We start from the raw sequence: 72,089 nt of genomic DNA, 5'->3' as shown, positions 1-72,089 counted from the left end.
AAGTTGTAGTTTATGGAGAAAAGATATATATAGTAATAAAAAAAAAAAAACTTTATGAGGAGTGATGATTTTATTTTTATATGTTTTGTGATTATATGTTTATTGAGAGCTACAGGGGATGTTGGTGTTTTGTTGTAAGAACCTAGAATACAGAATGAAATTTTACTTCAATTCTTAGGACCTCAAACATTAGCTAGTTTTAGCTAGTGATAGAATTGAAGTAATCTTTATCGGGAGCTTATGCTTGGCTTTCATTTGCATTTTGCGGCAGCTTTTGGAGCTATAACGGCAGATACACCATGGGACATACATACATGTGAAAATTGCCTTATGCAACAACGTCTCTCTAATAGCTCTTGGTTTTGTTTTTTTTTTTTTTTTGGGCAAATACAGTAGCTTCGTGGTGTTTCTTTAGCCTCATGAACTAACAACCATATTTAATTATCCTCAGAAATTGACTAGTTTAGTACTTATATATCAAACTATTATCTTGTTGTAATTAAGCCTCTCTGTTAGTGTTGATCCATACTTATATGCATCAAATATTTAAAGAGTAATGCTACACATACTCCCACTTTATTAAATCTATTTTTTCACACTCATAGGTAACTTTTAAAATTACCATTAAATTAAATTGCAATAAAGATTCATCTTTTTCCGTTTTTTTTTTCTTTTTTTTTTTCTTTTCTTTTAAGAGTAAAAATACTCACCTTATATCAAATGATGGTTTCAAAAGCAACCTATAAGTATGAGACCCATTATTCGGCACCCATATGTGGCTTTCTAAAACTATCATTGGATTAAAATGCAATAAATTAACATATATAGTAAACCAGTTTCCTCGAAACTGGTTTACATTGTGCATTTTTATAAATATGTGAGAAATAGATGCTCTAAATGAAACTGAGAATTATATATTTATATGTTTTTAAGATAGACGTTACTTTAATAGTATGAGTTGGAAAGAAATTTCTTCCAGAAAAAAATTTGTTAATATAGAAAAAAAAAACAAAAAAAAAAAAAACAAAAACAAAACAAATTTTCGAGAAAAGGTCCCACGGACATTTGCTGGATTCAGAGTCCAATGTCCTGACCAAACAAGGAAAAATCCAAAATCATCATCTCACAATCCAACATAATAACTTTCCTTCTCTATCTTGATTTTGTAATCTCATCACCTACCATTGACAGTTGTAGTCTTTTGTCTAAGTATATATGGACATACGTATATGTGTAAAATGTAATTTGAGGGAAAATTATTGAAGAAAATACCTTGTTTCTTAATTATCCACATGTTAAGCTGTAGAATGAATGAGCTGTTTACAATTGTTTGTGTATTTAAAGGACGTAAGAAATAGCAATATTTGAAGCATTCGAAATGAATCAAGCCAAGGAAGTAGATAAAATGAGTAATTTAGCACTCTTGCTTGTCTTGGCTCTATGCATGAGTCAACCGCTAATCGCCAACGCCTTTAGGTATGCCGTTCACATTGAAAACGGGTTTAAAAATCATATTCTACAAGCTCATTGTCAGTCCGGAAACGAAGATCTTGGCCTCAAGCATATCCGTCACTTTAGAGTTTTAATGGAAGTGTTCCATCAACTCAAGCATATTCCCTAGAATTCTTCTTTTAAATTTGAGATTCTCAAATTCATAAATTTGAGTCGTCTATTTCGTCTAAGGGTCATAAATAAGCCATGTTTCAGAATTTAATGAGGAAGCTACTAAGTGACACAAATTTAATAAGGTAGCTTCCTCATTAAATTTTTAAACATGACTTATTTTAGACGTTTAGATGAGATGGACGGCTGAAATTTATAAATTTAAGAATCTCAAATTTAAAAGGAATTTCAGGGGATCTCAATCTCATAAACCAAGAGAAGATAAAAAGAAATTTCTAGACACTCTCTAAGCCAAAAATCAGCTTTTATATGATATGATATGATATGATATAAATATAAAGTACGAGAAGAAAAAACAAAAATAAACACAGAGAGAGAGAGAGAATTTGGGAACCCTTTGTTTTTTTTTTTTCGGTAAGAAGTTAATTAAATGCATTCCAAATAAAACTCCTACGTTTTAATTGTCTTACATTGAAGATAAAACAAAAATCAAGAGAATATAAAATGAAAAATAGAGAGAGAAAGAGAAAATTGGGGAACGTTTTGTTTTCTTTATTAAGATAATTAAATATATTACAAATAAAACCCTTACGTTTTAATTGTAAAATTTTCCGAATTCAATGTAAAATTTGCAAAAGAGAAGTAAGCAATTTGAATAAAAATAATATATAATTTAGAAAAAAATATAAGGGACACAAATGAAAATTGAAGAACATAACCACAGGATAAAGATAAAAAAAGAAAAAAAAAAAGAATTTATTCATATGGAAACAACTTCTATTAGTTAACCAACAATTTAATAGGATTAGCGGGAAGAAACCTTAGAACATTAATATTGTTTAACGGTTTATCATATGTGCCATTAAATTCTTAGTGTACAATGAATGAGTTGTTTAGAATCGTATGGGTATTTAAAGGATGTAAGAAGTAGCAATTTTGAGAGCATTCGAACTGAATCAAGCCATGAAAGTACAGAAGATTAGTAATTTAGCACTCTTGCTTGTCTTGGCTTTGTGCATGAGTCAACCGCTAATTACCAACGCCTGGCCCTCCCAAAGGTATGTTATTCACATTGAAAATAGGTTATCAAATCAAACCCTACAAGCTCATTGTAGGTCCAAAGACCAAGATCTTGGCATCCATCATATCTCTCCGGGTGAACAGTTCCAATGGGAGTCTCACATCAACTTAATTTGGGGGACCACACTCTACTTCTGCAACCTGTCGTGGCCGGGAGGACATAGGACCTTTAATGCTTTCGCGACTAGTGGCAATGGGCTTGAACGATGGAATGCATATGCATATGATCAACATGATTATTATCTCCTTTGGCAGGCCCAAGATGATGGAATATACTTGTTCAATGGTGATGAACAGAAATATAATTTACAAGAGATGTGGGGTCATTGATAAACTTGAAGGCATGCAGATCTATTATAATGAGGTCGAACAACTTTGTTAATTTTCTCCAATAAATAAAACGAAAAGCACTTTTTGATTCCAATGTTTTAAATGTTTTTCTCAATAGGTGAATTTGTATTGCTATGTATGAGAAGGAAAAAATGAAATAAAACATTTGACTCTTCTTTTTTCTCTCATAAATGTGCAATTTAGTTATTTAACATATTTGTATGTCCAACGTATAACAGCTAATTAATAGATGAATGGAGTAAATTGACATTGAAACCTCAAAATAGGATCCAAATTACATTGAGCTAAAGTTAAATGAGATGAATGACAAATAAGTTGTAGTTTATGGAGAAAAGATATATATAGTAATAAAAAAAAAAAACTTTATGAGGAGTGATGATTTTATTTTTATATGTTTTGTGATTATATGTTTATTGAGAGCTACAGGGGATGTTGGTGTTTTGTTGTAAGAACCTAGAATACAGAATGAAATTTTACTTCAATTCTTAGGACCTCATACATTAGCTAGTTTTAGCTAGTGATAGAATTGAAGTAATCTTTATCGGGAGCTTGTGCTTGGCTTTCATTTGCATTTTGCGGCAGCTTTTGGAGCTATAACGGCAGATACACCATGGTACATACATACATGTGAAAATTGCCTTATGCAACAACGTCTCTCTAATAGCTCTTGGTTTTGTTTTTTTTTTTTTTTTGGGCAAATACAGTAGCTTCGTGGTGTTTCTTTAGCCTCATGAACTAACAACCATATTTAATTATCCTCAGAAATTGACTAGTTTAGTACTTATATATCAAACTATTATCTTGTTGTAATTAAGCCTCTCTGTTAGTGTTGATCCATACTTAGATGCATCAAATATTTAAAGAGTAATGCTACACATACTCTCACTTTATTAAATCTATTTTTTCACACTCATAGATAACTTTTAAAATAACCATTAAATTAAATTGCAATAAAGATTCATCTTTTTTTTTTTTTTTTTTTCAAGAGTATAAATATTCATCTTATATCAAATGATGGTTTCAAAAGCAACCTATGAGTATGAGACCCATTATTCCGCACTTATATGTGGCTTTCTAAAATTATCATTAGATTAAAATGCAATAAATTAACATATATAGTAAACCAATTTCCTCCAAAATAGTTGGCTTTCTAAAATTATGATTGGATTAAAATGCAATAAATTAACATATATAGTAAACCAGTTTCCTCCAAAATAGTTTACATTGTGCATTTTTATAAATATGTGAGAAATAGATGCTATAAATGTACATGAGAGCTATATATTTATATGTTTTTAAGATAGACGTTACTTTAATAACATGAGTTGGAAAGAAATTTCTTCCAGAAAAAATTTGTTAAAATAGAAAAAAAAACAAAAACAAAAACAAAAAGAACAAAAAAAAACAAAACAAAACAAAAGAATTTTTTCGAGAAAAGGTCCCACGGACATTTGCTGGATTCAGAGTCCAATGTCCTGACCAAACAAGGAAAAACCAAATCATCATCTCACAATCCAACATAATAACTTTCCTTCTCTATCTTGATTTTGTAATCTCATCACCTACCATTGAAAGTTGTAGTCTGTTGTGACATACGTATATGTGTAAAATGTAAATTGAGGGAAAATTATTGAAGAAAATACCTTGTTTCTTAATTATCCACATGTTAAGCTGTAGAATGAATGAGTTGTTTACAATTGTTTGTGTATTTAAAGGATGTAAGAAATAGCAATATTTGAGGCATTCGAAACGAATCAAGGCAAGGAAGTAGATAAAATGAGTAATTTAGCACTCTTGCTTGTCTTGGCTCTATGCATGAGTCAACCGCTAATCGCCAAAGCCTTTAAGTATGCCGTTCACATTGAAAACGGGTTTAAAAATCATCTTCTACAAGCTCATTGTAAGTTCGCAGACGAAGATCTTGGCCTCAAGCATATCCGTGTCACTTCAGAGTTTTAATGGAAGTGTTCCATGAACTCAAGCATATTCCCTAGAATTCTTCTTTTAAATTTGAGATTCTCAAATTCATAAATTTGAATCGTCTCATCTAAGCGTTACAAATAAGTAGGGGTTTCATTTGGAATGCATTTAATTGACATATTACTGAATAAAACAAAATGTTCTCAAATTCTCTTTCTCTCTCTTTGTTTATTTTTCTTTTTTCTTCTCGTACTTTCTAGTTACATTATGTCATATCATATCATATCATATATTCATATAAAAGCCTTGTTAAAATATATATATATATATATATAAAAGCCGATTTTTGGCTTAGAGAGTGCCTAGAAATTTCTTTTTATCTTCTCTTGGTTTCTGAGAATGAGATCCCCTGAAATTCCTTTTAAGTTTGAGATTCTCAAATTCCTAAATCTTAGCCGTCCATCTCATCTCAACGTCTAAAATATGTCATGCTTAAGAATTTATTGAGGAAGGTACCTTATTAAATCTGTGTCAATTAATAGCTTCCTCATTAAATTCAGAAACATGTTTTAATTGTCTTACATTGAAGATATAAACAAAAATCAAGAGAATATAAAAAGAAAAATAGTGAGAGAAAGAGAAAATTTGGGAACCTTTTGTTTTCTTCATTAAGATAATTAAATATATAACAAATAAAACCCATACGGTTTAATCGTAAAATTTTCCGAATTCAATGTAAAATTTGCAAAAGAGAAGTAATCAAGTTGAATAAAAATAATATATAATTTAGAAAAAAATATAAGGGACACAAATGAAAATTGAAGAACATAACCACAGGATAAAGATAAAAAAAGAAAAAAAAAAAAAAAAAAAGAGTTTATTCATATGGAAACAACTTCTATTAGTTAACCAACAATTTAATAGGATGAGCAGGAAGAAACTTTAGAACATTAATAGTGTTTAACTGTTTATCATATATGCCATTAAATTCTTAGTGTACAATGAATGAGTTGTTTACAATCGTGTGGGTATTTAAAGGATGTAAGAAGTAGCAATTTTGAAAGCATTCAAACCGAATCAAGCCATGAAAGTAGAGAAGATTAGTAATTTAGCACTCTTGCTTGTCTTGGCTTTGTGCATGAGTCAACCGCTAATTACCAACGCCTGGCCCTCCCAAAGGTATGTTATTCACATTGAAAATAGGTTATCAAATCAAACCCTACAAGCTCATTGTAAGTCCAAAGACCAAGATCTTGGCATCCATCATATCTCACCGGGTGAACAGTTCCAATGGGAGTCTCACATCAACTTAATTTGGGGGACCACACTCTACTTCTGCAACCTGTCATGGCCGGGAGGACATAGGATCTTTAATGCTTTCGCGACTAGTGGCAATGGGCTTGAACGATGGAATGCATATGCATATGATCAACATGATTATTATCTCCTTTGGCAGGCCCAAGATGATGGAATATACTTGTTCAATGGTGATGAACAGAAATATAATTTACAAGAGATGTGGGGCCATTGATAAACTTGAAGGCATGCAGATCTATTATAATGAGGTCGAACAACTTTGTTAATTTTCTCAATAAAACGAAAAGCACTTTCAGATTCCAATGTTTTAAATGTTTTTCTCAATAACATGGTGAATTTGTATTGCTATGTATGAGAAGGAAAAAATGAAATAAAACATTTGACTCATCTTTTCTTTCTCATAAATGTGCAATTTAGTTATTTAACATATTTGTATGTCCAACGTATAACTGCTAATTAATAGATGAATGGAGTAAATTGACATTGAAATTTCAAAATAGGATCCAAATTACATTGAGCTAAAGTTAAATGAGATGAATGACAAATAAGTTGTAGTTTATGGAGAAAAGATATATATAGTAATAAAAAATAAAAAAAACTTTATGAGGAGTGATGATTTTATTTTTATATGTTTTGTGATTATATGTTTATTGAGAGCTACAGGGGATGTTGGTGTTTTGTTGTAAGAACCTAGAATACAGAATGAAATTTTACTTCAATTCTTAGGACCTCAAACATTAGCTAGTTTTAGCTAGTGATAGAATTGAAGTAATCTTTATCGGGAGCTTGTGCTTGGCTTTCATTTGCATTTTGCGGCAGCTTTTGGAGCTATAACGGCAGATACACCATGGGACATACATACATGTGAAAATTGCCTTATGCAACAACGTCTCTCTAATAGCTCTTGGTTTTGTTTTTTTTTTTTTTTTGGGCAAATACAGTAGCTTCGTGGTGTTTCTTTAGCCTCATGAACTAACAACCATATTTAATTATCCTCAGAAATTGACTAGTTTAGTACTTATATATCAAACTATTATCTTGTTGTAATTAAGCCTCTCTGTTAGTGTTGATCCATACTTATATGCATCAAATATTTAAAGAGTAATGCTACACATACTCCCACTTTATTAAATCTATTTTTTCACACTCATAGGTAACTTTTAAAATTACCATTAAATTAAATTGCAATAAAGATTCATCTTTTTCTTTTTTTTTTTTCTTTTTTTTTTCTTTTCTTTTAAGAGTAAAAATACTCACCTTATATCAAATGATGGTTTCAAAAGCAACCTATAAGTATGAGACCCATTATTCGGCACCCATATGTGGCTTTCTAAAACTATCATTGGATTAAAATGCAATAAATTAACATATATAGTAAACCAGTTTCCTCGAAACTGGTTTACATTGTGCATTTTTATAAATATGTGAGAAATAGATGCTCTAAATGTAACTGAGAATTATATATTTATATGTTTTTAAGATAGACGTTACTTTAATAGTATGAGTTGGAAAGAAATTTCTTCCAGAAAAAAATTTGTTAATATAGAAAAAAAAAACAAAACAAAAACAAAACAAATTTTCGAGAAAAGGTCCCACGGACATTTGCTGGATTCAGAGTCCAATGTCCTGACCAAACAAGGAAAAATCCAAAATAGATCATCTCACAATCCAACATAATAACTTTCCTTCTCTATCTTGATTTTGTAATCTCATCACCTACCATTGACAGTTGTAGTCTTTTGTCTAAGTATATATGGACATACGTATATGTGTAAAATGTAATTTGAGGGAAAATTATTGAAGAAAATACCTTGTTTCTTAATTATCCACATGTTAAGCTGTAGAATGAATGAGCTGTTTACAATTGTTTGTGTATTTAAAGGACGTAAGAAATAGCAATATTTGAAGCATTCGAAATGAATCAAGCCAAGGAAGTAGATAAAATGAGTAATTTAGCACTCTTGCTTGTCTTGGCTCTATGCATGAGTCAACCGCTAATCGCCAACGCCTTTAGGTATGCCGTTCACATTGAAAACGGGTTTAAAAATCATATTCTACAAGCTCATTGTCAGTCCGGAAACGAAGATCTTGGCCTCAAGCATATCCGTCACTTTAGAGTTTTAATGGAAGTGTTCCATCAACTCAAGCATATTCCCTAGAATTCTTCTTTTAAATTTGAGATTCTCAAATTCATAAATTTGAGTCGTCTATTTCGTCTAAGGGTCATAAATAAGCCATGTTTCAGAATTTAATGAGGAAGCTACTAAGTGACACAAATTTAATAAGGTAGCTTCCTCATTAAATTTTTAAACATGACTTATTTTAGACGTTTAGATGAGATGGACGGCTGAAATTTATAAATTTAAGAATCTCAAATTGAAAAGGAATTTCAGAGGATCTCAATCTCATAAACCAAGAGAAGATAAAAAGAAATTTCTAGACACTCTCTAAGCCAAAAATCAGCTTTTATATGATATGATATGATATGATATAAATATAAAGTACGAGAAGAAAAAACAAAAATAAACACAGAGAGAGAGAGAGAGAGAATTTGGGAACCCTTTGTTTTTTTTTTTCGGTAAGAAGTTAATTAAATGCATTCCAAATAAAACCCCTACGTTTTAATTGTCTTACATTGAAGATAAAACAAAAATCAAGAGAATATAAAATGAAAAATAGAGAGAGAAAGAGAAAATTGGGGAACGTTTTGTTTTCTTTATTAAGATAATTAAATATATTACAAATAAAACCCTTACGTTTTAATTGTAAAATTTTCCGAATTCAATGTAAAATTTGCAAAAGAGAAGTAAGCAATTTGAATAAAAATAATATATAATTTAGAAAAAAATATAAGGGACACAAATGAAAATTGAAGAACATAACCACAGGATAAAGATAAAAAAAGAAAAAAAAAAAAAAAGAATTTATTCATATGGAAACAACTTCTATTAGTTAACTAACAATTTAATAGGATTAGCGGGAAGAAACCTTAGAACATTAATATTGTTTAACGGTTTATCATATGTGCCATTAAATTCTTAGTGTACAATGAATGAGTTGTTTACAATCGTATGGGTATTTAAAGGATGTAAGAAGTAGCAATTTTGAGAACATTCGAACTGAATCAAGCCATGAAAGTACAGAAGATTAGTAATTTAGCACTCTTGCTTGTCTTGGCTTTGTGCATGAGTCAACCGCTAATTACCAACGCCTGGCCCTCCCAAAGGTATGTTATTCACATTGAAAATAGGTTATCAAATCAAACCCTACAAGCTCATTGTAGGTCCAAAGACCAAGATCTTGGCATCCATCATATCTCTCCGGGTGAACAGTTCCAATGGGAGTCTCACATCAACTTAATTTGGGGGACCACACTCTACTTCTGCAACCTGTCGTGGCCGGGAGGACATAGGACCTTTAATGCTTTCGCGACTAGTGGCAATGGGCTTGAACGATGGAATGCATATGCATATGATCAACATGATTATTATCTCCTTTGGCAGGCCCAAGATGATGGAATATACTTGTTCAATGGTGATGAACAGAAATATAATTTACAAGAGATGTGGGGTCATTGATAAACTTGAAGGCATGCAGATCTATTATAATGAGGTCGAACAACTTTGTTAATTTTCTCCAATAAATAAAACGAAAAGCACTTTTTGATTCCAATGTTTTAAATGTTTTTCTCAATAACATGGTGAATTTGTATTGCTATGTATGAGAAGGAAAAAATGAAATAAAACATTTGACTCTTCTTTTTTCTCTCATAAATGTGCAATTTAGTTATTTAACATATTTGTATGTCCAACGTATAACAGCTAATTAATAGATGAATGGAGTAAATTGACATTGAAACCTCAAAATAGGATCCAAATTACATTGAGCTAAAGTTAAATGAGATGAATGACAAATAAGTTGTAGTTTATGGAGAAAAGATATATAGAGTAATAAAAAAAAAAAAACTTTATGAGGAGTGATGATTATATTTTTATATGTTTTGTGATTATATGTTTATTGAGAGCTACAGGGGATGTTGGTGTTTTGTTGTAAGAACCTAGAATACAGAATGAAATTTTACTTCAATTCTTAGGACCTCAAACATTAGCTAGTTTTAGCTAGTGATAGAATTGAAGTAATCTTTATCGGGAGCTTGTGCTGGGCTTTCATTTGCATTTTGCGGCAGCTTTTGGAGCTATAACGGCCGATACACCATGGGACATACATACATGTGAAAATTGCCTTATGCAACAATGTCTCTCTAATAGCTCTTGGTTTTGTTTTGTTTTTTTGTTGGGCAAATACAGTAGCTTCGTGGTGTTTCTTTAGCCTCATGAACTAACAACCATATTTAATTATCCTCAGAAATTGACTAGTGTAGTACTTATATATCAAACTATTATCTTGTTGTAATTAAGCCTCTCTGTTAGTGTTGATCCATACTTATATGCATCAAATATTTAAAGAGTAATGCTACACATACTTCCACTTTATTAAATCTATTTTTTCACACTCATAGGTAACTTTCAAAATTAACATTAAATTAAATTGCAATAAAGACTCATCTTCTTCTTCTTTTTCTTTCTTTTTTTTCTTTTCTTTTAAGAGAAAAAATACTCATCTTATATCAAATGATGGTTTCAAAAGCAACCTATAAATATGAGACCCATTATTCGGCACCCATATGTGGCTTTCTAAAACTATCATTGGATTAAAATGCAATAAATTAACATATATAGTAAACCAGTTTCCTCGAAACTGGTTTACATTGTGCATTTTTATAAATATGTGAGAAATAAATGCTCTAAATGTAACTGAGAATTATATATTTATATGTTTTTAAGATAGACGTTACTTTAATAGTATGAGTTGGAAAGAAATTTCTTCCAAAAAAAAATTTGTTAATATAGAAAACAAAAAAAACAAAAACAAAAAAAAAAACAAAAACAAAAACAAAAGAAAAAAACAAAAGAAATTTTCGAGAAAAGGTCCCACGGACATTTGCTGGATTCACAGTCCAATGTCCTGACCAAACAAGGAAAAACCAAATCATCATCTCACAATCCAACATAATAACTTTCCTTCTCTATCTTGATTTTGTAATCTCATCACCTACCATTGAAAGTTGTAGTCTTTTGTCTAAGTATATATGGACATACGTATATGTGTAAAATGTAATTTGAGGGAAAATTATTGAAGAAAATACCTTGTTTCTTAATTATCCACATGTTATGCTGTAGAATGAATGAGCTGTTTACAATTGTTTGTGTATTTAAAGGACGTAAGAAATAGCAATATTTGAAGCATTCGAAATGAATCAAACCAAGGAAGTAGATAAAATGAGTAATTTAGCACTCTTGCTTGTCTTGGCTCTATGCATGAGTCAACCGCTAATCGCCAACGCCTTTAGGTATGCCGTTCACATTGAAAACGGGTTTAAAAATCATATTCTACAAGCTCATTGTCAGTCCGGAAACGAAGATCTTGGCCTCAAGCATATCCGTCACTTTAGAGTTTTAATGGAAGTGTTCCATCAACTCAAGCATATTCCCTAGAATTCTTCTTTTAAATTTGAGATTCTCAAATTCATAAATTTGAGTCGTCTATTTCGTCTAAGGGTCATAAATAAGCCATGTTTCAGAATTTAATGAGGAAGCTACTAAGTGACACAAATTTTATAAGGTAGCTTCCTCATTAAATTTTTAAACATGACTTATTTTAGACGTTTAGATGAGATGGACGGCTGAAATTTATAAATTTAAGAATCTCAAATTTAAAAGGAATTTCAGGGGATCTCAATCTCATAAACCAAGAGAAGATAAAAAGAAATTTCTAGACACTCTCTAAGCCAAAAATCAGCTTTTATATGATATGATATGATATGATATAAATATAAAGTACGAGAAGAAAAAACAAAAATAAACAGAGAGAGAGAGAGAGAGAGAATTTGGGAACCCTTTGTTTTTTTTTTTCGGTAAGAAGTTAATTAAATGCATTCCAAATAAAACCCCTACGTTTTAATTGTCTTACATTGAAGATAAAACAAAAATCAAGAGAATATAAAATGAAAAATAGAGAGAGAAAGAGAAAATTGGGGAACGTTTTGTTTTCTTTATTAAGATAATTAAATATATTACAAATAAAACCCTTACGTTTTAATTGTAAAATTTTCCGAATTCAATGTAAAATTTGCAAAAGAGAAGTAAGCAATTTGAATAAAAATAATATATAATTTAGAAAAAAATATAAGGGACACAAATGAAAATTGAAGAACATAACCACAGGATAAAGATAAAAAAAGAAAAAAAAAAAAGAATTTATTCATATGGAAACAACTTCTATTAGTTAACCAACAATTTAATAGGATTAGTGGGAAGAAACCTTAGAACATTAATATTGTTTAACGGTTTATCATATGTGCCATTAAATTCTTAGTGTACAATGAATGAGTTGTTTAGAATCGTATGGGTATTTAAAGGATGTAAGAAGTAGCAATTTTGAGAGCATTCGAACTGAATCAAGCCATGAAAGTACAGAAGATTAGTAATTTAGCACTCTTGCTTGTCTTGGCTTTGTGCATGAGTCAACCGCTAATTACCAACGCCTGGCCCTCCCAAAGGTATGTTATTCACATTGAAAATAGGTTATCAAATCAAACCCTACAAGCTCATTGTAGGTCCAAAGACCAAGATCTTGGCATCCATCATATCTCTCCGGGTGAACAGTTCCAATGGGAGTCTCACATCAACTTAATTTGGGGGACCACACTCTACTTCTGCAACCTGTCGTGGCCGGGAGGACATAGGACCTTTAATGCTTTCGCGACTAGTGGCAATGGGCTTGAACGATGGAATGCATATGCATATGATCAACATGATTATTATCTCCTTTGGCAGGCCCAAGATGATGGAATATACTTGTTCAATGGTGATGAACAGAAATATAATTTACAAGAGATGTGGGGTCATTGATAAACTTGAAGGCATGCAGATCTATTATAATGAGGTCGAACAACTTTGTTAATTTTCTCCAATAAATAAAACGAAAAGCACTTTTTGATTCCAATGTTTTAAATGTTTTTCTCAATAACATGGTGAATTTGTATTGCTATGTATGAGAAGGAAAAAATGAAATAAAACATTTGACTCTTCTTTTTTTTTTTCTCATAAATGTGTAATTTAGTTATTTAACATATTTGTTTGTCCAACGTATAACAGCTAATTAATAGATGAATGGAGTAAATTGACATTGAAACTTCAAAATAGGATCCAAATTACATTGACCTAAAGTTAAATGAGATAAATGATAAATAAGTTGTAGTTTATGGAGAAAAGATATATATAGTAATAAAAAAAACTTTATGAGGAGTGATGATTATATTTTTATATGTTTAGTGATTATATGTTTATTGAGAGCTACAGGGGATGTTGGGGTTTTGTTGTAAGGACCAAGAATACATAATGAAATTTTTCTTCAATTCTTTTGACCTCAAACATTAGCTAGTTTTAGCTAGTGATACAATTGAAGTAAACTTTATCGGGAGCTTGTGCTTGGCTTTCATTTGCATTTTGCGGCAACTTTTGGAGCTATAACGGCAGATACACCATGGGACACACATACATGTGAAAATTGCCTTATGGGACAATGTCTCTTTAATATATCTTGATTTTGTTTTGTTTTTTTTTTTTTGGGGTGGGGGCAAATACAATAGCTTCGTGGTGTTTGGATAGCCTCTTGAACTAACAACCATGTTTAATTTAGCATCATAAATTGACTAGTGTAGTACTTATACATCAAACTATTATCTTGTTGTAATTAAGCCTCTCTGTTAGAGTTGATCCATACTTAGATGCATCAAATATTTAAAGAGCAATGTTACACATACTCCCATTTTATTAAATCTATTTTTTTCACACTCATATGTAACTTTTAAAATTACCATTGAATTAAATTGCAATAAAGATTCATCTTTTTTATTTTTTATTTTTTATTTTTTGAAGAGAATAAATATTCATCTTATATCAAATGATGGTTTCAAAAGCAACCTATGAGTATGAGGCCCATTATTCTGTACCTATATGTGGCTTTCTAAAACTATCATTAGATTAAAATGCAATAAATTAACATATATAGTAAACCAGTTTACTCCAAACTGGTTTACATTGCATTTTTATAAATATGTGGGAAATAGATGCTCTAAATGTACATGAGAATTATATACTTATATGTTTTTAAGATACACGTTACTTTAATAGCATGAGTTAGAAAAAAATTTCTTCCAGAAAAAAATTGTTAATATATATATATAAAACAAAACAAAAACAAAAACAAAAACAAAACAAAAAAAACAAAAACAAAACAAAACAAAAACAGAAACAAAAGAATTTTTCGAGAAAAGATCACACGGACATTTGCTGGATTCAGAGTCCAATATCCCGACCAAACAAGGAAAAACCAAATCATCATCTCACAATCCAACATAATAACTTTCCTTCTCTATCTTTGATTTTGTCACCTACCATTGAAAGTTGTAGTCTTTTGTCCAAGTATATATGGACATACGCATATGTGTAAAATTTAAATTGTGGGAAAATTATTGAAGAAAATACCTTGTTTCTTAATTATCCACATATTAAGCTATAGAATGAATGAATTGTTTACAATTGTTTGGGTACTTAAAGGATGTAAGAAGTAGCAATATTTAAAACATTCAAAATGAATCAAGCCATGGAAGTTAAGAAAGTGAGTAATTAAGCACTCTTGCTTGTCTTGGCTCTAATGCACGAGTCAACTGCTAATCACCAACGCTTTTAGGTATGTTGTTCACATTGAAAACGGGTTTAAAAATCATATTCTAAAAGCTCATTGTAAATCCGGAGACGAAGATCTTGGCCTCAAGCATATCCGTGTCACTTCAGAGGTCCAATAGAAGTGTTCCATCAACTTTTGGCACACCATACTTTACTTCTGCAACTTGTCGTGGGTGGGTGGACATCCGACCTTCGATGTGTTCTATGTTGAGGACAATCTTCTCCATAACTATTGTCGCTACTCAGATTGCTACTGGATGGCTCAAGATGTTCAATACTTGGAGTGGCCAATATGAGTTCGAATATAAGTGGTAACCACGATAAACTTGAAGGCAGATAAGAAGAAAGCAACTTAATTAGTTAATTTTATCCCGTCAATAACACAAACAATGGTTTATTCTCTCTACATCTCTGTCTCAAATTCTCTTCTTTTTTTTTTTTTTTGCCTTTATTTATTTATTTATTTTTATTCTATGCATACATCTTTTTGTGTGGATTCTGCATGTGATCAGTATGCTTTTGCAAAATTATGTAGTGAGGTTGATTCTACAATGTCGTTTGATGGCGGATAACCATTTAAATTATATTCTAACAATTCCTTCAACAAGAAAGACCTAAAACGTGAAATTTTTAACTTAAATGGGAGTGAATGATGAAGACAATATTTAAACTCATTTATCACAAAAGTTTAAACTAATAAGAAATTGTAGGTTTAATCATTTAAATTATATTCTAACAACAAACAACATTTTACAATTTTGTATTTGTGTGACTGAAAGCCTTCATATATTAAAATTTGAACACTATTAATGTACAAGATTCAGATCCTGGCCACAAAATTCTGTAACATAGGATATAGCCAAAATCCAAATAAGAATCACAAGGAGGGAAGTAACCAAAGATTGAATAGAGCAGAAGCCAAGGACAGAAACCATGACAAGATAGCCATGGCAGATGATATATTATATCTGCTGCAAAGCTTCGGAGGACAATTTGACCCATTAGAGTTGAGCAGAAGGTCCACAACACTAGCTGTTGAGGAAGCTGCAGCCAGAGTGAGAATGGACAATACCTATTATGAAATATATTGAATTAGTACAAATGGTTGCCAACAACTCTATCTGTGGTTGCTAATCAGGATAGAAATTGTTTGTGATAAATGATGATTTGATTACCCTAAATTAAGAAATTTAGTTACCTTATGCAAGAGAATTGTTTGTATTTAAAATGATTCAAATCACCTGCAAAGCTTTATAAATAGATAGATGCATCTACTCAAATCAAATATTAAGAAAAGACGTAGCTTATAAGGCTTTAATCACGTAAATCATATGCTGAACCACATAACTTTTGTGTTTTCTTTCTATCTTAAACAAAATCATCATTTATCATAAAGATTTCTATCCTTATCAGCTGCAAATAACTCAAATGATGCATACCCAATCTCCTACAACAATGATCAGCAGTATTCCCGGCTGCCGAATAGGGCATTTAACCAGAACAGAGTATCCATCCACCAAGGCCAAAGTGAAACTCCAAGGTATAACCAAACCCATGGTTGTCACCAAGTAGCTGTAAGCAACATTAGTATATTTGATGAGGATAAACCAAGAATGGAAGAAACCAAGGAAAAAAGAATTGGCAGTGCACTGCTCCACAATGTTCTAATATAAATTAAATTATTAAATTCACATCTTTCTATCCGGTTAAGCATTTTAGGGTATAAGTAGTGATTTAACATGCTATCAGCACAGGGGTCCTAAGTTCAAACCATGCCTATGTTATTTACCTCTCATTTCAATTAAATATTTCACATTTTGGACCTCACTTACTAAGGAGGAGTTTGAGCAACCTCTTTCTACCGTCTTAAGCTTTTTGGATAAGTAGTGATTTAACAAAACATACTACATTCCCCCTTGCTGTTCTTTTCACGTCCCCCTATAGTTTAAAATGCTTGTCATATTGTCAAGTGCCTGTAGTTTATTAATTATTTCTCTCAGTTTTTTTAAGACCCTGTTCTTTGCTTTGACAACAAGGTATCATAGATAGTTAGGCCATTCTAGCTGAATTTTTATTTATTTAAATTCTGAATTTAATGAAATGTGATAATGGGACTGGAGACATGAAACGAGGGGCAGAGAGTGAGAATTGAACTACAGAAACCTCTAAGGCATTCATCTCATACCATTGAATCTAAATGGAAGAACCGTCAACCATGTTGGCTTGCAGATTTGAAAATTCTAAGCCAGTAGTGGGTGCTCACAAAAGGATCCGACAGAAGCCAATGAAAGCATTATCGTAGTAAACTCAAATTAGCACTATACTAAGAGTAAGGAGAACCACTCCTTACCAAGACCTCCATGCCTAAGCTAAGCATTTGAATATGCCCTGCTTACAGATATGGCCAATCCAACGGTTCCAAATTTCTTGTGGAAAGTAATGTCTTTTGGCAGTGGAAAGTTTCCTATGTTACAGAATTTTGTGTAATGACCTAGATTGATCAGCCTCAAAATTAGAAACAGAAAGAAAATGATGTCTTTTTTAGAACTTTGACAAAGATATTGAGCAACACCCAAAATATGAATACAGTTTATATGATTCTGGGGATTCTGGAAGACAGGAAATAAATGGCACCATTCAATTCATCCTACTTTAGAAGAGCAAGATCAAGCATTTAGAAAATATAAGTAATCCCTCTCTCAATTCTTCTTCCAAAAGGTAGCAACCATTTACCCCAGGTAGGTAGGGTTCATCAATTTATTAGGGGAAAAAAAGAAAGAAAAGAAAACCCCACAAATAAAGAGGCACCCATTAAAGAAGCAAGAGAGAAGAAATAAAGAATTACCAGAAAGCAGTGTAGCTGTAGAAATCAACGCCCAAAGACATGAAAAGAAGAGAGGCAGAGGAAAATATGGTCTGGCCCAATCTCAAAGAGAAGCTGGCGCTGGTCCCCACTGAGCCAGGAACCTCATCCATGGCCTCTTATTCTTTCCTTGCGTACGCTCATCTTAGTGTTCCAGTTCTCAAACATAGCCAACCCATTACTCTACGGCAACGGAGACCTTTCTTTCTTACACACACAGAGTCAGTAGTTGTTCTCCGGCGAGTTCTCCGGTGGGAGGGAATTTTCGCCGGCGTAAAGCTTGTGTTTGTGCTAATTGAATAATGATGATGTCGCTTTGATTATGCGGACTAATACTTGGTTTTTCTTCCTAACAGGGTCGCAAGTTTTTAGCGCGCAAGCCTGATTGGAGAGATTTTTTTGGCTGGAATTTAGGAATGAGTTGGCTCATGCTTTTTCAATTTGCAATCTCATACCAAATAAATAAATATAAATAAATAAACCTTGCAATCTTTGTGCCCCCATGCCCCATGGGCCATGGCCATGGTTGTTAAAGTTTTTCTTTTTTCTTTTTTCTTTTTTTTTTTTCTTTTTTTTTTTTTTTTGAAGCTATTCAGTTTACGGTGTCCTACTCTCTTACAATTGAAATGAAATGTAATAAGTTCTTAATTCATTGTTATTTAATAGACTATACATGATATACATGAAAAAAATGAAGAGTAATATTATTTAATGTCGAGCTCTATGATCTTGGTCAATGAATGCATAAAATGACCAGAAGAAAAACATAGTCCAATGCTTTAAAGGGAGGGTTGTGGACCTGCCACGTGTCATACCCTCAAAGACTCTCATCCAAAGTAATTCTAAAAGTCCTTCTTGTGTTCTTCTTGAGTCCATCAAAGAATGATGTGGTTATTAAAATCATAATTTGATCAAAATTCAATAATGATCAATCATAAACTCAATGATGATTTCAATAACCACATCATTCTTGGAGGAACACAAGAGGGACCTGTAGCATTACTCCTCCCATTCATGTTAATGAGAAAGTGAAATTTCAATGTTTCATAGAGTTGCCCCCCAACCACCCAACAGATAATGAAGTTACAAACTCTATGATTAGGCTCCTTAGATAATGAAAATTTAGTATTCCACAATTAGCTCATGAAAAAAAAAAAAAAAAAAAAAAAGATTTTCACTAGATAATATAAATACTTCAGACAAGAAAGTCATTGTGAGGAAATATCCACACTTTGCTTCTTGCAAATACTTAGAAATTTTTTGAAATATGCAATTGAGCTCAAGAAAAAAAATTTGCAAAGCAAATGGCAAAGACGAAATCCAAATATGAGAAACTACTAAGATAAATGTATTTATACGCATGTAACTTAAGGACTTTAGCATGAAAACATATTCCGGCAGTTGATGCCTTGATAAGTTAATGAGGTTAGGTTGGTTGTGACTGAAAATGGAATTTGAGTAAAACAATTCTCCACATCGAAAAATAGAAAAACATCACAAAACTCTATGTAAGAGATGAAAATTGACTCGAGCTACTTGTATTCCATACAATACGAGCAGTTCATGTAGAAGGTCATCAGAGTCCCATTTGTTTGAGCAAGTGTCCAAACAACTAATTGCACTCGAACGAAATCTGTACAAAATTATGCACTCGCATTATTAGTCCTAAACACATAAGCCTTCATGTGCTAACAACACTCCTAATGGGATCATTGGACATGGTTTGACAGCCATTAACACTACCATAACGCTAGAATGCAGAGCTGCTGTACACAAAACAAATCTAACCACAATCTTTTCCACTTGGAAAATTGTATGTGGTATCACAGCAAGGTTCTCTACTCTCTAGTAAGAAGAAAAATTGCTTATATCTGTTTCTCTCTAGTCTTTGTTTATAGTTAAGCTGAGGTAATCCATATTTTCAAAGTAATGTGTATTTCCTCTTTAAGTGCCTTTTGTTGGGAACGCGGATATCCTTTTAGAGAGGTGAAAATCCACATTCTGTTGGCTTCGGAATGTGTTCTTTGAAAAAAAAAAACAAAAAATGACAAGAATGTTCATCCAGTCTTCAAATTTGAATATTGAAAAAATGTTACAAATAAATCAAACATGAGAATCTCGTATTCCAAACAATCTTATCAAATTCTTAATCATTCCCAAACGTGAAAATAGTTGTATTTATTTATAGGCATGTGAATGCCTAAAGAAATATTGGATTATGTGATTCAAATGCCACCTGAGTATTAGGTGAAATAATTCAAAGAAATCCCTACATTTATCTGCATGGTTATGATCAGCCAAAATTGGCATTTTGCTACAATACCCTCAACCAAATTACATATAGATTAGATGAAAAAATAAAAAAAACTAGTTAAGAAGCTGGTCCCAGGTGGGGCAGAGCCCTGTTAGAGAACATAATTAAACAGTTAAATATCCCTGTCAATAAGTCAAATTAAACATTGCTATCACCAAATAACAAGTACTTGTAAAATATTATCCACAAGATAACATGAACCAAGTTTTCGCCTTAATTATAATAGATAAGCTTCAAGAAACATGATCTAATGAAGGACACTCTGGCCTAAGAATATTCCAGGATAAAAAGAAGAAAACAACAAAATCAAGAGCACAGAAAAGCTTCTCCATCATGTCAATTCCTGTCCTCCCAGTCACACTGCAATACAGAAAAGGAGCAGAAAAATAGTAAATGAACAGTTTCTGACAAGATAGGAAGAACAAAAAAAAGATGTGGTTCAACAGACGATACAAACAAAATCTCAAATGTTAAAATATAAGTAAATATCTTTGAAAGCTTAAATCATGATGCAAAAGTTCTGAAATCTTAGTACGCCAACTTCAGGAGACTAATAGCTGGTGAGATGGCGTGCTTCACATACAGATTGACACCATCGCCACCCTCTTAACGTACACAAATTAACAACTAAAAAAATTTACACAACTAAGCAATGGTTCCTGAGGGTGAACCATGAACTAGTTAAAAAATCATAAACTTGAGGCATGAGAAGCACTGGAGGATTCAAAAGAAGACATATAACAGAAGAGACTATTTCAAAGGTAAGTTTAGAAAAACACAGATTTGATACAGGTAAATTGGAGATCTCTATCATATAAGTTAAAAAAAAAAAAAAAAAAACGTATGATAAGGGGAACTCAGTCTTTCCATATAGACTTGCAAATCAGCAACCTGAAAAACAGAAGAGGCCCTTTCATAGTCATGTTCTTTCACATTCTTTTTGCTCCGCCTCTAGCACAATGCGTTTTTAACAATAAGATATACATCTTTTTTTTTTTTTTTTTTGGATAAGTAATGAAAATTTTACTAAAACAGTGTAAAATATCCCTAAGTACACATGCAGTATACACAGGAAATACCTAACAAAAACCCAAAGAAAACAACCTGACAAGCCCACCAACCCAAAACCCACAAAACACCAAAAGCCCTCTAACATAGAACCCACATGAAGCACTCAACACTACAGCACGTGAGCCTTGCCTTTCCCACGCCTAAAGGACGTACATGCAGAGTCATAGTTAATGGAACATTCTAGGTTTAACAGCTCCCTTCTACCTCTAATCTTAGAGCCCACCCTTTGCCTCCCAAGCATTCTAGCACTTACATATCCTTCCAGGTGATGTCTTACAAATTGAAAACATGTGAAAATATCATGCAAGGTAGCTTCTTTCTTACATGTCAAGAGACAGCCCTGTCTAGCAGCCAAGTCTAATATTGGCAGGAGACTTTCTGATAAATACTGTGTCATTCTTCACATTCTCCTTGCTCTAGCAAAATGCGTTTCTAGCAATAAGATGTATGTCTCTGGTTTGTCTTGCATTTTATGTCCAAACTACACTTTTATATAATTAATTAATTGTTTCTTTTTTTGTGATAAGTCATTAATTAATTGTTTCTTCAGATTATAAGTCTGTATGTGTATTAAAATTCGTGATCGACACTGTTGCATGCTAGGCTTAAGACCAAAACATGTGAACAGCTCAAAGGCAATTTAACACACAACTAATCGTCTCCAGCAATTATATATTGCACCAGCCATATAAAATTCAATTTCAATTTTGTGATAAATTACAGGATGATCTTCTTCTCTCAGTTTATAAATTGATTAAGCACAAAATACGGTAGCCCATTTGAAATCAAATTATGGCCTCATGTTACATGCATTAAAAATTCAAACAAAGTAGTGTTTTTAATGGAAGAGAACGATAACAACACATACATATAATCGCTCTCAAACTATTATTTGCACAAACAACAGTGCAATCACCACACACACTAACATCTTAATTCGCACGATAGATACATTCCACAAACTCTTTCATGGATTTAGAAAAAAGACATACAAAATAATAACCAAGACCAATACGCAGTTTACTAAAACAAGTACGTCAGGATTAACAAGAAAATAGCATAAAACTGAGAAATATCTAAACTTACGCCACAAATAGAGAATACCCACTTTCCATTATAATCTGAAAATAAATAAAATTTAAACACCCAACTTAAATTTCAAAAAATAAAAAACAATCACAGAAACAAATATAGATTCGGTAATTACCTAGCGAGAATGGAATTGGAAGAGGAAGGGGATCTAGAACTCGAGCTTTAGTTCGTCTTTCTCACCGGTGAGGTAGTAAAGAACATAGGGGGTGACACGGATCACGGCGACCCATGCCCCGAACATCGCCACGTGGCTCCGCAGCTGCTTCAGAGCCACCGCCTTGTCCGGCTTCCGCATAAACATCCCAGGAAACATTTTGCTTTCTCTCTCTCTCTCTCTCTCTCTCTCTCGCGCTCGGGAAAACCGCAAAGTTTTGAGTTTTCAAAGGTAAAACCCTAAATTGTGTTTCCCTTTGTATGATGCTCGGAGTTTAATTGAGTTCGAGTTCGAGGGTTTTAGGAGGAAGCGAAACTACGCTCCAAAAATGATAGTGAGCCGGGCTTTTTACACCATTGCGAGCCGGCCTTTTTTACGGTCCATTTGAATTTTCAGCCCCTTCCTTTGCCGTAAAGAGAAGTTGGGTTCGGCCCTAATTAGCGGTACCTTTGAATGGTTAGTTGTAATCAAGGCGTGTCAACCCGATTTGGTTTTTCGGTTTTTGGCCAAAATCGAAACCCGAACTGGGACACCCCAGTTCTTAGATTTCGAAAACCGGAACCAAGAACCGGGTCCCGGTTACCAGCCAGTTCCGATTTTTTCGGGTCCGGTAACCCCTTTTTTTAAAAAAAAATTGTTTTTTTTTTTTGTTTTAAACCTCATGAGAAAATTGTTTTCTAAAATGAAACCTCATGAAGAAATCATAAGGTTTCATTTCAAAACCATTTAATCACCGTAATATCAAATTGATAAATACCCAAAGTTTAAAGGAAAGAGAAATTTACCTTTGAAAAATTATCAATCCGTTCGGCCAAACTCACTTATACAAAACTCATCAAGAAAGTCATTAAGCACAAAAAGCAAATCTTCAAAAAATGAAGCACACAAAAGCAAACTAGCCAAAAAAAATTCATACCATATACAAAAAGTGGAGAGGAAGAAGAGAAACAGAGGAAAGATGAGAAGAAGAGGGAGAAGAGAAGAAAATGGAAAAAGAAAAAAATGAGGAGAGAGAGGAGGCTCTCGGAGGATGAAGAGGAAGAAAAAAAAAAAAGAAAAGGAAAATAGAAATGATGAAAAGACACAAATAACCCTCTTAATTTAACTATGACAAAGAAATAATAAGGACTAACCGTAAATCTATACTATCATTCAAAAAGTAAATAAGGTGAAATACCCAAAAACCCAATCAAATTAATTTAAATTCATTATTTCCTTATTAATTAAACTAGGTGAGCTTAATACCAAATTGCCAAAATAATAATTTGGCGCCATCAAAGAAAAATCACTGTCATAGAGGCATTAGCTCTTTTGTATATATATATATATAAAATTATTATTATATATAAATGCACCCGGTTCCAGTTTCCCTATTTTTACCGGGTGCGCAAAACCGGGACCGTAACCAAGGTCCCCAGATTTTGATTCTTTTGCAACCAAAACCGGATCCGGCTCCCCGGATTTTCTGGTTCCAATTCTGATTTTCCGATAATTTTTGACATCCCTAGTAATCATAAATCCCAAAGAGTGCTCTAAGAATTATTAGTTTTTATTATACATTTGTTACAAATTAATATACGAAGAAGTTTTCGTATCACTTACCACATTGGTAACGATATCACATCGGTAATGAAAATGGGTTAAAGGGAGGATATTTGCTACTATTGATTTGTTAGGAAAGCTTTCAAACTTTGTGATAAAAAGCGGCTCATTTAGCGACTCCGGCCATGTGAGAAATCAAGAAGTCTTTCACCTGTTTTCATTGTTCATTTTGATTATTTAGTTTGGTTGAATACAATAAAATTTAAAAAAGAAAAACCAGTAGTTTGAGTTTGAATTATATTCATAGCGTCCATATCGGCTCACATCATTCATTACGCCAACTTGAATATCCCACTTTTGACTTGTCCATTAATTGTACTCTGCATTATGGTGATGACATTTCAATGCCCATAAGGAAATAATAACTAATTACTCTCTCTGTAGATTGACTGTCCGAGAGAGGGACCTCTCAAACACTGAAACACGTTTCCACTGAAGCATGCAAAAGTATCGCCGGTCCAGCCGCGACTCACCCTAACACCCACCACATACCACGCAATACCCATTGGGTGGATTCACTTATGACGTGGCCATGTTTCAAACCAGTGTGCTCGGATCTCACGGATACACACATCCGCACCTGATCAAAATTGGGCGCCTTAAATTCACCAACGTTGACGTGTCGCCCGCCCACAAGCCCGTCGACAAATGGAGTGGAAGACCGGACAAAACAGTCAACCCTCCAGCATTAAACCCTCGCGAACCACAACGAAACCCTCCCAAGTCCCATCTAATACCCCATCAGTCACGCAGAGATTCAGAGCACCACCATCAACGATCGTGTTCGTGGTGATCATCATGATGGCCCCGGCTCAGCCACCGGTCAACGACTTTCTATCGTGGGCCCCATCTCCATCTCCATCTCTAACTCCAACCCCCGTCACCTCTATCACCCCCACTGTAGGTTTCGTCAAACACTCATCCCCACCGTCCAGGCTGCCGGTCCAGTTCAGCCCGCCGTTGATCGCGATGGTCGTGGTGGTGGCCGCCGCGTTCCTCCTCGTGACCTACTCTCGCCTCATCTCTCGCCACGTCATCCCGCCGATCCTACGGCAGTGGAAACGGTGGCGCCGCCGACGTCGCGCCCGGTCCTACCTGCCGTCCTCCTCCGGCGACCTGGACTCGCTCCCCTACGACTCGCCCTTCTTCGAGCCAAGCGACGGCTTCCACGTTTACTCCCCGTACGGCCTCGACGAGTCCGTCATCAAGACCATCCCTCTCTCCATTTACACCGCCAAGTCCAACAGAGACCGTCGCGACTGCGCCGTGTGCCTCTGGGAATTTGAAGACGGCGACTACGTACGTACGCTCCCGGTCTGTTTCCACGCGTTCCACGTGGACTGCATCGATGTCTGGCTCAGGTCCCATGCCAACTGCCCCCTCTGCCGCGCCGGAATATTCCGTTCGGAGTCTCCGTTCATTCCGGTGATGGCCGCCAGAATCAGGCCCAGCCTCGACGACACGCTCCTACGGAGCATTGCTCTGGAGCCGCTCACGGAAGCCTCGCCGGATACCCACAGATCAGTCTCAGAGATCACGCCATGCATCGAAGAATTACAATCTCCGATGAGGAACAACAACGGCAACAGCATTATCTCGGAGGATAGATTCAACGGCCGGGATTTCTTGTTGAAGCGGTCATACTCGTTCGGATTCGAGCGGAGTTTAGCGTCGGAAAGGATGGTGATGGAGCCCGCTACGGCGTCGCCCTGGCGGTACCGAAGAGGAAGCTTCTGGAGCAAAAGGCCGTCGCCGTTTGGATCGTTGGGGAAACCAAGGGTTTTCTCCTTCAGGTACTACAGAGGAATGAAGTCGCCGTTCCTTCGACGGAGGGGGTTCTTTCCGTTGTCGGAGTCAAGCGCGAGGTTCGGCGGTTCAGGAGGCGGCGGCGGCTCTTCGAGAAGGAGCAAATCGATGACGAGCCCGATGTTCATGAGGTCGTCGGCTTTAGCAGCGGGAGTGGCGGCTTTCTCGTCGAGCCGGCTCAGGTGTGGGGATCCCGAGGCGCTGTTGTCACCGGAGAGGTTTAGCAGAAGGTAATTCAGTTAAGAGTAGATAGAGATGGGACACGTGGAGGGAGGAGATGAAGCGATCGTCGGAGATGTTGGCGGTGACGGTGGGAAAAAAAAAAATGCGGGTGATGGGGTCCTGGTGGTATTAATGGGAGGGGGTCGCATACGATGGTGATTAATGAGACGGCCTGGCAATATGTAGAGGGTCATTAATTGGCGGTGGGGAGGGCATTTATTGTAAAATTGACGAGACGTAGGAGTCTCTCACGGTGGAGAGGGGGGAGGGAAAGACTTTTGAGAGAGAGAGAGACAGAGAGGGGGGGGGAAGCTCATAAATGTGAGTGGAGGGGGACTTGGCCTTCTTTTCTAGGAAGAGTGACGTGGAACCGGCATTGCTGGCTCCATTCGGAAATCATCCACCGACAAAAACCATGTGGAACTTGGAAGGGAGATGCTGACATGACCTCAAACAAAAAAAGTTGGCTTAAACTTTGGGCGAATGATTTTAGATTATATTTTTTAAAAAATTTGTATTGGTCGGGAAATTTGCCATTAATTTTCGAATACACAATTTCAGTATATATATATATATATATATATATTCTCTCTCTCCAAATTATTTGTATACTAATCATGCATTTCATGTTTAATGCATTGGAAATGGTACTGCATTCAAACGTGTTTTGTGTAGCACTATGATGGTGACTGGACGCATTTTCTCTCCATGGACCAGCTTCAGAAATGGGTACTAGGATGGTCCTCGGAAGCTCTGGCCCAATCCAGTTAAATTTACTGAAATTGATTAAAAAAAAAAAAACAAGGTTGCTGGAACATGCATGGAATTCAATCAAGTATTTCATGTTCTGGGCAACTGTTTGTTTGCACAGAAAATGTAACATAAGTTGGGGCCATGGCTGCAAAGAGAGTGCAGAGAAAGAAAGAAGATATTCAGTGGAGTTAGGTTGATTCAAGTTCATCAACCCATTTGGAATAATTTGTCAGATATTTGGCCGTTTTTGGCAATTTGTATTCTGAAAAAGTGCCTCCAGGGCCAGGCTCCAACAACCGGGTATGTTTTGGGTTGAGGTTGTCTTTCGCCCACTGGGCCTTTGATATTTGGGTCCTCCTAGCGATGTTTAAAATGAGTTTATATATCACCATAAATTGTAAAACAAGTTATCGTTAATTCCTTATCGATTTCATTCTTCATAGGCCCACTGTTCGAGAAGGAGGGCCTATCAAAGGCCTTTCTCATATACGAGTCGGGCATCCAAATTGAAATCAATCCCGATCCAATATTTTATATAGTCTATTAATTAAGTAGATATATAGATCGATATTAACCTCTTTGGAATCTTTAATGTAATGACCAGGTCCCAATTAATAAAGAGGTTTATCAATCATGGTTGGGTTTGGCCAATTAATTATGTTGAAAAATGGTCTTTTGAAAACAAAATTCAAAGTCTCTTTCGTATTTGGAGGCATAATTGTAAAGTCAGCAAGCGTAATCAGGTGGTGCACCCACTCAAACACTTGTCAGACATTGATTTTAAGATTTTCTTTGTTTGGCATATGTCTGAGGTTTTCCCAACTAAAGTTTGTAGCCATATATTGGACTACCAAGACTTGTGCTACCTCTTATATATATATATATATATATATATATATAGCTAGCTACCATTAATTTATTTTGTCATATCTAACCCCACCTGTATTACGTATTAAACTATTAGATTTAATTATTTCTATTAATTTAAAATTTTAAAATAAGCGGTGATTTAATATAGTATTAGAGCAAAGATTTTACGTTCAAATCATGTCTTTATTATTTACCTTTCATTGCAATTAAATATTTTGTGTGTTAGGTCTCGCTTGTTAAAGAAAAAATATTAAAATATTAATTAAATGTATTACATCGTATCAATTTAAGCTTTTAAATAAATGGTGATTTAACATTTGATTGTTTGAGTGGAAGTCACAATCCCGTTACCCAATTCTCCAAGTAATGAAACAATTACCAAGACCCCATTAAAGGTATATTTACACCTCTTGGAGTCTTTCAATAAGACCATAATATAACATCTTCGAATATCCCACCACCCAAAAACTTATATATATATATATATATATATATATATATATATATATAACTCAATCATTTTAATCTTGATCTATGTCCTGGTGTCATGCAATTTGTTTGTTATTGATTTATTGTACGTTTATACTTTTTCTATTGGATAGGCTTGTTTTGTCGTGACCAACGCGTTTGCGTATCTTTTTCCAAAGCCTTTTCATTCTTTGGGTATGCTTCTCTATGTCTTTAACCCTAAAAAAGTATGTAAACAGCGTGAACATTGCTGGTTTCTATACTCTGCATTGTTGATCAGCCAAGTGGCTGCACTCTAGGGACCTGCATTAACTCTACAATTTCATGGTCCCTTTTTCACAACACCTTTCAAATCAAAAACTAATTAAAAACGTCTTTCAAAACATATTAACAAATAAATTTATTTATTTAAAAATTTGAAATAATACTGTTTAATAGATTACTATACAATTAGAATAATGCGATAATAAAAGTCATGCATAGATGAGATTATATAAGGACCCATTAAAGCCGACTTTTTGGTTCAACAATTATTGACCCAAATGTGTTTATTGGTTTATTAAGTACCATAAATATATATAAGACAATTTATGCAGAGATTTTCTGGACCACTCAACTATGATTATGTCTTGATAATCTCTGTTAAGCTTACACGTTACCCTTTTTACCAACTCTCTTTGTAATCAAATAAAAATAATATAATTTTATTAAATTGGAAAAAAGAAAAAGAAAGAAAGCAACATGAGGGGCTCGTTCACCAAACTGTCATCTACCATTATAAATGCTATGCAAGGACTTCATGAGGCATACACATGAGGCATAAACAGCTTATTTAAAGAGAGAAAGAAGGAGAGAGAGAGAGAGAGAGAATCATAAACGCCGTTATAAAACAGCTGAGACAGATCTATCTATCTATCTATCTATCCACAAGTAATCCAAGACCAAGAATTTAATGCTTTAGCTCAACCACTTCTGCCAACTCCCTCATTCATTCACTACTCTTATTCACTGCTTTTTAAAAATTGCAAGCCTTCCATATATATCTACTTATTACACATTTGTTGAAGCCCAGTTCCTGCGTTTAGATCACAACAATGTCAGGCGTCTACTCGGTGGAGGTTGAGGAATCAAGGCCGGCGACGGATCGAAGGCCGTCAGCAGGGGCTGTGTATAGAAGCATTTATGCCAAAGATGGTCTCCTCGACTTGCCGGCCGGATTAGAATCTCCCTGGCAGTTCTTCAGGTAGTAATGATATCATAAATGTGTAAGAGGTAGCATAAGATAAATGTCCCCTTGAAGATCTCTTTCTTTTTCTTTCTTTCTTTTTTTCCTTAATTTTTGTAGTTTATAATAGAAGATCGATCGGACGTCTTACCAACTCTAAGGGCATGCAATGAGCGTCATGCATGGAGAATTACAGGAAAAAAGAGCCCAAAAAAATATTAAAAAAAATTATGCAGGTCTGGAACCAACTGAGCTATTAACAAATTTGTCCTATATATATATATATATTAACAAAAAAAAAAAGGCCCGTGCAGGTCTCGAACCTGCGACCTTCGCGTTATTAGCATGACGTTCTAACCAACTGAGATAATAGGCCTGTTGCGGTTTGGCCGTGTAGGAGACTATAGATAATCATATAATTTATCGACTATATATTAGCTCTTACGGTCTTGAAAAGCTTTTGCGCGCATACTGAACAGCGTGCTCTTCATCCATGGCTCTCTGCGATTTCTCCTCTGAAACTAAGTTTTTTGTGGCAGTGACTCCGCCAAGAGGAGCCCCAGCAACCCAATGCTGGGTCGACGTCAAATCACCGACTCCAAGGTGCAATATGATCGATGATGATGTCATTAACATTCTCAATTTACAGTACGGAAAGAAATGCTAACAAATATTTTACTCAATTAATTCGCAGGTGGGTCCCTACGTGTGGCTCACATACCAGGAGACTTACGATGCAGCCATCCGCATGGGCTCTGCCATGAGGAGCCGTGGTCTCAATCCTGTAATTAACTCCAATTTCTACTCTCCCTACATAACTTAACAAGACTTCTTTTTTTTTTTTTAATTTCTTTTTTAGTGAAAATCCTTTTTTCTTGCAAGTAATAATGTGTTTCATGTTTGTAGGGTGATCGTTGTGGCATATATGGATCCAACTGTCCCGAATGGATAATCGCAATGGAGGTATAAACCATGTTTTTTATATATATATTAATTATGATTACCTTCACACAAGTGTAGAATCTTAAAATATTAATTAAATTATTAAATTAATCATATCTTATTATCTTAAGCTTTTAAGAATGAGAGTTAATTTAACAATAGTATCAAATTAAAGATCTTGAATGTAAACCATGTCTCCGTAATTCATTTCTTATTTCACATTTTAAGCCTCCCTTATTAAGAAAAATTTGACCTTATATGTGAAAGAAAATATTAAAATATTAATTAAATAATTAAAATTTTAGTTTAGTTGGCTTTCGGAGTCATTTTCTTTTCTAAGTGACTATCAGTATAAATCCCAGTGTCTTTATGAGGATGACACAGTGCCAGGTCAAATTTTTTGTTTATGGTGGTAAATCAGTCAGGAGGCTGTGTTATTCTATGCTTTCCACATACAATGATAATGCGGAGAGTTGTTAAGAGTGAGAAGATTTGAAATAATGTTTAATGAGTATAGTGCATGCAGCCATTTTTGCTTGTATTGCTTCCTAATTAACTCAACTTAACGTGATTTATTAGCTTCTTCAATCTTCATATAATAAAAGGGGAGCCGAAGATATATAGAATTTTTTGATATTTTTGTTTGATTTTCAACAGGCTTGCAACGGCCAGTCTATAACATATGTTCCACTATATGACACGCTTGGTATGTTCCAATATATGACACCCTTTTCTTTTCCAGTAAATCTCAGAGTGCTTAATTACTATCATACTCACCATGAGTTTTCAGTTTTCTATTTCCTCTACCCACCTCCATCCGATCCGGTGGTAATTGATTTACTAGAAGTATAGAACGTACGCCTGTTGAATTATCAAATGAATTGACTAACTTTGAGAGGTTTTGCTCATCACAGGTGCTAATGCAGTGGAGTTCATAATCAATCATGCTGAAGTCTCAATAGCTTTTGTTCAAGAGAATAAAATCCCTGCCGTAGGTTTTCATTTTCTATCAGTTTTGTTGTTATCCTAAATGTCAGCAGTTGGCACATGGTTCATACTGTTTTTTTCCTCTCTTTGTGTATATGGATGAAAATAATTTACAGGTGGCAACTTAGATTTCTCTGAATAATTACTCAGGCTTCTACAACTTTTGTTTTTTTTACTCACTCACGTGTGGTAACTCCTTGGTGCAGGTTCTGTCATGCCTCCCAAGGTGTTCTACCAATTTAAAAAGTAGGTCAAACTGCTATCTTCTGTCTGATAGTCCAAAAACAATATGAGATTTCTGGGGCCAGGAACTAATTATGTATATTATTTTCTCAGCTATTATCAGCTTTTCTAAAATTTCAAGTGCACAAAAGCAAGAAGCTGAAGAATTGGGAGTGTGTTGCTTTTCTTGGGAAGAGTTTTCTCAGTTGGTAGGATTTCAATCCACATTGCTTTTCTCTATATTCAATGCTTATTCTTGTCTAGATTAATTTTGATTGCTCCATCAGTTTGATGTTGTCCACCTAATTTCAGGGAAGTTTGAATTACAAATTGCCTCCAAAACAGAAGACTGACATCTGCACAATAATGTATACAAGTGGAACGACAGGAGAACCAAAAGGTGTTATTCTTACAAATGGGGCTATAATGGCACAAGTATTGGCGATCGACCACATACTTTTGCTTACAGATAAAGTGGTAAACAACCAAAACACACATTATGTTTTCTTGAGGCTAAATGCATGATTCTGTACCTTTTCTGTTTTCTATATTTCCTTGAGTTTCAAACTTGCTGCATGTCAAAAGTTGCAGAAAATATATCATGCCCATTAATACATCCTGTGACTCTAATTTGGTGATATTATTTTGTGTCAATAATCATCACCAGATTCTTATCTCCATTAGATTAGGTCTGATTTAGAAAGCCTGGTCAATAGATGTTAATCTATGATTTGAACATAACTGCCCATGATGATTTTCTCTCCAAAAGCAAATAAAATTGCATAGAACACACATTTCAATGTAAGTTGTTCGATGATTTTTTTCCCCAAAAGCCTGGAATGATGTTGATCATATCAAGACAAATATAAAATGCCTGTTCAGAATGAACTTCAAAAGTAGGTTATGTTTGCAATCATGTGGGTGTAGTCCAATTTGCTGAATAACATCAGTGATGTCTCTGGTTCAGGCTATCTTTTGGTTTTCTTCTTGCCATTGTCAATACCTCGTCTAATGTTTTACAAGTATAGTGTATATTGAATGAAATTCTGTTCATGGTTTAATACTCTTGTGAATCTAAAAAGGGATATCCTACCAAATACCTAAGTTGTCAGTAATAGTTCCTCTCTTAGGGGGATCATCCTCTCTTTTCAAAGATGCGAGTTTAGTTTTCTCAAGATTCTTTTAATTAGATGGATGTAAACATTCTGGATGTGGTATCATTTCCTTCATGAAATTTAATGGAAGTTACTTTATGATATTGACATGGAATCTTCTCTATTACAGGCTACAGAAGAAGATTCATTCTTCTCATTCCTTCCCTTGGCCCATATATATGATCAGACAATGGAGAGCTATTTCATCTACAAGGGTTCCTCCATAGGATTTTGGCGAGGCGTAAGATTAAGATTCATTCTTGCAATGACTTCTTTCTTCATATTTTTATTTGACTGTATATATATATTTGATTCACAGATTTTGAACTTGTCCAATGTGGGTTTTCTTGATTTAAACTTGCAGGATATCAGATTTCTGATGGAGGACATCCAGGAACTGAAGCCAACTGCATTTTGTGGGGTTCCTAGAGTTTATGATCGTATATATGCTGGTATAATTATTTCTGTACTATATATTTAATAATATGATGATGTATATTTATTTTTGTCATTCTAAACATTGGCTTTATGTCTTTTACTTAAAGGCATAAATAGTAAAATATCATCTGGAGGTGCATTCCGGAAGACATTGTTCCAATATGCTTATAACTAGTACGTTTACCTATAAAAACTTTGTTCCTTCGCTTTGCTTCCCTACTGCCTGGCTAATAAAGAATATTCTGACAGCAAGTTGGGAAATCTGGAGAAGGGTCTCCCACAAGACAAAGCAGCACCTCTCATGGACAGGCTTATCTTTGATAAGGTCAGTCATTATATCCTTCCTCATTTTTTATGCTAAAAAATATGGTTTACATGATAATAATGTGTTAATCATTATAGATTAAACAAGGATTAGGGGGAAGAATCCGTATGTTGTTATCAGGTGCTGCACCTTTGTCTAGGCACGTGGAGGAGTTTTTGAGGGTTGTCACTTGCTCTACTTTATCTCAAGGATATGGTAAGTTGGACCAACTGTTTTGCTTATTAGTAGGTGTTTGGAAGATCGAGGCACCAATTATAATAATTATTTTCCAAAAAATTGTATGTTGTAATAATAATTTTCTATTGTTTTCCGGACATCTTTCTATCCACTTATACTACTTGTTCTTCACAGGTCTCACTGAAAGTATAGGTGGGTGTCTTACATCCATAGGTAATGTATATAGTATGGTGGGAACTGTTGGAGTCCCCATGACAACCATTGAAGTCAGGCTTGAGTCAGTGCCAGAAATGGGATATGATGCCCTTTCTAGCGTGCCACGTGGAGAGATTTGCCTGAGGGGAAATACCTTGTTCTCTGGCTACCACAAACGACAAGATCTAACTGAAGATGTTCTCGTTGATGGTTGGTTTCACACAGGTAAATCTTGGAAGTACTATGCAGTGACAGAACAGGGAGAATAACTACATGGGTTGTATTTGGAACTACCTATCAATAATTTGTTTACCTGCTGTAAGACATAAAAAACTTCATCTTCAGTTTGGATATGAATCTTAATGGGCATCATTTTGACAAAACTGCAGGTGACATTGGAGAATGGCAGCCAAATGGAGCAATGAAAATCATTGATAGAAAAAAGAATATATTTAAGCTTTCTCAAGGTGAATATGTTGCTGTAGAGAACATTGAAAGTACATACTTGCGATGCCCTCTTATAACATCGGTATGTTGCTGCTTGTGTCCACAAATGTTCTCTTTATGCCTAGCTAAGAATCGATTAGTCCTGTTAGTGAGTTGTTAACACTATTTTTTTTTTTCAATTTCTCTAATCTTGGAAGTGCAATTTTCTTTCTTCTGTGGCACAGATTTGGGTCTATGGGAACAGTTTTGAGTCATTTCTTGTAGCTGTGGTTGTCCCAGACCAAAAAGCAGTAGAGGATTGGGCAGTAAACCATAATGTGAGTGGTGATTTTAATTCATTGTGCGAAAACCTGAAGGCAAGGAAATACATTTTAGATGAGCTTAATAGCACTGGTCACAAACACCAAGTATGTATATCTGTCTCGATTGGCTGTTGCTAATTTCATGCAGAGATATGTCTTCTCATCTAACTTAAAGACATTCCTACAGCTTCGAGGTTTTGAGATTGTAAAAGCAGTGCATTTGGAACCAAATCCATTTGACATGGAGAGGGATCTGATAACCCCAACATTCAAATTGAAGAGACAACAATTGCTCAAGCACTACAAGGTATGCCTTGTGCACTCTCTTTCTATGAAAGGTCTACCTATCTGCCAAATTATTAGCTGTGACTTGCTATAGGACCCATGCTATGTCTTTCCCATCTTTACCTATCAAAAGTGGGAAAAATACCATCTTTTCAAATTAGTAAAAGCTTGCATAAATTGATCAAGTCATAGGTTGATTACTGTTTTGTGATTTTCTTTGGAAAACATGAAGGATTAAACAAAAAGATCCCATGGCATTTTACTATCACATGAAACTAAACCAGAATTTAAAAAGCACGGAGTCCAAAAAGCATGACGTGCATTATTTAGGATTGTATTTCAAGATAAGTAGCCAACCTCCGGGTTTGGTTTGGGTTCAATTCTAGTTAGAACTGGATCCGTTGGGTTGGGACATGTGTTCTTTGTGTCCTGTTATGGGACACAAGTCTCAATCGGGTTCAGTTTCAGTTGAAACCAGACCCAAGCCGAATCTGCCGACCTCTTTCTTTTCTGAAGTAATGCAACAAAAACCCTCTCATAAGATATAGTCTTTTGGCTTCACTTCTTGAAGAGGCCCTTATTATCCTTTGTATTCTTTCTATTGATCTACCATGAAAGTCAAGAGTGTTGGCCTATGTTGCATCAATATTATGTTTTTGCTAATGTCATCTGCAGGACACTGTTGATCAATTGTACAGTGAAGGCAAGGGAATAAGGGCGTGAGAGCAGGATTGGAAGCCACAAAGTACAAACTGTAATTTAGATACCAACTATTATAGTCTCCCATAAGTTTGGTTATTTTTCTTTATCTTGTCTAACAACTCTAGTGCGAGAAAAGCACCCATACATTTTACCCACAATGGCTGGGTATGCCGATCCTTGTCCATGTTTCTTTATAAATTATAAATAAAAAATTGTTTGAGATTTTCTATTTTGAGGAATCTTGATGCTACTGTCATTCTATGAAGTCATAAAACTGGGTTGCGAAAGTAGGACAACCTACGCTATGAGAATAACAAATGTTTCCCAAGCCCGGCACCAACGTGAACCTAGGATTTTTTTTTCCCTAGGTAGTCAAATTAGCTGGACCAAACAAGAAACTGCCTGCTTTTATGTAATCCAAATAATCAAAAGTGGGTCAAGCAGCCATGGTTGGTTGATGCAGCTCCAATGTAGTTTTTGACACATTGCTTAAGAAGAAATGTTAGCATATATTTTTGTCAAACAAATAGCGTAGATGAGGAGCAGTCATGATAATGGGAAAGAGGAACTAAAGGGCCATTTTGTTCTCTTGGTTTTAAGTTGTTCGAATTTAATTAGAAAGAAGTTGTGAGATCCATCTGTCTTAGGTAAATAGGTTCCTATCTCTTAAATTATCAACAAGAAGGACACTCATCTAGAACTAACTATGCTTCGTAGCCAGTATAATATCAATATTAGAAATTTATAGATTCATGTTCTTGGACTCTTCTATTTGATAGTTCCCGATTGAACAAGGAGTCGGAGAGGTAAAGGGTGACCAGACTGCCGCAAGGAAGTGTTACATAACTTCCCTAAAGAAGCGTTCATAGGCTACACCTTTGACAGTGAGTACTGTGGGAAGTAGAAAGGAAGGTGAACCGAAGGGTGAGCTTGCCGAGATGCTAGAAGATGTGTGATAGTAGCAAACGGCAAAGTGGTGAAGGTTGGTTCTCAGCTCTCCTCGAGTGTCCGAGAAGACCTCGTCACTTTTCTGAAAAAGAATTTGGAGGTATTTGCCTGGTAGTTCGAAGACATGCCTGACATTAGCCCTAAAGAAATACTTCACTAGCTCAATCTGGATCCAAGTATGAAACCAGTGAAGCAAAAGAGAAGGAAATTCGCTCCTGAGTGAAATATGGCGATAGCTGAGGAAGTGGAAAAGCTGCTCAGAGCTCAGTTTATTAAAGTACACTATCCCGATTGGTTAGCTAGTGTAGTATTGGTTAAAAAATCCAATGGGAAGTGGAGAATCTGTGTAGACTTCACCGACCTCAACAAAGCTTGTCTGAAAGACAGCTTTCCTCTGCCTAGCATTGATGCATTGGTCGATTCAACATCTGGGTACGGTTGCTCAGTTTTATGGATGCCTTTTCTGGTTACAACCAGATCTATATGCATCCGGAAGACAGAGAGAAGACTGCATTTATTACTGATCGGGGCCTGTACTGTTATAAGGTTATGCCCTTCGGTCTGAAGAATGTAAGGGCGACATACTAGAGACTGGTAAACAAGATGTTCTGAGAGCAGATCGGGGGGAACATGGAAGTGTACATGGATGACATGCTAGTCAAAAGCACGTTGCCACAGAACCATACAATTGACCTACATGAAGCGTTTGGAACGTTGAAAAAGTATGGGATGAAGCTGAATCCTACAAAGTGTGCATTCGGAGTGTCCTCTGGAAAGTTTTTCGGCTATATAGTGTCGAACCGAGGAATTGAAGCTAACCCAGAAAAGATCCAAGTAGTTTTGGATATGCAGTCTCCAAAGAATACGAAATAGCTCCAACAATTGACAGGTAAGATAGCAGCACTTAACCGATTCATTTCTCAGTCAACCGATAAGTGTCTGCCATTCTTTAAAATCCTAAGAAAGACATTTGAGTGGTCTGAGGAGTGCAAAAAGGCTTTTGGGGAACTAAAGAAGTATTTAGTCAACCCACCTTTGCTAAGCGGAACAGTCCTAGGAGAAGTATTGTAGTTATACTTGGCTGTCTCTCCAATAGCAGTAAGTGCAGCCCTTGAACGAGAAGAAGAAGGGGTATAAAAACCTGTGTACTTTATTAGCCGAGCATTGAAAGGGGCCGAGGAGAGATACCCCTAGATGGAAAAGCTTGCCTTCACTCATACCATAGCGTCAAGGAAACTCCGGTCATATTTCCAAGCTCACATGATAAGGGTTCTCATTGAATACTCACTCAGAAAGGTGCTTCGCAAACTAGACTTATCCGAAAGACTGGCCAACTGGGCAATTGAACTTAGAGAGTTTGATATCGAATTCCTTCCTCGAAACTCCATCAAGGGTCAGGCATTGGCAGACTTTCTGGCAGAATTTACTAATTTGCCAGATGCAGAACAATGGCCGAGGGACGAAACTTGGGTGGTTTATGTGGATGGGTCATATACAAGAAGACATGGTGGAACTGGGGTAAAACTAATCACCCCAGAAGGAGAAGAGCTGCGCAGCTCCATAAGGTTAGAGTTTAGAACTACCAACAATGAGGCCGAGTATGCGGCCATAATAGCTGGACTTGGCCTAGCTTAAGAGATGGGAGCTGAATTCATTGAGCTACGAAGCGATTCTCAAGTAATTGTCGGGCACATCTAAGGGGAATTCGAAGCCAAGGGAGATAAAATGAGGCTGTTCAAAGGTACAAGATTTGCAGAATTCTTTCAAGAAGTTCTGCATCGTAAAAATCCCAAGGGAAGAAAACGAGGGAGCAGACCATCTTGCTCGGATCGCATCGATCGAGGAGTCTGTAGGAGAATCTGAAGAGATAATTCAAACTCTGTCCCGACCTACCATAGCCGAGGTAGTCTCGGTCTCAACAGTAGAGGCGGTACCAGATTGGCAAAAGGAAGTGGTGGAACATCTGGAGAAAGGGATTCTCCCAGCAGGAAAGAAGTCGGCTATCCAGCTAAGGAAATAGGCTACTAGATTTACCATGGTAAATGGAACCTTATACAAACGAGGTTTTATGTTAACGCTTCTTAAGTGCGTTTCCAAGGAAGAAGGTAATTATATACTTTGTGAGATTCACGAAGGCATTTGTGGGGGTCATTTAGGTCCAAGAATGTTCGCACATAAGGGGGTTCGAGCAGGCTTCTATTGGCCTAACATGACCAGGGACTCAGTAGAGATGGTCAGAAATTGCGACAAATGCCACGTTTCGCCAACATTACCAAGCAACCCCTAGAGGAATTAAGCTTAGTTTCCTCACCATGGCCCTTCTTGCAATGGGGGGTACATAAAGTGGGACCACTACCTCGTGGAAAGGGGGGTGTTGGGTTTGTAGTGGTAGCTGTGGATTATTTCACAAAGTAGGTAGAAGTGGAGGCCCTAGTGAATATAACAGCTAAGAGCATAGAGAAATTTTTATGGAAGAATGTCGTTTGCCGATATGGCATTCCACACGCATTTTTCACGGACAATGGAAAGCAACTCGACTGCGATTCATTCAAAGAATGGTGTGCCAAACTCCATATAAGAAATTACTTCTCGTCCCTTGGGCATCTCCAGGCACACGGGCAAGTTGAAATCACTAACAAGTCAATCTTCAAACTTTTGAAGAAGAAACTTGGTGATCGAAAAAGAGATTGGGCGGAAGATCTTCTAGAGGTTCTATGGGCTTATCGGACTACAAGAAGAACTCCAACCGAGGAAACTTCCTATGCTCTAGCCTTTGGAACCGAGGCAATTATACCTGCCGAGGTGGGCTCGGGCAGCTTCCGAGTAGAAACTTTTCGGCCTGGCTTGGTATTTCAACAAGAAGGTCAAGCATCGAAGCTTCAAAGTCGAAGATTTGGTCTTACGAAAAGTTACCATCGCCACCAAAGATCCAACCGAGGGCAAGTTAGCTCCCAATTGGGAAGGACCTTACAAGGTGACCAATTGCTGAAGAGCGGGAGCATACTACTTCGAGGACTCCGAAGGAAAGACACTCCTTAGGCCATGGAACGCCGAGAATCTCAAAAAGTACTTTGTTTAAGTTGTAATTTTGTAAAGGAGATTTATTGTTATTCTGTTTGTTTCTTTTCTTTTATGTCTTGTTTCATCGAATAAAAAATCTCCTGATGTTGCGACACTCGTAGTATTTCAAGTCTCAACGTAACCCTCGAGCAGGTATTTCAAAAGAAGTTAGAGACTCCTCTTAACTTACTTCTTGGACAGGTTTCCGAAGGTAGTTTGAGGAAACAATTGAAGAAACTATAACTCACCTCTCAACTCACTTCTCGGACAGGTTTCCGAAGGTAGTTAGAGGAAACAGTCGAAGAGACTATAGCTCATCTCTCAACTCTCTTCTCGGACAGGTTTCCGAAGGTAGTTAAGGGAAACAGTCGAAGAGACTATAACTCACCTCTCAACTTACTTCTCGGATAGGTTTTCGAAGGTAGTTAGGGGAAATAGTTGAAGAGACTATAACTCACCTCTCAACTCACTTCTCGGACAGGTTTCCGAAGGCAGTTAGGGGAAACAATCGAAGAGACTATAACTCACCTTTCAACTCACTTTTTGGATAGGTTTCCGAAGGTAGTTAGGGCCAATAGTTGAAGAGACTATAACCCATCTCTCAACTTACTTCTCAGACAGATTTTCATAGGTAGTTAGAGGAAATAGTCGAGGAGACTATAACTCATCCTCTTAAACTAACCTCTCAGACAATTTTCCAAAGGTAGGAGGAAAGACTACCTCATTCTCATAATTAACTCCTCGGACAGGTATTCTGAGGGAATCCTCTCAGCTAAACCCTCGGACAAATATACAGGGGGAGTTGAAACTTAATAATTGTTAAGAGGTGATTACTGTTTTTGAGTTATCTTCTAATTGCATGCAAAGATAAGATTGTATGAGTAATTATCTACTGCAAAGAAGTAAAAAAAGTGATGTCTTCCATTAATGTTTAAAATATATACAAATGATGAGAATACAATTAGACCCCTTTCGGGTCAGTTGACTTAGAGGCCCCAGCAACAGCAGGTGCATCGGTAGGGAACTGGGGCTCCATGGCTTGACCATTGCCCGAGGGCTGATCTTTATCTCCAGGTGTATAGCCAAACTCAAAGATCCCTTTGGCATCTGGCATTTACTCCTGCCCAAGCGAGATAATCTACTCTAGGGCTTCATTAGTGAAAGGAAGATCATCGGCCTCCACAGTATTGAGGTCTACGGAACAAGAAAGATCCTGGGCCCAAGCTCGAAAGGTCTCAAAGCCGAAAGTGATCCAGTCTAACCAAGCATTGTCACGTGTCCAAGAGGCATACGACAGCTACTTTTCGTATTTGCAGGCTCGGTCATCTGCTTCCCACAGCTAAAGCTCAGTCTTCATGAGCTTATCTTTAAAAAACTTCCTTCTTTCCTCAACCACTGTCCGAGTTGAGCAGGCATCCTCGGCCACTGGCCTCTGGACATACCTCTCGGCCTGAGCTTCTCTGACCTGTCTCAAAACCTCAGCAAGTCTCTCCTTAAGTTGACTCTGATCCTCCTTTATTACTGAGGTTTCTTCTTGGAGCCAACCATTATCAGCCTGAAGAGCCTCCACCTCGATGGACAGATCTAAGAGTTTTTTATCCGTTGCAGCCCAAGCAGCTTCGGCTTGAATTACAGATTGTTGCTAGCCAACAGCCAGCAGTTCCATATCTTGCTGAGAAATGACTCCTCTCAGCCTCACATTCTTGGCCTCAGACTCCGACAGTTTTCGCTCCAACTTAGCAAACTTAGCTTTCAGGGTGTCAGACTCCTCGGCCGAGTTGTGCATAACTTTCATCAAGTCCCAGTAAAGGAACAACGACCTCATCATGCTCTAAAACAAATAAAGAAGTTAGTACATACAAAGTGCTGCAAAACAGTTAAAATAAAAATGACACTTACGACAAGTTGGTAGTAGAGGTAGGCCTACGCCATGCCTCGGGCGGTGTGATCACGCTGCCCAATCAATTGATCATGAGGCACCAATGCCACTAGGGTAGAGAAAGGGTTCCCTAAGAGATCACCCCCAAGCTTAGTGAGGGGGTAACCTATCGACCATTCGACGCCGGGGAGTTGCACCCTAAACTCGCTCGCAGCAAAGTCGCCTTGAGCTGCAGACTCCTGAGCACCAGGAGCGGTTATAGCCCCAGAACCACTCGAACAAGGCGCCTGTGAGCTAGTGTCGGCCTGCACCTCCTTCTGCGCCTCTGTAATGAATGGTCTTACCAGCTCGGCTACATGAATCACAGGCTCAGGCCTTTCATCCTTGTTCCCCACCGAGGAGTCCGAGTATACCTCCATCGCAACCTCCTCCAGGATGCGATTGATGTTAGGACCCGAGTGAATTGGAGTAAACGACTCCATAGCAATTACAGGAGTGGGGACATCGGCAGGCTCGGCTAAGGGGACTGCCGAGAAGGGAGCAGGAGAAATGGGCCAGCGATATGCACTGGCTGGGTGAATAATAGGCTTAGGGCCCCTCTTCCTTCGAGTTGCCAAGAGTTGGGCAACCTTGTACTTGCCCGTCTTAACAAGATTTAGAGACCCTGTCGGCTCAGTAACCTTAACTTTTTTGAGCATCGGCTGCTCAGCTTCCTTAGGCTCATCCACAAGCCTCAAAATGAGAGTCTTCAAGGGCTCGCCTCCCAGGCGCTTGCTTTTCTTCTTCATAGGTGCCCTCTTCACATCCCTCTTAATCGGCCTCACTACAGACTCAACCCCATCCATACGGGTCTCTTCACGACCTTGGGCGTCACGCCCTCTGTAGGAGGAACTAGACCCTTCACGGCCTTGAGCACCACGTCCCTAGGTCTCTTTTGTCTGTCAAGACTAACTCCAAGAGAGTATAGATAATGCTTCGGCATGGCCGGAATAACCAAAGCCTTCAATGAAGTGGCACTCTCATGGTTTCGGGCCTAGGTCGTGACCGTGTTCACCCGAATGTGCTCCTCTAAGGACAACACTGGTTCAAGACTATCATCATCCACTAGAAAACATGTTTTCCAAGGAACCCTCGGGCCTCCTACCACCTTTGAAGGGGCAAACTCTCATTGTCCCCGAGCAAAGAAGAATTTCTTCTTCCATGCTCGGTTGCTGGTAAGAGTCTTTTCAAATTTTATCAATTTGCCTCGTTGGGCTTAGAAGTTGTAAAGCGCCTTAGTGTTGGGGTTCTTGGTGAGCCTGTATGCCGACAGGAATTCCTTGACAGTTAGGAATGTGCTCCTCTAAGGACAACACCGGTTCAAGACTAGCATCATCCGCTGGAAAACATGTTTCCCAAGGAACCTTCGGGCCTCCTACCACCTTTGAAGGGGCAAACTCCCATTGTCCCCGAGCAAAGAAGAATTTCTTCTTCCATGCTCGGTTGCTGGTAAGAGTCTTTTCAAATTTTATCAATTTGCCTCGTTGGGCTTGGAAGTTGTAAAGCGCCTCAGTGTTGGGGTTCCTGGTGAGCCTGTATGCCGACAGGAATTCCTTGACAGTTAGGAAATTCTCTTCCCACAAAGCAGTTGGCCACAAAACTACGCAGCCAAAGAAAATTCTCTAGGCATTAGGGACGATCTGATGAGGAGCCACGTTTAAACGACTCAATAAATCCCGAATAAGCCTCGAGAAGGGTAGCCTGGGGCCTGCACGGAACATCTCCTCGCACAAGCAGACTTCATGCTCCTCGGCGCTCCCTATGGCGCCCTTTTGTTTGTCATCAAACTGAAGTGTCACCGACCTTGGTATGTAACAATCAAGCCTGACTCGCCTTTCATCCTTTGATGATAAGGCAGCCTTCCACATGGCAGGGTAATAGCTCCCGCAATCCAAGTTGGAGCCTCCTCCTTCACCCATAAGATATAGAAACTCAGGGTATAATGACCGAGGAATGCAAGGATAAGGGCTACGGATTAGCAAATGGGTAATGGATAGACGAAGATGATCAATAGCAGGTTCAATGAATGGCAATAACAAATCCAAGTACTTGAGTACTGGACTGTTAGGATGAACAAACTGATCACAAGAAGGAAAAGGAAGAGTTCAATTGACTAAAACCCTGAAAACACTACTCTCAAAAAGAAGTAATGAGAAAAGAAATCAGAATGGAAGCAAGCCAGTTGGGGGGTTGGAAAAGTTGCAGAGCTTCACGGGCAACAATGATGTTTCAGGAAATCATAAAACAGGAAAATAAAAAGTAAGAGGAGCAACCCTTTTCTATAATGAGCCTAAGAAGCTGAAGAGGTTTGAGAAGGCGAAAAGGCGTCAGCGCCTTGGAACCCTAGATGACGCCTCGAAAATGTGCACATTAAATGCCGCGGTAGGTGCGTCTTATCACGTACTAATGATGACACGTGGTAGCTGAAAGGACAGCCATTCCGATGCCGACACGTGGACGCGCACTCAGCCATTCGAATAGACAGGCAAATGAATCGACTAACCCTCGGGTATATCAAACGTCTCAGGAAAGAATTAGCGGGAAAAATCCAAACCCAGAATTAGGGTTTCCCCCTCGGAAGCCTCGGACACATTGCTATCGGGAGTCAGACATTGGGAGATCGATCCATTCCTAGAGACACAAAAATTTCTATAGTCATCCAGACCAGGAAATTGGAGGGTAACTGTTGGGTCATGTATCAATCGCATAAGGTCCAATGGGCCCTAAGCCCAGGACTCCGTAAATATATGGAGCTACCAAGCCCTCGGTCGACTTAGCCCGAGGAAGTCTGGGTCTCCCAGTCTGAGACTCAACTCGTGGGCCAAAATAGTCAAAGGCCGAAGGGCACCTTGGTCATTCCACTATGGAGATATATTCATATTATCCAATACTTAGATAATCTATATCAATCAGAATACATATCAAATAGTATCTAAGCTGGTGTAGGTAATTGAGTCCTACTCGGACACCCTAACTTAGCATCACGTAGAAGCTGCAACATCCATTCCGTGATCCTAGGATACTAGGATCACAGAGCAGCTAACAAACCTCATCCCTTTTTCAAATACTTGCACGGCAGAAATCAAGGGATAAGGCTCCGAAACGTATGGGAGATCAAACTCCTTTCATGCCTATAAATACAAGTCACCTATTAGTGTTAAGGTAATCGCAACTCTTGTTATCTCAGCTTTATTGTTGCTTACATATTTTCTTCTCTCTCAAATCACAGACTTAGGCATCGGAGTATTCCCACTGGGAGACCATTAGGGACTCTAATTCTATTGTTTGTTCTTGTGTGCAAGGCCTACGCATCCTCGGACATCGCCATACATCCCGGAAATTGTGCCACGTAACTCCTCGGAAAACTGTGCACTGACAATAACCAATGCAGTCATTGCTTGTTATTAAACTTTCAATTCCTTTGACAGAGTAAGAAAGCTGTTCAACTGTGAGGATTGAGGTCAGACTTGCAATGCAATTGGAATTGAGTATTAGAACTACAAAAAGCCATATTAGGAGCACGAAACGACCAAGAGAGATGTCAATCTTTTCTCATTCATAAAAGATGGAAGGAGTTGCATATATATATATATATATATATATATATATAAGATGATGTTTTGTGCATGTGAGAAATAGCTAATGAAGACAAAGTAGTGCATTTTACTTACTATGAGCAGTAAACAAAGTTGAAAAGCTAAACCTACAAAGTAAATCATGAAATTAGCAATTCGGGGACTTCGATCGAGATTTAAGAATCTACAAAGCATGAAGGAAAAGTTTTAAGTATAGAATTTATCTTCTTATAGTGTAGTAGTCGTGTCTAAACTACTCAAATAGCCAAAGAGGTAGCTAAGACTTTTTTTTTAGAGACATAGTGGTCCTTTCCATTGTTGATCATGATGGGGAGGTGGATGGGGAAATGGGAACAGCCGATTTTGCTACATAGTGGGCATAAAAGTTAGCATTTATGTTAATTTTCTTATGTCTCCACAAAACGGAGGTAGCTAGTTAAGATTAAAATTGACAAAAAATGATAAATTTAATAATTTAATTAATATTTTAACTTTTTTCTTGCAATTATTAACATTTTAACTTAAAGCATTATGAGAAAGCGTAATATTTGTTAGGGACTTACCATAGAATCGTGACACATTGTTTTCTTGGAGGGCCACAAAAATCGTCATTTGTCCTGCGCTCCAAAATCCAAAAAACTACTCCTAGAACAAGAAAAAATAAACATGTGACACACCACATTATTGGAGTAAATGGTCTTAGAAATGCTGAAACACTAGAGTTTCACTTTTGAACTGGGGCCACTACGACAAGCCCAGTCTCGATATATGGTTGTGTAAAATCCACCATCTTTGTCCGGTTGGTGGTAATTGCAATGTCGCCAACCGCATCATTGAAGTCCTATATGGAAGTGGAAATCTGAAAAATTAGGATCACAAGCATATAATTGCATACTTAAATTGGTAAAAACACTATCAGACAATCCGAAATACAAAAATTGCTCAAAACAAAAGAACAAAAGCTGTTTTCAAATTTACCTTGCATCAATACATTTTTTGTCCAAATACTAAAAACACCCCCAAATCACATTAATAAGCGTATTATAATTCATACTTACACATGTTGTAATCTTGTACAGAAGATCTGTGAATATCGGATTGATTTGTCCATCTCGATCCAAATGGAATGAACTTATATGGGACTGCATATGGTAATATTGCCAGTGCAGCATTAAATACATCAATGCAATACCCATGAAAGATATCAGAACCATCTACTTGGGAAACAAATTCACAAAATTTAATTCAGACCGGGACTCCAACCCGTAATTTGCCTTCCGTTGCTTGAGAATACTTGCCCACGAGGCTTTTCAATTGTCTATCCTAGCCAAACTACACCTTATAGCTGATTTGAGAGGGAACGATTTATTTGTTCGTTGAGCTTTTCTGGAGGCACAACTGACAAGCTAGAAGAATTGGACTAGTAACCGATTCTTCTGAACCCTGTGCCATTGACACTGATGACTTCATATGCAGTACCAATGAGGTTCCTATTTGAAGTGAACTTCATTAGGCCACTTACACCACTTATATTCACCTCTAAAATGTTAGTAAGCAACCTGTTCCCACCGTCAAAGATGCTCATAGCATCAAAATGCAAGTTACCTCCATGGAACTTGGTTAATCTTGGATCGTTTGAAAATGAAATATTTCCCCTTGATTTAAAAAATGTGTCAAGTGCATGAGCAAGAAGCCAAACAGTGTCGTAAGCATACAAACCATTAGTATTTAGCCCGAAAAGCCCGCCTGACAAGTTGCTCCATCTCGAAACAAATTTCCTCTTGAGTTCTGAATCCAAAGTGTGCATACACAGTAACACAAGGTAGGAACCCCTTTAATACTATCCCTTTCCGCTGGAGGGAGGGAAGATTTTGTGTCAAGTACAGTAGAGAGCCAATCAGTAGCTATCCACACATACCCACTTTCAATCATCCCTATGTGGCTATGTTTTGTGCCACATGAACTACCTATAGACCCCAAGTAGCATGTATGTGGAGGATTATTACCCAAGACTCCATCAACACCACCTTAAGCAGTGTATTGGTGATTTCATTCCGGCCTATGTTGGGGCTCATAGGTGCTCTGTAAGAGATTTTACAATGTTTCTCAACGAGCTTATCACCTAATGCAGCAACCCCATTTCTGCCATGATCATCATCAATATAGATTGCTATTACATCTCGCCATTCGTAGTAGCCTACGATTTCTGCTATAGCAGACATCCGAAAGATATCACTTTGCGTTGTCCTAACAAAGTGAGGGAACTGGATTGAATTCAGGGTGGGGTCTGTTGCTGCAAAGGATAATAGAGGCACTTGGAGCTCATTAGCAATATGTGAAATTACATAGGCTATAATTGATTGTTGGGGACCAACTATGGCCATTGTATCATTCTCCATAAACTGCTAAGCTGTAAAAAAACAATGATAAGTATAATCTGTCTGATATTCTATGACTGGTTATAACATAAATAGAAAACATAAAATTAAATGCTTAAGGTGCATAACAAAGTCATTTTCCTTAAGAAAATAGTTGCCCTTATCAAATCTGATGAGTTAGTATGTAAAGGGTCGGTTACAACAAATATTCCTTTGGGATACAATGAAGCTCAAAAAAACCTTTGTCATTTAATTGCATTTTGCACAAACAAAACCAACTTGAACACTCAGATTTCTTATTCTAAGTAGGGGTGAGCACAAGTCAGATCGGGGTGGATATCTGCATCTTCCCTACCCGAACCCGCACCCAATGGGTTTGGAAAATTCAACCTGCTACCCAGACAAAATGAATACTATCAGTGTGGTTTCGGGTTTTACGGGAAAGGTTGGATGGGGCGGGTATTGTGGGTTGTGTGGGGCGGATCGGATTTTGATGTAGGACAGAAAACAGAGCCAAAACAGCCCCACATGAACGCCTGTCCGTACACCCAACAAGCCCTTCCGAATGCCCTATTTGCATGAAGAGATTTCTAAAGGTCAATGTCTCTCGTTCGACACCAGTTCGACCCTTGGTCGACCGGTCCACTGTTCACGCCAAATACACTGAAGGTCAGTGTCTCTCGTTCAACTTCGACCCTCGGTCGACCGGTCTACTGTTCACGCCAAATACACTGAAGGTCAGTGTATCTCGTTCGACACCCGTTCGACCAATGCTTTGCTGGAAAACCACCTGCTGCCTTTCTTGAGCTAAAATCCATAAGACAAGTGAAATGGGCGCCGAAAGTTAGTGGGACAACACGTTTTCCTCCCATTTTCTGCTGGATTTGAGCTCTCTTAATGAAGATAATGTTAGGTTGCCTATCAACAACTTAAATCATGGAAGTTTGTCTTCATTACTTTATTCCCTTTGTCTAAGGCATGAGTCATGTGAGGTTTGCTTGTATGTTTATTCTCTTTGTCTAGATTGACTGTGCAGAGTGTATTATTGCCTTAGTTGTTTGGAGTGTCTTAGTCTTTTATAAATAGGTGTAAGAGCTTGTATTGTAAACCAACCAATCTTGAATATTAATCAAACTTGAGTTTATCTCATTATTTCTATGCGGAGAACCCCTTCAACCTGCGGGTTGTGTTGCAATCTGGGGATTGCGTTTGTTACTTCTCGATCAAGAGACGAAGATTTGCTCTTGATCTTTTGTTACCAATGTAAGAAATTCCATTTAAAGTATGTCTCTTATGTCACATATATTGCAATTATAAAATATATGTAATTAAGGTGTTCAGTAATTTATTCCAATTAAAGCTTATTGTGTAAATCAAATATTCTGAATTAAATTACTGATTTAATTCTTGTGGAACAAGTATTTGATTTCAATCAAATATTCTGAATTAAATCACTGATTTAATTCTTATTGAACAAGTATTTGATTTAATTAAAGATTTTATTTTTGTGGAATCAATTAGCTGTATTGATTTGATTTTTATTCCTTGATGGGAGGAATAATTAAAGTAACAGCTCTAATTGAGGGTTCCCTGACCTACCTATAAATAAGGCCTGTGTATTCCATCAATTGACACTCACTGGTAGGCATAGGTCAGAAGAACCTCTCAATATTTTTTGTTTTCCAGATTTATTTTTTGTGAAGTTGTTCTTCAATTGGCTTGAGCAAAGCATGGCTAGAGGTATTTATATAATTATTCATTCCGCTGCTAATTTTTATTGTCAATTAGCATTTAATTATATATTGAATTCTTACATATAGTATCAGAGCCTCCTCTATGCCATATTTGCTCAGTCTAATTTTTTAGATATGCCTGTTGTAAATTTTTTATTTTTGTTTCAATAATATTCATTTTGTTTAATTAATTATTGAAACAAAATTAGCTGGAAATAAGCTGAAACCCAAGATATATATATTTGCACGGTCTTGTTGATACTTGTTTATGTTGAGATAAATTAAAATAGAAGGCAACGAGTACAGGAAACAAGCCGTTGACCCAGAAATGAAACCCACGCCCATGCACCGTGACCCACTGCCATGGCCTCCACAAGCGGTGTTTTGCCGTGTTCAGTGAGCAAACCATCGTTGGGTCGCCTACAAAGAATAAGGGCGGCAGCCCTACACGGGCTTCCTGCCGACTGGCCGATATGGGAAAATCTGCGGCGGAGTGCGCCGTTTCAGGCCCGGTGTTCGCAAGGACACCATTGCAGGGTGAGAATGACGGTGGGATCGTCTCAATCTCCACCGTTTTTTTCTCGCGTAAGGATTTGCAGGACGGCGGCTCTTGCTGGGTCGCCCATGAAGAATGACGGTGGCAGCCCCACACGGTTGCCAGTGAGGACAGCAATGGCAGCCCGTATGGGGCTGCCTATGAGCTGGTTGGGCGGCGGCACCTTGCCGATCACCGTGGCCGTTTGGCCATTGAACGGCAGCCCTGCGTGGTCGACGCATAAGGAAGGCTAAAGGGGCGGCGGCAGCACATGGTGAAGGGGAAGGCGGCGGCGCTAGGGTTGGATATTTTTGGATTGGGGAACATATGATCCGGGTAGGGTTTCAAACCCATATGGAACCGGGTTAGTGTTTTGGGCTATTGGGTATGGGTTTATTTTAACCCAAGCCCGATCCAGTTATAAAAAATAAAAACTGGGTCATTCAGTGGGCTGACCCGTAACCCAATAAAGTGGCCCAATCCGATAAAGAAAGACCCAATACAAATAGCCCATTCGGATTAAAAAAAAAAAAAAAATGATTTGGGCTCATTAGGTTTAGAACTTGGGTTCTTAAGGTATAAAGGGCCTAAGGTCATTTCAAGACCATTAGGCTATTCAGATTATTATGCTTTTATGTTGCATTTTTATTCATCTTATGATTTAAATTGTTCAGTATTAAATTATTGTTTCTTTAATGCATGAACTTAAGGATATATTTATTCTTTTAATTGTTTAAATATAAATTGTTTGATGCATGGACCTGAGAATAATTAACTAAGCCTCATGTGTTGGTAAATGTTTATGGTACTATCCAAAATTGCAATCGGAAAGCTCTGGCAAGGCAAGTCTTGGGACTTAAGTGTGCCATTGTGCGCCCCCTCACTTACCTGGGACACTTTCCGATTGTACTTTGGAAAAATACTGTTTACCCACTAACATGTTGGTTTTGTCTTTTATTCTTGGGAACTTTAGTTTTGGCATCTATACAGTTATTGGATGTTAATGAAGTCGTGATTATCATAATAATTTTGGGAGAGCCACAGCATCCCGATTTTATAATGATAATTGCATCAAGATCATATATGTGAACTTCATAAGGGAAATTAACATCCTGTTGTAATTAATTCATAAATTTAATTACTAATCCTCACAGGGACGTTATTATTTTTATGATTTAATTAGAATAAGATAATAAATTTAACTTTAAAAATAAAATTTCTCTTAGGCCCACAGGTACGGAGAATTTTATTTATTAATGTTAAATTTATTAGTCATATTAAAGAGTAAATTTCATGCGTGATGCAACCTTTGCCCACATGTAGGTTGAAATTTACTATTAAATTAGCATTGGTTAATTTAAATAAATTCGATGTTAATGAAGTCATAATTGTCATAATAATTTTCGGGAGAGCCACAGCATCCCGATTTTATAATGATAATTGCATCAAGATTATATATATGAACTTCATAAAGAAAATTAACATCGTGTTGTAATTAATTCATAAATTTAATTTGCCAATCCCCACAGGGACGTTTTTATTTTTATGAGTTAATTAGAATAAGATAGTAAATTTAACATTGAAAATAAAATTTCTCATAGGCCCACAGGTACGGAAAATTTTATTTATTAATGCTAAATTTATTAGTCTTATTAATAAAGAGTAAATTTCATGTGTGATGCACCTTTGCTCACAGGTAGGTTGAAATTTACTATTAAATTTACATTGGTTAATTTAAATAAGGTTATTTCATAGCATTAAAGTATATAACTTTTCTTGGTTACTGGATATATTCCTACTACTTTAATTATTAGTTTTTAAAATTCCTGGTGGTAATTTTTCCTGACTGAAAAGAAAAATGTGCTTTTCACTTTGGGGTGTTTGGAGACTAAATTGGCGTTTCGTGTGGACGAATCACCTTCTCCCACGGAATCAAGTACGCCACATGAGATTATTAAACATGAACGATTGTAGTGATTTAAATCGCTTAAGTTTCAACGTTCATGAAATCTCATATCAAGTAAAGCATTACGGTTTTATTCCTTAATGTTTCAAGGCCAAAGAAAGGTCATTGAGGAACATTTAGTGAGTTCCAATAAAACTTTGGCGTGCACCCTAATAGAAAAGCTTTAAAGTAAAACCTTTTACAGTTTCAAAATGTGCTTGAGCACATTATGGAAATGAAGGACATAACAGCTCATTATAAAGTCCCTAAATGTTGAGTTTTTGAGTCATTATCGTCAATTTTATTCTCTCATCTAAATATGATATTTTTTCAAATATCTTGTGGCACACATAAGGATAACTGATCAATTAAGGAACTTTTGATCATGTGTGTTCAAGAAGATGAGAGATTAAGACATGAGAATCTAGAAAGTTACTCATGTTAAGGGAAAAACCTTTATAGGCAATCATTTCCAATAGTTGATGAATGAGAACAAGGTGCCAACAAAGTGTTATGGCAATTAAGATACTTGTTTCTCTTACACTAAGGAAAATTATGGGCATATAAAGAATGATTGCATAAAGTATCATAAATGACTTGAAATAAAGGTAATGTTATACACCTAGTGTGTCATGAATCTCTTTTATTGACTCTCCTAAGGACTATGTGGATTGAATTTGGTTTAGCGGTCCACGTTGTCAACAAAATGCAGGGTTTTCTAAATAATACTTATTTACAATTGGAGGTTGTTGGGATCTATAGATTAATTCAGTTATGTCATTTTGACCTCAATAATGTTTTTTATATAGTCCACAATTCTTTTAGAAATTTAATTTCTATTTTAGTTTGTTAAAGTCAAATTTGAATATTGTTAAAAAATTTTGGGTGGAATATTAAATTAATGGTCTATTTAAAATTGATCTAGATCCCAATTTTTTGAAAAATTAATCCCTGCATATAAATGTTGACATAAAGCAAAGTCTTATAAATGAGAAAATCCTCTATGTTATGGCATTGGAGATTGGAATATATCTCTATAAAGAATAAAAGGTCAATAAATGATAGAGTTTTTACGACTCTTGAAATTTACTATCTTTGGTATTTATGTGGACTGCATTAAGGAAAAGCAGACCAACTATACCACTAAAGGTGCCAACAAAAGGATTTTTGAAATTCTTGAGATCATGTACAAGTGTAACATTTTCCATACTTCTTGCATAAATGGTTAGAGATGTCCTATCTCTTTCGGTAATAACCATATACGGTTTATGTATCTCTATCTTCTAAATCATAAGGTTTGGGTATTAAATGCTTTCAGTACCTATAAGGTAGAAGTAGAGAAACAAAACAAAAGAAAATCAAGATCGTAAGATCTGATAGAGGCAGATAGTATTATGGTAGGTACACGAAAAGGGGACATGAAAGGTAATGTTCTATTCTCCTAATGGAGTGAAGCCTTGAAAATCGCTGTGTATACATTTAACTCGATTCCATTCGGAGTTGGAATGAATGGAGTCAAGTTCAAATTGTTTACACATATGGGGTTGTCTTGCTATAGTGAGGATTTATAATCCACACCTAAGGTAATTAGCTTCAAAGACAACTAGCGGAATTTTATAGGTTATACAGTAAACTCCAAGGGGTTTAGGCTTTACTGTTCTTCATTTAGTCCTAGAATTGTTGAGTCTAATATTAAAAATTTCTAGAGAACGCTGAACTTAGTGGGAGTGCTTATCCTTAAGGGATTAAATTAGAGGAAGCACAAGAGTTGACTGAAGCCCCTTCACATGAAGGGTGTTTGATTGTGCTTAAGAAAAATCAAATTGATTATCTTCAAGCACAATCGGTTTCAGAAACAGTCAACTCGTAAGGAACAAGTTTAGAATGAACCTACTAAGACTTTGTCAAAAGTAAATGAAGTAGGATTAAGAAGATTTTCTAAAATAAGGCGACCAACAATCTCTAGTGATTATGTTGTATACTTTCAGGAGTCTGATTTTTATGTCGAACCTTAGGACGATTTAAAATTTGTTTTCACATCTTTTTGGGTGGAGATAACTTCACATTGTGTTTCAATGCCATGAAGGAGGAAATGAAATCTTTGGCTAAAATTCAAGTCTGCAATCTTGTTAACTTACCAAAGGGAGTTGTAGCCATAGGCTGCAAATGGGTTTATAAAACCTAAAAGGATGCTTCCGGGTAATGTTAAACGATATAAAGTTAAACTTGTAGCCAATGATCTTACTCAAAAGGAAGGCATTGATTATCATGGTATGAGTAGCTCATTTTGTTTTAGAGCTATATCAAAAGGATGTAAAAAACAATTTTCCTGAATAAGGATCTTAAGGAGGAGGTGTACATAAGACAACTTAAGGGGTTTTATTAATAACAGTCAGAAAGCTTGCAAATTAAGGATATCTATTAATGGACTAAGATATGTCTCTCATCAATGGTATACAAAATTTTTACAAGGTTATTACCTCACATGGGTTTATTGAGAACCTTGTTAATCATTGAATATACATTAAGGTCAGTAGGAGTAAAGTTACATTTCTTTTAGTCCTGTATATAGATAATATTTTGCTCGCAAGCATTAATTTAGGTTTGCTACATAAAGTTCATCTCACTAAAGTTTTGGTAGAGATTCAGAATGAAGAACTATGAATCTTCAGTAGCACCTATTATTAAGGGGGATAATGTCCCAAAATGTATTGGAACAAAGGCAGATATTCCATGTGTATGCACAGGTCTACATTAGACCTGGCATTGAAATAGCAGTTGGACTATTGGGTCAATATAGTATTGTGGATTATGCAATGAACCAGGAACTACAAATACACTTACCATTTGGTGGTGTTTATTTAGGTTTGATTTTTGCTAAATGTGTAGATAGTAAATAATCAACTTCAGTATATATGTACTGAAGATGTAGTAAGCAAACTACAGTTGCTACATCTACTATGAAAGCAAAAGTCATTACATGCTATGAATTAATTACACCGGCATTATGGTTGAGACATTTTTGTTAAGGTCTCAAAATTGTCGATTTTATAGTTAGACCCATAAAGATCTTCTGAGTTAATTCTACTACAGTTATTTTTCTAAGAATAAACTGAGTAGAAGCAGAAGTATGTATATCGACATAAAGTATCACTATGAAAGAGAACATTAAGTGACAATAAGTGTCTATTAAGCATATAAGTGTTGAATTAATTATTGCGGATCCCATGACTAAAGGTTTACCGGCAAAGAAAGTATAAAGTCATGTAGAATATATGAGATTCATTAATTCATTTGTGCTTAGTTTCTCTTTAATTGGTCTATAGACATAAATGTTATATTATAAAGATTTTTGTGCACACATATTATTCTTATCCGTGGGGATTAAATTAAAGTTGGACCCGAATGACTTATAGGAAGTTCATTCATAAAGTACATTATCCATAAAGTATTCATTTAGGGAGATATTGCACATCGTGATATATGGAAGGGACGGCTTATCATATAAAAGCTTTACCGCCATGATTCGTGTGTAGTATTCCTTGAGTGAGTGGGAGGATTCCATGAAAGGTTGGAATAAATAAAGTATTGGCCATATCATATAACTGAACACCATAAGGAATTTATGTGTCATAAGGGCCAAGTGGGAGAATGTAAGAAATTCCATTTAAAGTATGGCCCTTATGTCACATATATTGCAATTATAAAATTTATATAATTACGGTGTTCAGTAATTTATTCCAATTAAAGCTTATTGTGTAAATCAAATATTCTGAATTAAATTACTGATTTAATTCTTGTGAAACAAGTATTTGATTTCAATCAAATATTCTGAATTAAATCACTGATTTAATTCTTATTGAACAAGTATTTGATTTAATTAAAGATTTTATTTTTGTGGAATCAATTAGCTGTATTGATTTGATTTTTATTCCTTGATGGGAAGAATAATTAAAGTAACAGCTCTAATTGAGGGTCCCCTGACCTACCTATAAATAAGGCCTGTGTATTCCATCAATTGACACTCACTGGTAGGCATAGGTCAGAAGAACCTCTCAATATTTTTTGTTTTCCAGGTTTATTTTTTGTGAAGTTGTTCTTCAATTGGCTTGAGCAAAGCATGGCTAGAGGTATTTATATAATTATTCATTCCGCTGCTCATTTTTATTGTCAATTAGCATTTAATTATATATTGAATTCTTACAACCAAGTCTTCCACTACGACAAATTTCGTCATGGAACTGAGGAACTCCATGAATGAACATGGAGAGGTCTTTGTGGACCCAGAAAGGTCAAGAAGTCAAGATTAACCCAGAAGAAGAAGATTAAGAGAAAAATATACAAAAAAAAAACCCAAAAATCAATGTTGAAAAGAAGCTCAAGATTAACCCAAAAGATTAATAGAAAAATATCAAAAAGATCGAAAAATCAATACCCAAAAAAATCTCGAGATTAACCCAAAAGATTAAGAGAAGAATATATGAAAAAACCCAAAAATCAATACCCAAAAAAGCTCAAGTTTAATCCATAAGAAGATTAAGAGGAAAAGATTAGAGAGCTCAGTCAACATCAAGATTTGATACCCAAGGATTTCAGTGAACATGAAGATTGAAGAGAGCTCACAAAGTAGTGGTATGAGCTTTGTTGGTCCACGAAGACGGAGACAGAGACTCTGAGATTGTGAGATAGAGCAGAGAGAGAGAGAACGAGACAACAGAGAGAGAGGGGAGACTGAGAGAAGAGAGAAGAGAGAAAAAAAAGAAAAGAAAAGAAAAGAGAGGTGAGGGGGGAGGTGGCTAGAGAAAGAGATGAAAACTAGGGTTTTATTTTTCCTTTTATTTGATTATGCGGGGCGGTGTGGGCCTGGGATTTGAATTCACATCATCGGCTGCAATTTCCATGGCAACTTTCCCAATGGAAGAATTGAGAGACCAAATAGCACCAATGTTAACAACACTCGGTCTTGTAGAAACACGGACACCCGCACCAGTGCTAACATAGCAGAAAATCAGCACCAGAAGCTAGGGGGCGGAGGTAAGGGGGATCGAGAGGGGTCAAATGCCCCACCTCAGCCCAAAAAAAAAAAAAAAAAAGATTCAGTAGAATTTTTCCTTCATTCCTAGTTGCCTACTTTAGTTTTATCACAATTTTTGGTTTATGGCAGTTTCAGAATTTCAGATCCAATCTTCCAGATATTTCTCAAGGAAGAAGACGACTACGTGTACTTCAAGAGTTTTTTTTTTTTTTTTTTTTTTTTTTACCCAAAACGATTCGTTTAACTAAATACAAAGGGTGTGTTTTAGTAATACTACTTTACCACGGCTGACACTCTCATTATTAAAAAAAAAAAAAAAAAAAAAACAAGACACCTACATGCCAACCTAACCACCAAATGTGACTGTGTGAGGGGTAAAGAGGTTAAGTTACCTAGGAGGCTAGGTTTACACGTTGACTAAGAAGTTAAGCATTAGTGAAATTCTAGTAGGGCTTCACTACTTAACCTATATATAAATAGTGTGAAGGGAGGCGTCAGTGAGTAGGTTTATAAGTAATTTGCGGTTCATTACTTTCAAAATTGAATTGCAAATTATTCAATCCCTTTGTCCTTATAATTGTTCAATTTTTTATTCTTCAAGACAATCAACAATTCAAATACGATGAAAAGGCGGGTACAATTGTACAAAAAGTCACATCTTTTTCTGACAATATCTTTTTCTTGAATGGTATGTAATCAAAATTTTATATTAATTTATTTTTTAATTTATTATTAAATGATAAAAGGTCTCTTTATTTTATATTTAGATTGGTCTTTTAAATTAATTGTTATATATATATATATATATATATATATATATATATATATATATATATATAGTTTTTGTTACATATCTTAATTGTATGAAATATATATATTGTAGTTACTTGAGAATATGGAGAACAACAATGATTCCATTGAGTTTCAATCAAACTCTAAACGAGCTCGTGTTGAAGTAGATTTAACAAATTTGCCAATAGATCCTTGCTTAAGGAAAACAATTTCTGATTATCATATTAATGATAGAGACCAAATCCGAAGAACATATTTACAATAAAAAGCTTTCCAACTAGTTAACCATGATTTTCCACAAATAGAATTTGGAAAAACATGGCGTCGTTTTAATGCAGTATGGTTCAAAGAATATGATTGGTTGGAATACAACATTTCAGAAAATGTTGCGTATTGCTCATGTTGTTATCTCTTCAAACCATATACTGGAAATCAAACAGGGGGGAACTCGTTTGTTACTGAAGGGTTTAAAAATTGGAAGAAGAAAGAGAAATTACAAAGTCATGTGGGGGCTTATAATAGTGCACATAATCAAGTACGACGAAGATGTGAAGCTTTGTTAAATCATAAACAAAACATTCTAACATTTTTTGACAAACAATCAGATCAGTAGAAAAAAGAATATAGAACTCGTTTGAATGCATCAGTTGATTGTATTCCCTTTTAACAGCAACAAGGATTAGCATTTCGTGGCCATGATGAATCTAAAGACTCAAGTAATCAAGGAAATTTCCGTGAATTGTTGCGGTTTCTTGCGAAATATAATGAGGAAATTAACAAGGTAGTCTTAGAAAATGTTCATGAAAATCATCAAATGACCACCCCAGACATTCAAAAAGAAATAGCAAATGCTGCAGCAAATGAAACTCTAGATGCTATTTTAAAAGATCTTGGAGACTCGTCATTCGCTATCTTAGTTGATGAATCTCGTGATATATTTGTCAAAGAACAATTGGCTATTGTTTTGCGTTATGTTGATAAGCGAGGAGATGTGATTGAACGTTTTTTAGGCATTATACATGTTAGCAATACTACAACTGCTGTATTGAAGATGACAATTGAGTCAGTTCTTAGCAAGCATCATTTAAGTATTAGCAAATTGAGAGGACAAGGATACGATGGAGCTAGCAATATGCGAGGTGAGTTGAATGAACTTAAAAGACTTATTTTGAATGATAACTCATCTGTCTATTATGTTCATTGCTTTGCACATCAACTTCAATTGACTTTAGTTGCTGTTGTTAAAAATCACATCCAAATTGCAACTTCTTTTAGCTTGGTTAATAGTATTTTTAATGTTGTTGAAGCATCATGCAAACGTCGTGATGCACTTCATGAAAAACAAACTGCTGAAGTTGTGGAAGCACTACGAAATAATGAAATTTCCACTGGTCGTGGCTTGAATCAAGAAATTAATCTAAAGAGACCTGGAGATACGCGTTGGAGTTCTCATTATGGTGCAGTTGTTAGCTTTATTTTTATGTTTTCTTCTGTCATCGAAACGATTGAAGATATTGTGGAAGATGGTTTATATTCTGAACAGAGAGCATAAGCAAATATACTAATTCAATCGTTTCAGACTTTTAAATTTGCTTTCAATTTACATTTTATGAAAAATGTTTTGGGAATTACAAATGAGTTATCTCAAGCATTACAAAGAAAAGATCAAGATATTCTGAATGCGATGAAGTTGGTTGAAGTTTCAAAACAGCGTTTACAGGCTATGAGAGAAGATGAGTGTCACTCTTTATTGGAAGAAGTTTATGTGTTTTGTACCAAAAACAATATTGTTGTTCCCAATATGGATGATTTGTACCAGCCTCGATCACGATGAAAGCTCAAAGCATGAAAAATTCACATGATTATCGTGTGAAATTTATTATTCTATTATAGACATGCAACTCTAAGAACTTAACAGTTGCTTTAATGAGGCAAATTCTGAATTATTACTGTGTTGCGTGCTTAAGTCCAGATGATTCATTTGCTACATTTAATAAGAAGAAATTACTTCATCTTGCTCAATTTTATCCGAATGATTTTTCAACAGTTCAACTTATTACCTTGAACGACCAACTTGAAATATATATCATTGACCTGCGTTTTAGTGATGAATTGGCACCACTCAAAGGGATTGGACAACTTATTGAGAAGATAGTAGAGATGAAGAAAAATATCTTGTATCCGTTGGTGTATTCATTGGTAACATTGTCATTAATTTTGCCAGTTGCAATAGCAACTGTCGAAAGAGCATTTTCAGCAATAAATATTGTTAAAAATCGTTTACGTAACAGAATGGGGGATCAATAGATAAATGATTGTCTTGTCACGTATATTGAAAATGATATATTCAAGATTATCAGCAATGAAAAAATTATGCAGCGATTTCAAGATATGAAGACTCGTCGAGGACAACTCAATAAATTAACGATAGGCATGACACAATAAATTATAAGTTGCATTATCTGTTTTAAATAATAATTTAGTTTCATTGAATTATTTATTGCAATAATTATATATTTTTTTAATATTTTTATTTAATTTTTTATTATATTGACCTTCCTGACCCAAAATGCTGGCTCCGCCGGGTGGGAACTGTTAGAGTCCCCATGACAACCATTGAAGTCAGGCTTGAGTCGGTGCCAGAAATGGGATATGATGCACTTTCCAGCGTGCCACGTGGAGAGATTTGCCTCTTCTCTGGTTACCACATAAGCGACAAGATCTAACTGAAGATGTCCTTGTAGATGGTTGGTTTCACACAAGTAAACCTTGGAAGTAATACGCAGTGACAGAACAGGGAGAATAACTACATTGGTTGTATTTGGAACCTGTCAATAATTTGTTTACCTGCTGTAAGACATAAAAAAAACTTCATCCCCAGATTGAATATGAATCTTAATGGGCATCATTTTGACAAAACTGCAGGTGACATTGGAGAATGGCAGCCCAACGGAGCAATGAAAATCATTGATAGGAAAAAGAATATATTTAAGCTTTCTCAAGGTGAATATATATGTTGCTGTAGAGGGAACATTGAAAGTACATACTTGCGATGCCCTCTTATAACATCGGTATGTTGCTGCATGTGTCCACAAATGTTCTCTGCATGCCTAGCTAAGAATCGATAAGTCCTGTTAGTGAGTTGCTAACACAATTTTTTTTTTTTTCGATTTCTCTAATCTTGGAAGTGCTATTTTCTTTCTTCTGTGGCACAGATTTGGGTCTACGGGAACAGTTTTGAGTCATTTCTTGTAGCTGTGGTTATCGCAGACCAAAAAGCAGTAGAGGATTGGGCAGTAAACCATAATGTGAGTGGTGATTTTAATTCATTGTGCGGAAACCTGAAGGCAAGGAAATACATTTTAGATGAGCTTAATAGCACTGGTCGCAAACACCAAGTATGTATATCTGTCTCGATTGGCTGTTGCTAATTTCATGCAGAGATATGTCTTCTCATCTAACTGAAACACATTCCGACAGCTTCGAGGTTTTGTTTGTTTTTCTTTATCTTGTCAAAGCAGTGCATTCCGACACATTCCAACACATTCCCATGGCATTTTACTCTCACTTGAACCTAAACCTGAATTTAAAAAAAGCAGAGAGTCCAAAAAGCATGACATGCATTATTTAGGATTGTATTTCAAGATATGTAGCCAACCTCCGGGTTTGGTTTGGGTTCAATTCTAGTTAGAACTGGATCCATTGGGTTGTGACATGTGTCTCAATCGGGTTCAGTTTCAATTGAAACCAGACCCAAGCCGAATTTTCACACCTCTTTCTTTTCTGAAGTAATGCAACAAAAACCCTCTCATAATAAGATATAGTCTTTTGGCTTTACTTCTTGAAGAGGCCCTTATTATCCTTTGTATTCTTTCTATATACTGATATACCATGAAAGTCAAGAGTGTTGGCCTATGCGGCATCAATATTATGTTTTTGCCAATGTCATCTGCAGGACACTGTTGATCAATTGTACAGTGAAGGCCGGCAAGGGAATACGGGGTGACAGCAGGATTGGAAGCTACAAATTAAGTACAAACTGTAATTCAGATATTACCAACTGTTATAGTTTCCCATAAGTTTGTTTGTTTTTCTTTATCTTGTCTAACAACTCTAGTGCGAGAAAAACAGCCATATATTTTATCCACAATGGCTGGGTATGCCGATCCTTGTCCATGTTTCTTTATAAATAGGAATCTTGGTGCTACTGTTATTTTATGAGGTCATAAACTGGGTTGCGAATCGAGAGAAAAAAAGAAGTTGAGAAATTTTTATTTTCTTCATTAAGACAATTAAATATATTACAAATAAAACTCCTAAACTCAATTTAAACCCTCTAATATCAAAGCCTATAATTATCTCCTCATTAGCAAATTCGGGTCTTATAAAATAAAAACAATTGCTGAATTATCCTTAAATTATTTCTTTTAAAATAGGGAAATAATTTCAGGGTATTACAGAGACTATCTCTCACAATCATTTTCAGAATTCAATATAAAATTTACAAAGGACCAATAATCAATTAGAATAAAAATAATATATAAATTTGAAAAAAAAAATATAAGGGAAAATAACCAAAAAAGAAGAGCATAACCACATGATAAAAAAAAAAAAAAACTAATATAATTAAAAACAACTATTCTAACCAAAAAAAAAAAAAAAGGAAAAAGAAAAAAGAAAAGAAAGAAAAGAATTTTAATATATTTTTTTCATTGAGAAACAATGATTAGATACTCTCTTTCTCGTCTTTTCCTAAATTGAGTGTAAAATTTACAAAATAACATTGAGATATAAATAGAAAGCAAGATAAGGAAAAAGAAAAATAAATAAAGAGAATTTAATAATCTTTTGTTTTCTTCACTACTACATCAATTAAATACATTCCAAATAAAACTCGTGCCTTCTAATTAAAGGATATAAACAGAAAGTGAGAGAAGATTAAAAGAAAATTTTTTTCTTCTCTGGTTCTTCCCCGAAAATTTTCTCTCCTCTTTCTCTCCCACTTTCTCTTCTTCTCTCTTCTTCTCTTTCTCTCCCACCATTCACCCACCACATCCCACAGCAGCCAGTAGCAACATCCACTGCAGGCGGCAGCGGCATCCCTAAAGGGTTAACCTTCCCTTCTAGGTTTTAGTTTTGAATCCAAACGAGTTTTGTGGCATAAGAAACAAGTTTTTAGGCATTAGAAATAATTTAGGAAGCATTAGAATCTGATTTTGAGGTTGGGTTTCTCTGGATTTCGCGGGATTTTAAGGCTAGGTTTCGCAGGATTTCGCTGGGTTTCACCTGATTTTGAGGCTAGGTTTCCCCGTTTCGCGGGTCTCGCTGGATTTCTGATTGGGTTGATTGTAATTTCTGATTGCAGAATTTTTTTTTTTTTTTCTTTTGTCGATTTTGTTGGGTCTCTCTTGGTTCGGTTGATTGGGGTTTGGAGTTTGGGAGGAAGAGGGGATTTGGAGTTTGGGTTTTGTTTTTTCTGGGTTTGGGAGAAAGAAAAAAGAAACGGTCGGCGATGCTAGGTTTGGGAGACCCACACCTGGGTCTCGCGTCTGTTGGCCAAGGGTATTTTTCGTCTTTTTTTTTCATTTTGATTTGCTGTTTTTGTTCCCACGAGGTGTCAAATACTGAATGGGTACTGCAAAAGGGGTGGTTTGCAGATGTTAAGGACTATAGGGGCTCTCAAAGAAAAATAGAGAGAAAGAAAATTTGGAAACCTTTTATTTTATTCATTAAAACAATTAAATATATTACAAATAAAATCCTTACGTTTTAATTGTAAATTTCCCAAATTCAATGTAAAAGTTGCAAAAGAGAAGTAATTAATTTGAATAAATATAATATATAATATAGAAAGAAAAAAAAATAAGGGACACAAATGAAAATTGAAGAACATAACAACATGATAAAGATAATAATAATAATAATAATAATAATAATAATAAAATACTAATATAATTGAAAAGAACGGTTATAACAAAAAAAATTGTATTATATTTTTTCGTTGAGAAACAATGATCGGAAACTCTCTCTCGGGTCTTTTTTATAAATTGAGTGTAAAACTTACAAAATAACGTTGAGATATAAATAAAAAACAAGAAAAGAAAGAAAAATAAACAGAGAGAGAGAATTTGGAAACATTTTTTTTCCATTAAGACATCAATTAAATGCATTTCAAATAAAACTCCTACATTTTAATTGTCTCATATTGAGGATATAAACATAAAGCAAGAGAAGATAAAAATAAAAAATAGAGAGAGAAAAAAAAAAAAAAAATTGAGAACCTATTGTTTTCTTCATTATGACAATTAAATATATTACAAATAAAACCCCTATATTTTAATTGTCTCACATTGATATATAAATAGAAACCATATATGATTGAGATCCCCTAGAATTCTTCTTAAATTTGAGATTCTCGAATTGATAAATCACAGTCGTCTATCTCATTTAAGCATCTAAAATAAGCCAGAATTTAATGAGGAAGCTACTAAGTGACAAAAATTTAATAAGATAGCTTCCTCATTGAATTATGATACATAGCTTATTTTAGACACTTAGATAAGATGGAGAACTAAGATTTATGAATTTAAAAATCTCAAATTTAAAAGGAATTATATGGGATCTCAATCACAGAAACCAAGAGAAGATAAAGACAAAATAAAATAAAGAGACTAAAAATCCGATCGTGAGAGTTAAGCCTCCACACCGATCTACTCCATCCTCAACTCAAAGGCCAGGACAACAAATTCATCCTCAACCCGACGGCCAGGACAAACAAAATAAAAAACAAAAAATAAAAACCCTACAAGCAACAATGAAGGAGCACGGCATCGTAGATATCCTTTCGGAAGATACACCTTGGCCGAAGAAGACAATCAGATCTAAGGTTGAAGAGACTAGATCTAAATCAACTTACCAGAAAAGGAGACCGGTGGATCCTACAGAGAAGACGCCAAGCACTGCTATCGTGAAAGGGGAGGAGGGAAGATCTAGATCAAGATCTTCCCTCCTCTTGAAGTTCTTCTTGGTGTTGTCTAGAAGAAAAGAGAGAAGAATTCTAGAGAAAAGGCAGAGCTTCCACTTCATTACTTTTTAATTGTCTCACCTAAATAACATTTAGATATAAATAGAAAGCAAGAGAAGAATAGTTCAAAAAAAAAAAAAAAAAAAAGAGAAAGCAAGAGAAGAAAGAAAAATAAACCGAGAGAGAAAGAGAGAATTTGGGAACATTTTTTTTTTTTTTCATTAAGACAACAATTAAATGCATTCCAAATAAAACTCCTACGTTTTAATTGTCTCATATTGAGGATATAAACAGAAAGCAATAGAAGATAAAAGTAAAAATAGAGAGAAAAAAAAAATTGAGAACCTTTTGTTTTCTTCATTAAGACAATTAAATATATTACAAATAAAACTCATATATTTTAATTGTCTCACATTGATATATAAACAGAAACTATGATTGTCTTATATTGAGGATATAAACTGAAAGCAAGAGAGGATAAAAATACAAATAGAGAGAGAAAAAAAATGTGAGAACCTTTTGTTTTCTTCATTAACACAATTAAATATATTACAAATAAAATTCCTATATTTTAATTGTCTCACATTGATATATAAACAGAAACCAAGAGAAGATAAAAAGAAAATTAAATAAAGAAACAGAATTTGTGAACTTTTTTGTTTTCTTCATTAAGACAATTAAATGCATTACCAATAAAACACTTACCTTTTGAATTCATTACTTTTTAATTGTCTCACCAAAATGGAAGTTTACTTCAAAAATGCCATGGGTATCTAAGAGGACCGGTTCACACAAAAAAACACATGGGTTCACGACACGTGTCGTTATTATAGGCACTCTCTAAGCCAAAATTATGCTTTCATATATAAAAAGAAAATTAAATAAAGAGACAAAATTTGTTAACTTTTTGTTTTCTTCATTAAGACAATTAAATGGATTACAAATAAAATTCCTACTTTTTAAATTCATTACTTTTGAATTGTCTCACCAAAATGGAAGTTTACTTCAAAAACGCTATGTGTCGCAATTCTAGGCACTCTATAAGCCAAAACTCGGCTTATATATATAGTAAGAGAAGAAAAAAGAAAAATAAATAAAGAGAGAGAAAGAGAGAATTTAAGAACCTTTTGTTTTTGTTTTTTTGTTTTTTTGTTTTTTTTTGTTTTTTTTTTTGTTTTTTTTTTTGTTTTTTTTTCATTCAGACATCAGTTAAATGCATTCCAAATAAAACCCATACGTTTTAACTGTCTCACATTGAAGATATAAATAGAATATGAAAAGAAAAATAGAGAGAGAAAGAGAAAATTTGAGAACCTTTTGTTTTCTTCATTAAGGCACTTAAATATATTTCAAATAAAACCCCTACGTTTTAATTGTAAAATTTCCCGAATTCAATGTAAAATTTGCAAAAGAGAAGTAATCAATTTCAATAAAAATAATATTTAATTTAGAAAAAAATATAAGGGACACAAACGAAAATTGAAGAACATAACCACATAATAAAGATTAAAAAAACGAAAAAAGAAAAGTTAATTCATATTAAAACCACTTCTAGTAGTTAATCAACAATTTAATAGGATTAGGAATAGGTAACCTTAGAACAGTAATAGTGTTTAAAGGTTTATCATATGTGCCATTAAATTCTTAGTGTACAATGAATGAGTTGTTCACAATCGTGTGGGTATTTAAAGGATGTAAGAAGTAGCAAAATTTGAAACATTGGAACTGAATCAAGCCATGGAAGTAGAGAAAATGAGTAATTTAGCACTCTTGCTTGTCTTGGCTTTGTGCATGAGTCAACCGCTAATCACCAATGCTAGTTGGTTCTTCAAAAGGCATGTTGTTCACATTGAAAATAGGTTATCAAATCATATTCTACGAGTTAATTGTATGTCCGAAGTCCATGCTTTTGGCCTCCAGAATGTCTCTCTAGGTCAACGGGTCCAATGGTCGTTTGACCTCTCCTTTTGGCAGACCAAATCTTGCATTTGCAACCTGTCATGGCCGGGTGGAGATAAGACCTTTGATGTTTACAAGGATTATTCCAATTTTTGTGAATCATGGGATCCATTCACAAATAATGATACGAATTGCGTTTGGCAGGCCCATGATGATGGAATATACTTGCTCTCGGATATAGATCAAACATATTATTTAAAAGAATCTTGGCAAACTGGAAGGCATGCTGATCTATTATAATGAGGTTGGGCAACTTTGTTAATTTTCTCTAATAAATAAAATGAAAAGCACTTTCTGATTCCAACGTTTTAAAGGGTTTTCTCAATAACATGGTGAATATGTTTTTTTTTTTTTTTTTTTTTTTTTTTTTTTAAAGAGTAACTCCTCATTTATTAATCAGAAACTTGCTCAGCAAGTACAGACTCATGAATACACTGGGGAAAACCCCTTATCCAAAGCTGTTCATCTTGTAAAACTAAAGCATATTTAGCTAAGAGGTGTGAAGTTGCATTAGCTTGCCTGTTAACATGATTCACCCGCCATGCTAATAAAGTTTGCAGGTTTTGTTGAGCTTCTTCTATCACCATTCCATAGCTTCCTCTACACTGTCCTTCACGCCGCAAAGCCTGAACCACCTCTAATGCATCACCTTCTAAGATGATATTCCGTATTCCCAGTTCACGACAAATCTCTGTGGCATGCCATGCTGCTGTTGCTTCTGCGGAAGCTGGTTCCATGTTCGAAATTTTTGAATTGCAGTAGGATGCTAATTCATTCCCTGCATGATCACGTAGAATGAGCCCTATCCCCATCAACCCCAAATCTTTGGAAATAGATGCGTCCCAATTCATTTTCACAAACTCAGCAGGAAGTGGACCTTCAAGCTGGTTTCTATTAGTTAATCGCCTCGTCACTTCCCAATCTGAGTTGGCTATCTGCTCCGTCGCAAATGGGGAAACTGGATGCCGAAACTTTCCAGCTTTTCGTCACTGTAGCCCATCAAATCTGGTTTAGAAGAAATCTCGTGGTGCATGGGGGAGATTTTCGATCTCGTGGAATTATTTTGCGACAGGCGAAGAAACATGGTTAATATGTATTGCTATTTATGAGAAGGAAAAAATGAAATAAAACATTTGACTCTTTTTTTTTTTTTCTTCTCATAAATATGTATTGCAATTTAGTTATTTAACATATTTTTATGTCCAACCTATAACAGCTAATTAATAGATGGATGGAGTAAATAGGCATTGAAACTTCAAAAATAGGATCCAAATTACATTGAGCTCAAGTTAAATGAGATAAATGACAAATAAGTGGTAGTTTATGGAGAAAAGATATAGTTATAAAAATAAAATAAAATAAAATTGTCAAACACCAAGTATCTATATCTGTCTCGAACATTTACATTTTAGATGTGCTTAATAGCACTGGTCGCAAACACCAAGTATGTATATCTGTCTTGATTGGCTGTTGCTTATTTCATGCAGAGATATGTATTCTCATCCAACTAAAACACATTCCGACAGCTTCTAAGTTTTGAGATTTTGAAAGCAGTGCATTTGGAACCAAATCCAATATTTGACATGGAGAGAGATCTGATAACCTCAACATTCAAATTGAAGAGACAACAATTGCTCAAGTACTACAAGGTATGCCTTGTGCTCTTTCTGTCTATGAGAGGTCTACCTACCTACCTGCCTGCCAAGTTATTAACTATGACTTGCTATTGGACCCAAGCTATGTCTTTCCCATCTTTCCCTATGAAAAGTGGGAAATTAAAATCCCATCTTTTCAAATAAGTAAAAGCTTGTATAAATTGATCAATTCATAGGTTGGTTAATGTTTTGTGATTCTCTATGGAAAACATGAAGGATTAAACAAAATGGTCCCATGGCATTTTACTAATAGTTTATGTTTGTCTTTTAATTTTTAAAACAAAAATTCAAAACCCTTTTGGAACTAGATTAGGATTTAATTAGTTTAGATTTAAATTACTCTATCAAAAATACAATTATTTGTGGGTTCAACCTCGCACTTGCAATCCATTAAACTACAATCGATTCGTGCACTTGCGAGTTAAATAAATTTGCACAACAGGTGGAGTGGAAGTTTTCGGGCTTTTACGGTCATCCAGAGGTAGCAAGAAGAAGGGATTTTTGGGCTTTACTACTTCGTTTATTGACCTTACCACCCGTCCCATGGTTGTCCATGGGAGATTTTAATGAGATCGTGAATTTATCTGAGAAATGGGTGGTTGTTATGAGAGCTAATGGTCAAATGGAGGCTTTTAGGAGAACTCTAGAAGACCGCCACTTGTGCGATTTGGGTTTCAAGGGGCCAAAATTCACTTGGAACAATGGGCGAGATGGTGGAGCCTTTACCAAAGAAAGATTGGATAGGGTGGTTGCGAATCCGGAGTGGAGAACTATGTATGATGCAATGGAGGTACAGGTGTTGGCTAACTGAAGTTTGGATCACCATCCTATTCTTGTCACTCTCAACGAGAATAAGCATTTTTGCAAGGGGAGACGACTGTTCCATTTGGAGGCTTGGGGGTTGAAGAATGAGGAATTCAAGGATGCGGTGCACACTGCTTGGACAACTAGGCCGAGCAAGGGAACCAAATGGGAGAAGATTCGCGGAAAAATGAATAATTGCAACAAAAAAAAAAAAAAACATCCAGAAATGGGTTAGGAAGAATGTACAAGTTAATGAAAGGCTTATTAGTTCAAAAACCAAGGAGTTAAGAGTCTTTACAAGGGGAAAGTGTAGCGCACAGTGGGGAAAAGGAAAGGGTTCTCAAAAATGAAATTAACGGTTTGTTGGAGTGAGACGACTCTGAATGGAGGCAACGGGCCAAGGAGGAGTGGTTACGGTATGGGGGATAGAAACACAAAATATTTCCATGCATGTGCCACGCAAAGAAAAAGAAGAAACACAATTGACCAAATCCAGGACGAAGGAGGGAGATTATGCACCGCGGATGAAGCTATTGAGATAGCCTTTGTGCAGTTCTACAAGGGGTTGTTTACCACGGCCAAACCTAGCAACGTGGAGCTATGTACTGCGGCAATTGGCTGCAAGGTCTCGGAAGTGATGAATAGAAACTTGTTGGCAGAATTTTCGAAGGAGGAGGTGAAACAAGCTTTGGATCAGATGGCCCCAACCAAAGCTCTAGGTCTAGACGGTTTCACTGCAGGCTTCTACCAACAACACTAGGACATGGTGGGCCCCGAGGTATGTGAAGCTGCGCTACATTTTTTAAATTCCTCGTGTATGGATGGTTCAATAAATTCTACGAATATTGCTTTGATACCAAAGAGCAAAAATCCTATTTCTGTTTCTGAATTCAAACCCATCAGCCTTTGTAAAGTACTATATAAGATTATTTCTAAAGTACTGGCAAATAGGCTCAACATGGTACTTCTTGAGATCATCTTGCCAAATCAGAGTGCTTTCCTCTCTGGGGGCTAATTACAAACAATATTTTAGCAGCCTACGAGACGATGCACACAATGCACACGAGAATGTGGATTAAGGTGGGGTTCATGGGGATTAAGTTGGATATGAGTAAAGCCTACGATCGGGTAGAGTGGGTGTTCTTGGAAGCAGTTATGAGTAAAATGGGATTTGCAGCAGGGTGGATAAGATTGATCATGGCATGTATATGCACAGTCTCCTATTCCATTGTTTTAAACGGACAACCTGTGGGTAATATTATTCCAACTCGAGGACTTTGGTGGTAGGGTAACCCTCTATCCCCATATCTGTTTCTGTTGTGTGCCGAGGCCCTCAATACAATGTTAACACATGCAAAGAAAACATGAATTATTACAGGGGTCCCAACGTCAAGGATGGAACCCAAACTGAGTCACATTTTCTTTGCAGATGATAGTCTGCTTTTTTGTAAAGCCAATTATGTTGAATGGAGACGACTTACAAAGATTCTGGATAGATACGAGATGGCTTCCGGACAAAAATTGAATAAGGAGAAGACCTCAATTTTTTTCTTTCGTAATACTAGATTGGAAAAAAGAGAGGAAATTACACATTTATCGAGGCTAAATGCAACGAATAGATATGAAAAGTATTTGGGGCTCCTGAATTTGGTGGGGCGCTCTAGATATAAGGCTTTTTCAGGTATCAAGGAGAGTGTGGAAACGATTGAATGATTGGAAGGTTCATTTCCTATCACAAGATGGTAAGGAGATTTTGATTAAGGCAGTGGTCCAAGTGATACCAACTTATTGTATGAGCGTGTTCTCACTCCCAATCTCTTTATGTAAGGAGTTAAATGGCCTTATGCAAAGATTTTGGTGGGGACACAAGGAAAACAACTCCAAGATTCATTGATGAGTTGGGAAAGAATGGATTTGTCAAAAGCTAAGGGTGGCATGGGGTTTAGAGACTTGGCTATGTTCAACAAGGCTCTCTTGGCTAAGCAGCTATGGAGAATTCTATAAAACCCAAATTCTTTGGTGGCTCGTATCATGCAGGCCAAATATTTTCCACAAACAACTTTATGGGAAGCTGGCTCTAGTTCATGTCCTTCACTAGCGTGGCGAAGTTTACTCTCTGTGAGGGAGATTCTACAAAAAAGGGCCATATGGAGGGTAGGGAATGGAAAAGAGATAAGGGTATGGGGGGATTGTTTGCTGCCTTGCCTAAACCAACAACATTCTCGGTGCAATCGCCGAGGAATGGGTGAAGGGAAGATACACGGGTATATGAGGTATATGATCTTATTGAAATTGCTACGAAGCATTGGAATTGTTCCCTCATAGAGCGCCATTTTATCTCTGCAGAAGCTACATCCGTTCTCAACATCCCCCTCAGTCCTTTTCTTCCCAAAGATCAGCTGATATGGCGCTGCACAAAGAATGGAGAATTCTCGGTACGTAAGGAGTGCCTATCACTTGGGGCTGGAGGTGCGTGACCGTCCAGTGGCGGATTTAGGAATTGGAGTTACCAGGGGCATAAAAAAATAATTTTTTTTTCTCTTTATGTATTATATATATTTTTTATAATACGGTAAATACAATCAAAAAATAAATTATACCATAATATATGTATCACAAATCAAATCAAACTCATCAAATTACCCAAAAAAAAAAAAAAAAAAAATCAAAGTAACTATTAAAAATCTTCATCTAATGACATCACAAGCACATAATAATTTAAACTACTTACGAAATAAACTAAGCACAATTAAATGACTACTAGTGTCTAAAAAAAATGAGTACTTTTAGTGAGCTATTAGCAAACGACTATATCTTTTAGAAAAGCCTCAAATCTCAAAGCATAAATTACATTAGAGTCTAAGCCTACATAAAAGAGACTAGAGTCTAAATTTAGCAAAAAAAAAAAAAAAAAACCTCATTTATCAATAAACTATGACCAAAAACACTAAAAAATTCACCCACTATCTTTTTTTAATAATAAACTTTTATCTACTCTCTCTCCACTTATA

General features: G+C 35.9%; 5 protein-coding genes and 2 pseudogenes across 6 annotated transcripts; 3 read left to right on the top strand and 4 right to left on the bottom strand.

The window, feature by feature from the left end:
* Positions 1-15,577: 15,577 nt before the first annotated feature.
* On the bottom strand, positions 15,578-18,382 carry LOC132192016 (CASP-like protein 5C1). Its single transcript, XM_059607197.2, has 3 exons — positions 17,947-18,382; positions 16,541-16,673; positions 15,578-16,173 (listed from the first exon to the last, which is right to left on the bottom strand). The coding sequence occupies exons 1-3, from the start codon at positions 18,075-18,077 to the stop codon at positions 15,979-15,981; spliced, it is 459 nt and encodes a 152-aa protein (XP_059463180.1). The 5' UTR covers positions 18,078-18,382; the 3' UTR covers positions 15,578-15,978.
* A 1,985-nt stretch (positions 18,383-20,367) lies between these two features.
* TOM6 (translocase of the outer mitochondrial membrane 6) lies at positions 20,368-22,887 on the bottom strand. Its single transcript, XM_088513657.1, has 2 exons — positions 22,557-22,887; positions 20,368-20,638 (listed from the first exon to the last, which is right to left on the bottom strand). The coding sequence occupies exon 1, from the start codon at positions 22,752-22,754 to the stop codon at positions 22,590-22,592; it is 165 nt and encodes a 54-aa protein (XP_088369783.1). The 5' UTR covers positions 22,755-22,887; the 3' UTR covers positions 20,368-20,638; positions 22,557-22,589.
* A 1,536-nt stretch (positions 22,888-24,423) lies between these two features.
* On the top strand, positions 24,424-26,802 carry LOC132185255 (RING/U-box superfamily protein). The gene has a single exon (XM_059599053.2). The coding sequence runs from the start codon at positions 24,846-24,848 to the stop codon at positions 26,235-26,237; it is 1,392 nt and encodes a 463-aa protein (XP_059455036.2). The 5' UTR covers positions 24,424-24,845; the 3' UTR covers positions 26,238-26,802.
* Positions 26,803-29,218: 2,416 nt separating this feature from the next.
* On the top strand, positions 29,219-35,946 carry LOC132162158 (putative CoA ligase CCL6). Of its 2 annotated transcripts, XM_059572423.2 has the most exons (19): positions 29,219-29,559; positions 30,081-30,144; positions 30,236-30,325; positions 30,448-30,504; positions 31,141-31,189; positions 31,398-31,474; positions 31,677-31,716; positions 31,807-31,901; positions 32,005-32,169; positions 32,977-33,087; positions 33,211-33,298; positions 33,392-33,458; positions 33,534-33,609; positions 33,687-33,804; positions 33,961-34,206; positions 34,371-34,510; positions 34,653-34,835; positions 34,918-35,037; positions 35,691-35,946. In XM_059572423.2, the coding sequence occupies exons 1-19, from the start codon at positions 29,411-29,413 to the stop codon at positions 35,736-35,738; spliced, it is 1,983 nt and encodes a 660-aa protein (XP_059428406.2). In that variant the 5' UTR covers positions 29,219-29,410; the 3' UTR covers positions 35,739-35,946. The 2 variants fall into 2 exon arrangements, with proteins under 2 accessions (XP_059428406.2, XP_059428414.1); XM_059572431.2 differs by lacking the exons at positions 29,219-29,559; positions 30,081-30,144; positions 31,141-31,189.
* A 7,319-nt stretch (positions 35,947-43,265) lies between these two features.
* Positions 43,266-47,845, bottom strand: LOC132170918 (glutamate receptor 3.3-like; annotated as a pseudogene).
* Positions 47,846-57,739: 9,894 nt separating this feature from the next.
* On the top strand, positions 57,740-59,943 carry LOC132170937 (uncharacterized; annotated as a pseudogene).
* A 7,068-nt stretch (positions 59,944-67,011) lies between these two features.
* On the bottom strand, positions 67,012-67,470 carry LOC148587413 (uncharacterized). The gene has a single exon (XM_088512594.1). The coding sequence runs from the start codon at positions 67,468-67,470 to the stop codon at positions 67,012-67,014; it is 459 nt and encodes a 152-aa protein (XP_088368720.1).
* Positions 67,471-72,089: the final 4,619 nt, after the last annotated feature.

Source organism: Corylus avellana, chromosome 2 (assembly GCF_965113065.1).
Source record: "Corylus avellana chromosome 2, dhCorAvel1.hap1.2, whole genome shotgun sequence".
Lineage (NCBI taxonomy): Eukaryota > Viridiplantae > Streptophyta > Magnoliopsida > Fagales > Betulaceae > Corylus > Corylus avellana.
The sequence above is the reverse complement of the archived record's forward strand: the minus strand, read 5'-3'. Positions and strand labels throughout refer to the sequence as shown.

What these genes read in the sequence shown, in the direction of transcription:
- LOC132192016 (XM_059607197.2), bottom strand. Translation starts at nt 18,077, where the DNA reads ATGGATGAGGTTCCTGGCTCAGTGGGGACCAGCGCCAGCTTCTCTTTG. An exon ending in TACAGCTACACTGCTTTCTG is followed by an intron (nt 16,674 to 17,946) that starts GTAATTCTTTAT and finishes TGTTGCTTACAG; the next exon opens with CTACTTGGTGACAACCATGG. An exon ending in TCATTGTTGTAGGAGATTGG is followed by an intron (nt 16,174 to 16,540) that starts GTATGCATCATT and finishes ATTTCATAATAG; the next exon opens with GTATTGTCCATTCTCACTCT.
- TOM6 (XM_088513657.1), bottom strand. Translation starts at nt 22,754, where the DNA reads ATGTTTCCTGGGATGTTTATGCGGAAGCCGGACAAGGCGGTGGCTCTG.
- LOC132185255 (XM_059599053.2), top strand. Translation starts at nt 24,846, where the DNA reads ATGGAGTGGAAGACCGGACAAAACAGTCAACCCTCCAGCATTAAACCC.
- LOC132162158 (XM_059572423.2), top strand. Translation starts at nt 29,411, where the DNA reads ATGTCAGGCGTCTACTCGGTGGAGGTTGAGGAATCAAGGCCGGCGACG. An exon ending in AAGAGAATAAAATCCCTGCC is followed by an intron (nt 31,475 to 31,676) that starts GTAGGTTTTCAT and finishes TCCTTGGTGCAG; the next exon opens with GTTCTGTCATGCCTCCCAAG. An exon ending in TTCCAATATGCTTATAACTA is followed by an intron (nt 33,459 to 33,533) that starts GTACGTTTACCT and finishes ATATTCTGACAG; the next exon opens with CAAGTTGGGAAATCTGGAGA.
- LOC148587413 (XM_088512594.1), bottom strand. Translation starts at nt 67,470, where the DNA reads ATGAATTGGGACGCATCTATTTCCAAAGATTTGGGGTTGATGGGGATA.